Source organism: Rhinolophus ferrumequinum, chromosome 15 (genome assembly GCF_004115265.2).
Source record: "Rhinolophus ferrumequinum isolate MPI-CBG mRhiFer1 chromosome 15, mRhiFer1_v1.p, whole genome shotgun sequence".
NCBI lineage: Eukaryota > Metazoa > Chordata > Mammalia > Chiroptera > Rhinolophidae > Rhinolophus > Rhinolophus ferrumequinum.
In genome coordinates this window covers 39,712,854-39,784,683 of record NC_046298.1, presented here as the reverse complement: position 1 = coordinate 39,784,683, position 71,830 = coordinate 39,712,854, and the positions used below count along the sequence as shown (strand labels likewise).

Genomic DNA, 71,830 nt, shown 5'->3' with positions numbered 1-71,830 from the left:
CTAGGCCGAGACATTCCTCTGGGTGTGAGGTGGCTCAACTCAGATCTGTGACTCTGTAAGAGGCCACCTCCAGGTTGACGTCATTCCTGGGACTGAAGCTCACAGACATGCTCAGTTTGTCTTAAAACCGATTTTCAGTTATTTTGTTTATGAAAGGCAGACCTTTAGAATTGCTAACCGGACAGCTTTCTTGTGGATGAGTTGCAGATATTTCTGACAAATTGATGACGGGTCAATGAACCAGTCACCAACATTCGTAAAACAGGTTTCCACTCTTCTATTGAAGATGTTTCGTATTTCTGTCGGGCAAGATTGTTCCAGTTGAGCTTGAGTTGGCAGAAGAAAGGAGGATAGACTACACAATGAGAGTTACCCGTGGAATTAACAGAAAGTTAAACCAGACAGGAAAACAATGACAGGAGCGAGGCAAGAGTCAGCTTGCTGAATCTCTTCACACAGTCCCTGGATCTGAAGCCTTGGAACCCTGGACCTGTCCTCACCTCAGGGAGTGCCCCAGTGGTGTGGGAGAGGTGCGTGAACCCCGTCGGAGAGCTGAGTACAAAGAAATGGCAGGACAGGCAACTAGAGCATCTGTTTCTATGCTAAGCCATCCTCATTGAAACTGATGACGTCAGTTAGAACTGATGGATATAAAAACAGCACACTGAAAAAAAAAGGCCGGAGCAGTTCTAGGTTTAACCGTTAGGGTGTTTTCATTGACACAATTTCGTCAGTTAGAACTGATGGATATAAAAAAAGAGAGGAGCAGTTCAACATTTAACTGTTGAACATTTAACTGAGTGTTTTCGTGGCAGTACCTTAAAACACAATGACTCATCAGTTAGAACTGATGGATATAAAAGGCACACTAAGAAAAGAAAGCAGCAGTTGAAGGCAAGAGCTTTCAACTGGTAAACCTTTTCACATCCCCACTACTGGACTGAAGACTTAAGACTCTCCACTTACATTTATCTGTCAGCAACCTTACCCAAATCTGACACTCCGGCGGAGTCCTCCCAGGGTGCACAGGTGGCTCTCCTTTAAGTGGAACTGTGAATACTTCAGACGTTTTTAAATTTTGTTTCTTCATTGGTATTGATTGGCCTCTCTGTATCACTGTTCAGTGACCTCTACAAGTTAAGGCCCAGGCACAGAACAAGCCTCACCAGGTCTGCAGTCGTACCTGAGACTGAGTACCTATTCATCATGTTTTCCAACGAGAGGACAATTTCACTCGGAAAATGGATGCTCACCCAAATTCTATTCCATATCAGGGAGACATTTCTCGTGGATAAGATGATATTACTTTCATCAGAGAAATTAGCAACGTATCTAAACCTCCCGCCATTCGTAAAACGGTCATGTTTACTTACAATTAATAGGAATCTTAACCTTGCAACTGAAGAGATTGCCAGTGTTACTGAAAACCAGTTTGCTAAACTTGTGAAAAAGATCACTTCTTTGCTTCAGAAGAAGAATCCTGATGTACCAAAGTGTGAAACTATGGTATGACAAAAGAAAACTATAAATGTACATGGAAAACGATTACACTTTCTGAACGAACAACCTTTTGCTTTCCTGCATGAATCACAACCAAAACGATTCAATGATTTATCATCACGAATTGAAAATATCTGTAATTAAAGATGTTTCTTCAAGAAGCTTTATCAGTCACGTGCTTTCATCATTTTTTCGAATCTGATTGCCTGATGAAGAATACGAATTTGAAGGGGTGCCCTGGGTGGCTCAATTGGTTAGAGTGCAATGCTGGTGACACCAGCGTGGCCGGTTAGATTCCACATGGGCCGGTGAGTTGTGCCCTCCACAACTAGATGGAAAGCAACAAGTCCTGGAAAACCACACCAAACAAAATTATTTAAAAAATTTAAAAAGAGGTGAATTTGAAACCGAATAAAAGTATTGGTAAACACAATGCAGTCTCTGGCCTGTTTCTGTGGTGAGGTCTGTGTTAAAGGGGCGCAGGCGCAGGTGGGGCAGAGCCCAGGGATGGCGGTGGGGAGGAGATCTCAAGGGGATGGGTTTACAGAGCTGAGGAGGGCAGGTCCAAAGGCTACATTTGGAGAGTTGAGTCCGGAGTGGCCTTGAGAACCACCTGCTCTTAGGAGAATCTCCAGGGAGTCGGAGCCCACACTCTGGGTAGTTTGAGAGGACAATTTTTGACGTGAGGAAGGGATACGGAAACACCCCGAGTACAAATGACAGTCTAGAGGCTAAAACGGGAATGAATGGGGTGCAGAGAAAACTTCCACAGCAAAGCCTTCCTGATGCCATCTTTTTGGGCCCGGAGGAACAGATCCACCCCTTCTTCAACTATTGTCAGCACCTTCTCTGGTGGCTGGAAGAATCCTGAGCTACATGTTCCTGGTGGTGGAAAGCCTTGAAAACTAACCTGACCTGGGCATGTTGCTTCCAATACACAATTCTTGAATCCGAACTGGTTGAACATCAAACCGGCACTTTGAGGAAAACGAGGCCATAATGGGCATGCACGTTGGACACTTTCAAGAGCACATTGTGCTGCGGAGGTCCTGTCACGCAGGGTGTCAGGCGGGGTCCCAGCTCCCGCTCCCCACATAAGAACGCAGGACATGGTGAGGCCAAAAAGGAACACACACGGAGCCATAGATAAGGGAGTCACAGCACTATATTCTTGCTGGCGGCTGGGTTGGAGACACAGGAAGCAGGAGCCACACTATCCACAACCCGCCATCCACTTGTCTCTGCCAACCAACCTCACTTGCTAGCTGCAATCCGCCTCTCTGCACTCCGCAATCCACACTCCACCACGCCAAACCTACACCACCACGCCACACCTTGCTAGCTTTGCTGCGGCAGTTGTATCGGTGGCTAATGGCTAACCTGTAACAGCCGGTGGCCAACTAGTCACAGCTGACCACCATCTACTACCTGAGCCAGCACCTTTCTATGTGAGGCCGGGAGCCTGGAAACTGCACTCCTGGCTCTGTCCCCACAGGTCCTCTATGTAAGAAGAAGTAAAACCGTGCAAATAGCTCTGACCCCTGGAGAGGACCCTGACCCCGTGTTTACCCCCAGGCATCTAGAGTCCTGTGTTGCCAACCCTCACCCCTTTCCTCACTGCCTTCAGCTCAGCAAGCTCCAAGGACCTCCGTCCGCCCTCTATCCCCTTCCATCAGGCACCCCAACACCCACCGCCAGGCTGCTCCTCGGCCTCCACTCGGTGCCTCCGTCGTGGACACTTCCTCGCAATTCTCTAGGGAGCTGGCGCTCTGGCAGGCTCCGGAGAAGAGGCCTTGGCGTCCCGACGAGGGATAGTTTGCGTTCCCGCGGAGCTCCCCAGCGATGCTGACACTGCCGGATCCAGACCCGCCTTGGGCAACAGGCTTTGGCCCTCCCGCCCTGGTCTGAGCTGGACACAGAAAACCCCGGGCCGCACTCTGGACACCGCGATCCCTGGGATCTAGTCCCGCGCCCGGCTTCGCCACCGTTGCCCCCAGGCTGGAGTTTCCTAACCCTCTCAAAGATCAGCTGCTCCCCGCTCGGGCTTCCTGCCTCGCTGGAGCCCCCTCCCGGCCTCTGCTCCGCCCTTCCGCCCCCTCCCGGTCTCGGCTTCCTGCTTCCCCGCCCCACCCGTCCCTCCGTCCCCACTCACTGGATTCTAGGTTCCCCAGTGGCTCTAATGTCCCTCTCACCCTGCTTCCGTCTCCAACAGTCCCAGTTGGCTGCTTCCGCTGCGGTCGCCCACTCAGCCCTAAACCACGCCCTCCACGTCACCCCCACCCCCGCGCCCCGGGCATTAGTGCCTACCCTGTCACTGCCTCTACATCCATTTAGGGACGCCCTCTGCTCCCTCCGTTTTCTTCAAGTTTTCTCTTTTTGCTCCCCCATTCGTATGAGTGATCACCCCACTATGGACGCCCCAAATCAACGTGTTTAGTTCCAGTGTCCAGGGCACTCATCCGAGCCTTCGAGTACCTACTGCTTCCTCTAAAAAGCCATCCAGCCCCTCAGGACCATCCAGCCAAGTCTGGGAGAATGGCTCCCTCATCTTCGCCCCCACCTCCAGCTCCAGTGACTCTCCCCGCAGCGGGTGGGTCCACCCACCCCCACCCTAGCAATCCCTCAGCTTTTCACTGCAGAATTCTCCCCCACCTAGTCCTCCTACTACTCTTCACCCTAAACCAGGACTAACGACGTCACTCTTTCCTTCCCAGACGTGCCAAACCTCAGGCAGTAGTGTCTCAGGGAAGGGTAAGCCAGCAAAGATTTTACAGGTAGACTAGTGCTCGGTGGCTGTGGAATGAGGAGGGGCGTGCTAAAAACTGCGGGGGGGGCGGGGGTCGGGGGCTGGGGCAGAGGGGTTTCCCCCAAACTGAACACCATATATGGCAATGACTGGAAATGAAGGTGGGAGATATTCATTTGTAGTTAAAAGAACCTGGGCGGGAACCTGGGCTGGACAAGGAGCCCACAAGCCAGGGCGGGGGACTTCCCAGCATTTGGGGCCTGGCCGTCCTAGTCAAGCCTCAAGTTCTATCAGCACAGTGTGGTCACGCTTGTCCGGCGCCTCCTGGGCCCTCCCTTCTGACGTAGATCTCTGAGCTCTGCCACAGGCACCCCTAGGGACCTAGAGGTCACACCCGGCCCCCACTTGGGTCCCACCCCTGTCCCAGTGCACAGTCAGGAGCTCAGCAAGCTGATGCCCGGACAGGGTGATAGGTCAGGGTGGCGAGGAGCAGACTGAGACTAGGATTGGCCCTCAGCGTGGACCCCAGGAACCTATAGGGTGGGCAGGGCTTGGAGAGGAGACTTGTGAGCGGTGACCCTGAAAGGGGACACTGGTTTCATCCCACACAGGCCCTTTCTCCCCAGGATCTGCACGTGTAGAGGGAAGCAGCCTCCACTGTGACCAGTGAGAATCCTGGTGAGCACCAAGGTCATCTGGAACCTTCTGATTTCTAGTGACATTGAACAAAAATGGGCTGGGCACTGGTGCACAGGCTGCTAGGCCGAGACATTCCTCTGGGTGTGAGGTGGCTCAACTCAGATCTGTGACTCTGTAAGAGGCCGCCTCCAGGTTGACGTCATTCCTGGGACTGAAGCTCACAGACATGCTCAGTTTGTCTTACCGATTTTCAGTTATTTTGTTTATGAAAGGCAGACCTTTAGAATTGCTAACCGGACAGCTTTCTTGTGGATGAGTTGCAGATATTTCTGACAAATTGATGACGGGTCAATGAACCAGTCACCAACATTCGTAAAACAGGTTTCCACTCTTCTATTGAAGATGTTTCGTATTTCTGTCGGGCAAGATTGTTCCAGTTGAGCTTGAGTTGGCAGAAGAAAGGAGGATAGACTACACAATGAGAGTTACCCGTGGAATTAACAGAAAGTTAAACCAGACAGGAAAACAATGACAGGAGCGAGGCAAGAGTCAGCTTGCTGAATCTCTTCACACAGTCCCTGGATCTGAAGCCTTGGAACCCTGGACCTGTCCTCACCTCACCTCAGGGAGTGCCCCAGTGGTGTGGGAGAGGTGCGTGAACCCCGTCGGAGAGCTGAGTACAAAGAAATGGCAGGACAGGCAACTAGAGCATCTGTTTCTATGCTAAGCCATCCTCATTGAAACTGATGACGTCAGTTAGAACTGATGGATATAAAAACAGCACACTGAAAAAAAAAGGCCGGAGCAGTTCTAGGTTTAACCGTTAGGGTGTTTTCATTGACACAATTTCGTCAGTTAGAACTGATGGATAGGCAAAAAAAGAGAGGAGCAGTTCAACATTTAACTGTTGAACATTTAACTGAGTGTTTTCGTGGCAGTACCTTAAAACACAATGACTCATCAGTTAGAACTGATGGATATAAAAGGCACACTAAGAAAAGAAAGCAGCAGTTGAAGGCAAGAGCTTTCAACTGGTAAACCTTTTCACATCCCCACTACTGGACTGAAGACTTAAGACTCTCCACTTACATTTATCTGTCAGCAACCTTACCCAAATCTGACACTCCGGCGGAGTCCTCCCAGGGTGCACAGGTGGCTCTCCTTTAAGTGGAACTGTGAATACTTCAGACGTTTTTAAATTTTGTTTATTCATTGGTATTGATTGGCCTCTCTGTATCACTGTTCAGTGATCTCTACAAGTTAAGGCCCAGGCACAGAACAAGCCTCACCAGGTCTGCAGTCGTACCTGAGACTGAGTACCTATTCATCATGTTTTCCAACGAGAGGACAATTTCACTCGGAAAATGGATGCTCACCCAAATTCTATTCCATATCAGGGAGACATTTCTCGTGGATAAGATGATATTACTTTCATCAGAGAAATTAGCAACGTATCTAAACCTCCCGCCATTCGTAAAACGGTCATGTTTACTTACAATTAATAGGAATCTTAACCTTGCAACTGAAAAGATTGCCAGTGTTATTGAAAACCAGTTTGCTAAACTTGTGAAAAAGATCACTTCTTTGCTTCAGAAGAAGAATCCTGATGTACCAAAGTGTGAAACTATGGTATGACAAAAGAAAACTATAAATGTACATGGAAAACGATTACACTTTCTGAACGAACAACCTTTTGCTTTCCTGCATGAATCACAACCAAAACGATTCAATGATTTATCATCACGAATTGAAAATATCTGTAATTAAAGATATTTCTTCAAGAAGCTTTATCAGTCACGTGCTTTCATCATTTTTCCGAATCTGATTGCCTGATGAAGAATACGAATTTGAAGGGGTGCCCTGGGTGGCTCAATTGGTTAGAGTGCAATGCTGGTGACACCAGCGTGGCCGGTTAGATTCCACATGGGCCGGTGAGTTGTGCCCTCCACAACTAGATGGAAAGCAACAAGTCCTGGAAAACCACACCAAACAAAATTATTTAAAAAATTTAAAAAGAGGTGAATTTGAAACCGAATAAAAGTATTGGTAAACACAATGCAGTCTCTGGCCTGTTTCTGTGGTGAGGTCTGTGTTAAAGGGGCGCAGGCGCAGGTGGGGCAGAGCCCAGGGATGGCGGTGGGGAGGAGATCTCAAGGGGATGGGTTTACAGAGCTGAGGAGGGCAGGTCCAAAGGCTACATTTGGAGAGTTGAGTCCGGAGTGGCCTTGAGAACCACCTGCTCTTAGGAGAATCTCCAGGGAGTCGGAGCCCACACTCTGGGTAGTTTGAGAGGACAATTTTTGACGTGAGGAAGGGATACGGAAACACCCCGAGTACAAATGACAGTCTAGAGGCTAAAACGGGAATGAATGGGGTGCAGAGAAAACTTCCACAGCAAAGCCTTCCTGATGCCATCTTTTTGGGCCCGGAGGAACAGATCCACCCCTTCTTCAACTATTGTCAGCACCTTCTCTGGTGGCTGGAAGAATCCTGAGCTACATGTTCCTGGTGGTGGAAAGCCTTGAAAACTAACCTGACCTGGGCATGTTGCTTCCAATACACAATTCTTGAATCCGAACTGGTTGAACATCAAACCGGCACTTTGAGGAAAACGAGGCCATAATGGGCATGCACGTTGGACACTTTCAAGAGCACATTGTGCTGCGGAGGTCCTGTCACGCAGGGTGTCAGGCGGGGTCCCAGCTCCCGCTCCCCACATAAGAACGCAGGACATGGTGAGGCCAAAAAGGAACACACACGGAGCCATAGATAAGGGAGTCACAGCACTATATTCTTGCTGGCGGCTGGGTTGGAGACACAGGAAGCAGGAGCCACACTATCCACAACCCGCCATCCACTTGTCTCTGCCAACCAACCTCACTTGCTAGCTGCAATCCGCCTCTCTGCACTCCGCAATCCACACTCCACCACGCCAAACCTACACCACCACGCCACACCTTGCTAGCTTTGCTGCGGCAGTTGTATCGGTGGCTAATGGCTAACCTGTAACAGCCGGTGGCCAACTAGTCACAGCTGACCACCATCTACTACCTGAGCCAGCACCTTTCTATGTGAGGCCGGGAGCCTGGAAACTGCACTCCTGGCTCTGTCCCCACAGGTCCTCTATGTAAGAAGAAGTAAAACCGTGCAAATAGCTCTGACCCCTGGAGAGGACCCTGACCCCGTGTTTACCCCCAGGCATCTAGAGTCCTGTGTTGCCAACCCTCACCCCTTTCCTCACTGCCTTCAGCTCAGCAAGCTCCAAGGACCTCCGTCCGCCCTCTATCCCCTTCCATCAGGCACCCCAACACCCACCGCCAGGCTGCTCCTCGGCCTCCACTCGGTGCCTCCGTCGTGGACACTTCCTCGCAATTCTCTAGGGAGCTGGCGCTCTGGCAGGCTCCGGAGAAGAGGCCTTGGCGTCCCGAGGAGGGAGAGTTTGCGTTCCCGCGGAGCTCCCCAGCGATGCTGACACTGCCGGATCCAGACCCGCCTTGGGCAACAGGCTTTGGCCCTCCCGCCCTGGTCTGAGCTGGACACAGAAAACCCCGGGCCGCACTCTGGACACCGCGATCCCTGGGATCTAGTCCCGCGCCCGGCTTCGCCACCGTTGCCCCCAGGCTGGAGTTTCCTAACCCTCTCAAAGATCAGCTGCTCCCCGCTCGGGCTTCCTGCCTCGCTGGAGCCCCCTCCCGGCCTCTGCTCCGCCCTTCCGCCCCCTCCCGGTCTCGGCTTCCTGCTTCCCCGCCCCACCCGTCCCTCCGTCCCCACTCACTGGATTCTAGGTTCCCCAGTGGCTCTAATGTCCCTCTCACCCTGCTTCCGTCTCCAACAGTCCCAGTTGGCTGCTTCCGCTGCGGTCGCCCACTCAGCCCTAAACCACGCCCTCCACGTCACCCCCACCCCCGCGCCCCGGGCATTAGTGCCTACCCTGTCACTGCCTCTACATCCATTTAGGGACGCCCTCTGCTCCCTCCGTTTTCTTCAAGTTTTTTCTTTTTGCTCCCCCATTCGTATGAGTGATCACCCCACTATGGACGCCCCAAATCAACGTGTTTAGTTCCAGTGTCCAGGGCACTCATCCGAGCCTTCGAGTACCTACTGCTTCCTCTAAAAAGCCATCCAGCCCCTCAGGACCATCCAGCCAAGTCTGGGAGAATGGCTCCCTCATCTTCGCCCCCACCTCCAGCTCCAGTGACTCTCCCCGCAGCGGGTGGGTCCACCCACCCCCACCCTAGCAATCCCTCAGCTTTTCACTGCAGAATTCTCCCCTCCCTAGTCCTCCTACTACTCTTCACCCTAAACCAGGACTAACGACGTCACTCTTTCCTTCCCAGACGTGCCAAACCTCAGGCAGTAGTGTCTCAGGGAAGGGTAAGCCAGCAAAGATTTTACAGGTAGACTAGTGCTCGGTGGCTGTGGAATGAGGAGGGGCGTGCTAAAAACTGCGGGGGGCGGGGGTGGGGGGGCTGGGGCAGAGGGGTTTCCCCCAAACTGAACACCATATATGGCAATGACTGGAAATGAAGGTGGGAGATATTCATTTGTAGTTAAAAGAACCTGGGCGGGAACCTGGGCTGGACAAGGAGCCCACAAGCCAGGGCGGGGGACTTCCCAGCATTTGGGGCCTGGCCGTCCTAGTCAAGCCTCAAGTTCTATCAGCACAGTGTGGTCACGCTTGTCCGGCGCCTCCTGGGCCCTCCCTTCTGACGTAGATCTCTGAGCTCTGCCACAGGCACCCCTAGGGACCTAGAGGTCACACCCGGCCCCCACTTGGGTCCCACCCCTGTCCCAGTGCACAGTCAGGAGCTCAGCAAGCTGATGCCCGGACAGGGTGATAGGTCAGGGTGGCGAGGAGTAGACTGAGACTAGGATTGGCCCTCAGCGTGGACCCCAGGAACCTATAGGGTGGGCAGGGCTTGGAGAGGAGACTTGTGAGCGGTGACCCTGAAAGGGGACACTGTTTTCATCTCACACAGGCCCTTTCTCCCCAGGATCTGCACGTGTAGAGGGAACCAGCCTCCACTGTGAACCAGTGAGAATCCTGGTGAGCACCAAGGACATCTGGAACCTTGTGATTTCTAGTGACATTGAATAAAAATGGGCTCCTAGACCGGGACATTCTTCTGGGTGTGAGGTGGCTCAACTCAGATCTGTGACTCTGTAAGAAGCCTCCAGGTTGACGTCATTCCTGGGACTGAAGCTCACAGACATGCTCAGTATGTTTTACAAATTTTCAGTTATTTTGTTTATGAAAGGCAGGCCTTCAGAATTGCTAACCGGACAGCTTTCTTGTGGACGAGTTACAGATATTTCTGACATATTAATGATGTGAATGGGACTACATCAAACTTAAAAGTTTCTGCAATACAAAAGAAACCACTGATAAAATAAAGAGGCAACCAACTGAATGAGAGAAGATTTTTGCAAACAGTCCCTCCGATAAGGGGCTAATATCCAAAATATACAAGGAACTCATACAACTCAACAACAAAAAAACAAACAACCCAATTGAAAAATGGGCTGAGGACCTGAAGAGACATTTCTCCAAAGAGGACATACAAATGGCAAATAGACATATGAAAAAATGCTCAACATCACTAATCATCAGAGAAATGCAAATAAAAACCACAATGAGATATCACCTCACCCCAGTCAGAATGGCTATCATCAACAAGACAAATAGTAACAAGTGTTGGAGAGGCTGTGCAGAAAAAGGAACTGTCATACACTGTTGGTGGGAATGCAGACTGGTGTAGCCGCTATGGAAGGCAGTGTGGAGGTTCCTCAAAAAATTACGAATAGAATTACCATATGATCCAGCAATCCTTGTCTTGGGTATCTACCCAAAAAATCTGAAAACATTTATACATAAAGACAGGTGTGCTCCAATGTTCACTGCAGCTTTATTTACGGTGGCCCAGACATGGAAACAACCAAAATGTCCTTCGATAGATGAATGGATAAAGAAGTTGTGGTATATGTACACAATGGAATACAATTCGGTGGTAAGAAAAGATGAAATAGGACCATTTGTGACAACATGGATGGATCTTGAGATTATAATGCTAAGCGAAATAAGTCAGACAGAAAAAGCAGGGAACTATATGACTTCACTGATATGTGGTAAATAAACTAAAAAGAACAGAAGAACAAGACAAACAAATGAGAAACAAAAAGTCATAGACACAGACAATAGTTTAGTGGTTACCAGAGGGTGAGAGGGGATGGGGGTGGGAGATGAGGGTAAAGGGGATCAAATATATGGTGATGGAAGGAGAACTGACTCTGGGTGGTGAACACAATGGGATTTATAGATGATGTAATACAGAATTGTACACCTGAAATCTATGCACCTTTACTAACTCTGAGCCATCCATTCTCTAAGTGAAATTATCCTCTCTTTGGAAAAACATAATAAATAGGTACTTCAGTCTTAGTTTCGACTTCACACCTGGTGACCCTTGTTCTGTGCCTGGGCCTTAACTTGTAAAGGTCACAGAGAGGCCAATACCATTGGAAAAACAAAATCCAAAACCCTCTAAAGTATTCACAGTTCCACTTAAAGGAGAGCCACCTGTGCACCGTGGGAGGCCTGAGCGGGAGTGTCAGATTTGGGTAAGGTTGCTGACAGATAAATGCAAATGGAGAGGCTAAGCCTTTAATCTAGTAGTGGGGATGTGGAAAGGCTTTGCTGTTCAAAGCTCTTGCCTTTAACTGCCCCTCCCCTTTTTTTAAGTGTGCTTTTTATATCCATCAGTTCTAACTGAGGTAGTTGTTTCAACCTACTTGGGGTAAAAAAAGCCTTAACTATTAAAAGTTGTTGGCTTGACCTACCCTTTTCTATTTCCTTTTTTTCCTGTGGTTTTTCTACCCATGAGCTCCAAGTCAAGTAGTTGTTTCAATCTAGTTGGGATGAAAACAGCCTTAACTGTAAAAAAGTACTAATGAGGACTGGCTGATGTGGAGGGAGACATCTTAGGCGAGCAGCGTTGGGGACTTCCCAAGTCCGTTGCCCCCTGTGGCCATTGAAACGCAGGAAACTTTTCTGAAGCTATTAAACTGAGTTAGCGCCCTGTTGGCGAAGCAAGTGGTCCACGGCAGAAGAGGAGCGAAGAGGAGAGTTACCCATGGCGTTTATAGGAGGCTAAGACAAAGGGACATTTTCAAAGGGCACTGTGGCCATTGAAACGCAGGAAACTTTTCTGAAGCTATTAAACTGAGTTAGCGCCCTGTTGGCGAAGCAAGTGGTCCACGGCAGAAGAGGAGCGAAGAGGAGAGTTACCCATGGCGTTTATAGGAGGCTAAGACAAAGGGACATTTTCAAAGGGCACGACGATGTCTCACTTGATGAACTTCCTCCCACGAACAAGCGTGTGAGAGCTGTAAAGTCACAGGAAAGGAAACCAGAGCAACTGCTTCTCAGAAAATCAACCATGTGGATCACCGAGAGAGAGGACACACGGGATTGTTCATTCTGTAGTCACCTGTACCATTGACATTCAGATTCAGAGATGATTTTTTTCTTTTTTATTGCTTTTATGGTGCTAAAATACACATAACATAAATTCACTATCTTCAACATTTTTTAAGGTACAGTTCAGTTGTATTAAAACAGTCACACAATTGTGCAACCAGCACCACCGTCCATCTGCATAACTCTTTTCACCTTGTAAAACTGAAGCACTACCTATGGTACAACACCAAAAATTCCCATTCTCCCCTCCCCCAATCCGTGAAAACCACTATTACACTTTGTGCTTCTGTAAGTACCTCATGTAAGTGCAATCGGCACACAAATGACAAATGAGAGTGAGCACGAAGGGAAGGAGTTGAGTGAATTCATTCAACAATTAATTATTCAGGGGACAGTATGTGATATGAGCAACATTAGTTGTAGGTTACTTTCACATAGTCAATCCACTTTAGTCTTGTGTTAATTTCCACGTATTTTAATATTTTTAACCCATTTAATTTATTTAATTTATTACTACTTGATGCATAAGTACTTATTTTTATACTTTCTTTTTATTTATGTCTTATTACTTAGGTTTCTCACACATTTTTATTTCAGTTTGTACATTTAGTATATTTTGTATTTCTGTATTTATTTGATCACGTTCTTTTATAGTTTATGAGTACTTGTTATTCATCTTATTATTTACTTTTACTATGAATTTTTATTTCAGCTTTGTCTTTTATATATATTACATTTATATATGTTATCCATCGGTACGGAAATCCATGTACGGGCCCTGTAAGAGGAACGCCTGGGACTCCAGCTGCCCTTGTCTCACTCAACCACCATCTCCTCTGGTTTTTCACAGCCAGAATTATGGGGACTTCTATTTCCGGCACTGGAACCCTGGGCCAGGGAGCCTGTTGTGGGGTGGGACGCCTTGCTTCTGAGGGGAGACCTTGGTAACCTACATATCCTGTGGATCTCTAACCCCCACTCATGGGAGTGGGACCGGTCCATTCCAAGCCTCTGCCCCTCCCACCATTCTCGAGGTGGCTTCTTCTGTATGTCCTCTGTTAGGGGACTTCTGATCAGCTAGACTTCAGGCGATTCTCAAGGCTGGTGGTTTTGTGTGCGGTGTCCTTGGAGTTAACCGCTGGTCGTTTGCAAAAGGTGAAGGAGTTCACAGACTCAGCCAGAAAGGAGGAGAGCAAGGAGGAGTCTTTATTCAAGTCAGGAGGTAGGAAGCTAATGGCAGTGTCTCGGGGAGACAGCTGCCCTGGGTGGTAAGGAGAGAAACACCCCCAGGAGGGTGGCCGGGACAGACCTCAGAATAGAAAACTGCTCCTAACGTCAGGTTAGCTTTTTCTTACATAGAAAAGGGTAGTTAACTTTCCTTACAGCAGGAGATGTGACACGTACACTGCGGTGATTTGATTGACATATGTTGGTTGTACAGTTTGCTTCTGTTCATGCTCTGACTCATAATTTATTCTACAATGGAGCCAAGACTTAATGTTCCCTTTATTTTCCCTGTACTATAATGAGGCTATTCAAGTAAAGAACAGGTTTCAGCAGTTTGTGCATAGATGAGGAAGCCGTTAATACCTCTTGGGGCTTATCTCCTATTTGTAGGAGTGTTTGGACATTTTGATTTAATTCTAGACGTGGGTTTCCAGGAAACCAGACAACCACCTTTAACTCCAGGACACCCAGGATTATTCAGATTTGACAATTATGAAACCAAGTGGCTTTTTCCTGCTCTGGCTGCCCTTTCTCAATCCCCAGTGGTGCCTTTTTTCAAGCCCCAGTGGCTGTTTCTCTCATGCCACAGTGGTGCATAATGTTCATACACTTGTGCCCCTTCTTCATGCACCAGTGGTGCCTTTTGCTATGCACAAGCAGCTCTTTTGTCTTGCTGTAGACATGGACATCACACAATAAAGGCTCTGGCTTAGCATCTCCCCTTACATTTATCGGTCAGCAACCTTACCAGAATCTAGCACTCCTGCTGAGTCGGGGAACAGTGCACGGTGCCTTACCTTTCAAGGGGAACTCTGAATACTTTAAACCTTTTTGGATTTTGTTGTTTTTAATGGCATTGGCCTCTCCGAACTACTGGTCAGTGAGCTTTACAAGTGAAGGCCCAGGTCAGAACAAGGTCAGAACCAAGTCTGCAGTTGTAGCTGAGACTGAAGTACCTATTATTATGTTGTCTGAAGATGTGATAAATTCGTTTGGAAAATGGATGCTCACAGGAATTCTATTCCTTATCATGAAGACATTTCTCGTGGATAAGATGATGTTACTTTTACACGAGAAATTAACAACATATCTAAACCTAAGGACGTTCATAGAAGAAGTATGTTTATGTGCGATTCAGCAGCTTCTTGAATTCGGAATGAGAAAGATCGCCAGTGATACTGCAAACCAGCTTGTTAAACTTGTGAAAAAGAGCCTTTCTTTCTTTAAGAAGAAGAATCCTGATGTACCAAACTGTGAAATTAACGTTTAAGAAAAAAACTGTAAATGCCATCCTCACCGAAGTCCAGCAGAGCAACCATGCCATCTGGATTTATGTTTTCATCAACAAAGAACTGGTAGTTTTGGAACTTGGCAAGAATATACTTGATTTGTTCTTCAGCCCATGTCATAAAAGCTTTTACTCTTTCTGGTTTCTGTTCTTCAAGTTTTGCTTTGAGTGATTTCATGTAATCCTTGATGTACTTCTTGCACGCTTCTTTTGTGAAGCTGGTTTCCTGCTCATGATGATTCATGAAAATATCAAACCAGTGACTACATTGCTTTCGGTACATACACCGTCCGGGCCTTCAGTGGAGGCATTTCCACCAATGAGCGAGTGATCCAAGTCACCCTCTGTCCTACTGACCATCTTCCTCCCCGTCCCGGCACAGCCCATCCGCAATCTCCCACATCTTGTAGATGTCGGAGAACACCTCATCATAGCTGATGAGGTCCCAGTAGATGGATATGATGGGGGCTGACAGGAGGTGACAGCACTGCAGCCTCATCAGGAGCTGGGTGCCACGCCAGGCAGCGGGAGCCTCGCTCGGGGAGAGGGGGGAGCCGGTGGAAAAGCAAGAAGTTTTATCAATCATCTGCTTTCATCATTTTATCACATCTGATTGCCTGACTACGACAATAACTTTGAAAACGAATAAAAGTGTTGGTAAACACAATGCAGTCTCTGGCCTGTTTCTGTGGTGAGGTCTGTGTTAAAGGGGCGAAGGCGCAGGTGGGGCAGAGCCAAGTTTTGGGGATGGGGTGGAGATCTCCACAGAAAAAGGGGGTGGCCTGTTAAGGGGTTTGAGCCTGCATGGGCTTAGAGAGAGGGGAGGGCAGGTCTAAAGACTAAATTTGGAGAGTTAAGAGTCCTGACTGGCGTTGAGGACCACCTGCCTCATAGGAGAAATCTCCAGGGAGACTGAGTTCACACTCTGGGTGGAGCAGAATTCTCCCCTCCCTAGTCCTCCTATTACTCTTCACCCTAAACCAGGACTAACAATGTCACCCTTGTCTCCTCAAACACGCCAGACCTGAGGCACTAGTGTCTCAGGGAAGGGTAAGCCAGCAAAGATTTTAGAGGCTAGTGTGTTTGGCGGCTGTGGAAAGAGGAGGGGCGTGCTAAAGACTGCCAGGGGGTTTCTCCAAACTGAACACCACATATGGCAATGAGAGGTGATGAAGGTGGGAGATATTCATTTGTAGTTATAAGCACCTGGGCTGAACCTGGGCTGGACAAGGAGCCCACAAGCCAGGGCGGGGGAATTCCCAGCATTTGGGGCCTGGCTGTCCTAGTCAAGCCTCAAGTTCTATCAGCACAGTGTGGTCACGCTTGTCAAGAGCCTCCTGGGGCCTCCCTTCTGACGAAGATCTCTGAGCTCTGCCACAGGCACCCTTAGGGACCTAGAGGTCACACCCAGCCCCCACTTCTGTCCCACCCTTTCGCAGTTCACAGTCAGGAGCTCATCAAGCTGATGCCCAGATAGGGTGATAGGTCAGGGTGGCAAGGAGCAGACTGAGACTAGGATTGGCCCTCAGCGTGGACCCCAGGAACCTATAGGGTGGGCAGGGCTTGGAGAGGAGACTAGTGAGCGGTGACCCTGAAAGGGGACACTGGTTTCATCCCACACAGGCCCTTTCTCCCCAGGATTTGCATGTGTAGAGGGAAGCAGCCTCCACTGTGAACCTGTGAGAATCCTGGTGAGCACCAAGGTCATTTGGAACCTTCTGATTTCTAGTGACATTGAACAAAAATGGGCTTGGCACTGGTGCACAGGCTGCTAGGCCAAGACATTCCTCTGGGTGTGAGGTGGCTCAACTCAGATCTGTGACTCTGTAAGAGGCCTCCAGGTTGACGTCATTCCTGGGACTGAATCTCACAGACATGCTCAGTTTGTCTTACAAATTTTCAGTTATTTTGTTTATGAAAGGCAGACCTTTAGAATTGCTAACCGGACAGCTTTCTTGTGGATGAGTTGCAGATATTTCTGACAAATTAATGACGTGTCAATGAACCAGTCACCAACATTCGTAAAACAGGTTTCCACTCTTCTATTGAAGATGTTTTGTGTTTATATCGGGCAAGATTGTTCCAGTTGAGCTTGAGTTGGCAGAAGAAAGGAGGATAGACTACACAATGAGAATTACCCGTGGAATTAACAGAAAGTTAAACCAGATAGGAAAACAATGACAGGAGCGAGGCAAGAGTCAGCTTGCTGAATCTCTTCACACAGTCCTGGATCTGAAGCCTTGGAACCCGGGACCTGTCCTCACCTTAGGGAGTGCCCCAGTGGTGTGGGAGAGGTGCGTGAACCCCATCAGAGAGTTGAGTACAAAGAAATTGCAAGATAGGGAACTAGAACATCTGTTTCTATGAAAAGGTATCCACATTAGCAACAAACCCATGGGTGTGAAGATTTAGTATTTTTAAATTGTCCGTACTCCCCAAAGTGATGTATAGGTTCAATGTAATTCATATATTCTCAATGGCATTTTGAAAAAAGAAAGAGGAAAAAATTTTTCTCCAGTTCATATGGTATGTCCAGGGACCCCTTTGAGCCAAAAGAATCTTGAAGAAGAGCAAAGTCAAAGTAGGAGGCTTGCACTTCCTAATTTCAAAACACCTTACATAGGTAAAGCAATAATAGAGTGGTACTGGCATAAAGTCAGACATATGATCCAATGGAACAGAAGTAAGACACCAGTAATAACTCCCCCTTATATAGTCAAATATTCTTTGACCTTGGTGCCAAGACACTCAATGGGGAAAGTATGCAGACTCTTCAACAAACAAACGGTGCTGGGAAACTGGATATCCACATGTAAAAGAATGAAGATGCACCCTTACCTTATACCATATACAAAAATTAACTCGAGATGGTTAAAGATCTAAACGTAAGACTGTAACACTGATCTAAACGTAAAACTCAGAAGAAAAGCTTCATGACATTGGATTTGGCCATGATTTCTTGAGTATGACACCAGCAGCTCAGGTAACAAAAGCAAAATAGAAAATGGGACTACATGAAGCTTAAAAACTATTGGTTTTCAAAATAAGAAGTATGTGAAAAGGGGACCTATAGAATGGAAAAAGTATTTTCAAGTCACTTATCTATTAACACAGTGAATATCTAGGCTATATAAAGAAACCCTACAATTCAACAACAACAAAACAGCCCAAAGTACCTAATTAAAAAATGGTCAAAATACTTGAACAGACATTTCTGTAAAGAAGATACACAAATGGCCAATAAGCTTATGAACAGATGCTCAACATCACTAATCATTAGAGAAATCAAATCAAAACAACAATGGGATATCATCTCACACCCATTAGGATGGTCATTATCAAAAACCCAAAATAACCTGTTGACAAATGTGGAGACATTAGAACCCAGACTCATTGTAGGTGGAAATGTAAAATGATGCAGCTGCTGTAGAAAAGGGTATGGAGATTCCTCCAAAAATAAGATGTAGACTTACCATATGATCCAGTAAGCTCACTTCTGATTTATATCCAAAAGAATTGAAAGGAGGATTTTGAAGAGATCTTTGCACATCCGCTTGCATTGCAGCATTATTCACAATAGCCGAGTGGTGGAAGCAACCAAAATGTGTCCATAGACAGAAGAATGGATGAATAAAAAGTTACACATACACATATATGTATACGTATGGAATATTATTCAGCCTTAGAAAAGAAGTTAATTTTGGATATTATGTGAAGTGCAACAAGCCAGTCACAAAAGGATGAGTACAGTATGATTCCACTTATAGGGGTATCGTAAGAATTCAAATTTACAGAAACAGTAAGAAGATTGGTCGTTGCAGGGTACTGCGGGGAGGAGGAAATGGGTGTTTTCTTTCAGTGGGGATAGATTTTCAACTTCACTGATCAAACAGTGCTGGAGATCTGTTATACAAAAATGAGAATATATATATACCACTACTGAACTGTACACGGGCTAATGGTCCATGATGGTAAATTTAATGTTATGTGATTTTTAGTACAATTAAATAAAGATTGTGTTTCAAAGGGAGAAATTTGGGGTAAAGAACCCTGAGGACTTTGAGTCTATCCGGCCTCAACAGGGGTAGTTCTGGGCATGATAAGTACCAGTGTGGTTTGTGGGTTCCTTTCCTGTTTCAGTCACCCTTTTCAGCATCAGGACGTTGGTCTTCGGGTCTCTGAACCCCTCAAGAGCCCATGATGGGGGAGGAGGCCCAAAGCTGCAATGACTCTCAGGAGTTGAGGGGCCAAGGTGGGAGGGAAAATGTCTGGCAGGGGTGTGAACTGGTCAAGGAGATAAAGGAGGTAGGAGTGTGGATGTGTGGACAGGTCGAAGGATTCAAGAGAGCAGAGAGTCTAAGGTATGCACATATATAAAAAGTACTAATGAGGACTGGCTGATGTGGAGGGAGACATCTTAGGCGAGCAGCGTTGGGGACTTCCCAAGTCCATTGCCCCGTGTGGCCACTGAAGTTTCCCTTGTATGTAGGAAACTTTTCTGAAGCTATTAAACTGAGTTAGCGCCCTGTTGGCGAAGCAAGTGGTCCACGGCAGAAGAGGAGCGAAGAGGAGAGTTACCCATGGCGTTTATAGGAGGCTAAGACAAAGGGACATTTTCAAAGGGCACGACGGTGTCTCACTTGATGAACTTCCTCCCACGAACAAGCGTGTGAGAGCTGTAAAGTCACAGGAAAGGAAACCAGAGCAACTGCTTCTCAGAAAACCAACCATCTGGATCACCAAGAGAGAGGACACACGGGGTTGTTCATTCTGTAGTCACCTGTACCATTGACATTCAGATTCAGAGATGAGTTTTTTCTTTTTTATTGCTTTTATGGTGCTAAAATACACATAACATAAATTCACTATCTTCAACATTTTTTAAGGTACAGTTCAGTTGTATTAAAACATTCACACAATTGTGCAACCAGCACCACCGTCCATCTGCATAACTCTTTTCACCTTGTAAAACTGAAGCACTACCTATGGTACAACACCAAAAATTCCCATTCTCCCCTCCCCCAATCCGTGAAAACCACTATCACACTTTGTGTTTCTGTGATTCTAAGTACGTCATGTAAGTGGAATCATAAAGTATTTGTCTTTTTGTGACTGGTTTATTTCACTTAACATAATGTCCTCAAGCTTCATCCATGTTGTAGCATATTCAGAATTTCCTTCTTCTAAAGGTTGAACGATATTCAGTTGTCTGTAATGCACCACATTTGGCTTACCCATTCATTCATCCATCGATGGACACTTAGGTTGCATTCACATTTTAGCTATTGTGAATAAATCTGCTATGAATATGGGTGTAGAAATAGCTATTGGAGATCCTGCTTTCAGTTGATTTGAGTACATACCCAGAAGTGGGATGGCTGGGTTATATGGTAATCCTATGTTTAACTTTGTAAGAAACCACCATACTGTTTTCCAAAGAGGGTGCACCATTTTGTATTTTCACCAACAGTGCAGAAGCATTTCAATTTCTGCACATTCTTGCGAACACTTGTTATTTTCTGAATTTTTTTTCTTATCAAGCATTTATTTCATATTCCCTCTGGGATTCATCCGTGTAGTATATATACGGATTTAAGTTACAAGTGTTCTATGGCCTGACTTTGTTCAAAACAATGCACAAAACCAAAACCAAAATCAAAACAAACAAAAAACAAAGTCCTAGATTTCAGTCCTAGTGATATTATTTTCTGATTTTTGATGGTAATCATCCTGGTGGGCGTGAGATGGAATCACATTGTATTTTTTGACAATCTTTTATAAATGGAAGTATAATTGACTTACAATATTATATTAGTTACAGGTGCACAACATAATGATTTGATATTTAGATACATTACAAAGTGATCATCACTATGTCTAGTTACCTTCTGTCACCATACAAGAGTTATTGCAATACTTGACTACATTCTCTATGCTGTTTGTTACATCCCAGTGACTTATTTATTTTATAACTGGACGCTTGTACCCCTTAATCCCCTTTACCTATTTTTACCATCCTCCCACCCTGGCTCTCTGGCAACCAGCAGTTCTCCATATTTATGAGCCTGTTTCTGTTTTGTTTTCTTAGCTCCTTTGTGTTGTTTTTGGATTCCACATATAAGGGAAATCATGCAGTATTTGTCTTTCTCTGTCAGACTTATTTTACTTGACGTAATGCCCTCCAGGTCCACCCATTTTGTCACAAATGGCAAGATTTCATTCTTTTCTAGGGCTAATATTCCATATCCCATCTTCTTTATCCATTCATCTATTGATGGACACTTCGTTTGCTACCCTGTGTGGGCTATTAATATTAATGCTGCAATGAAGACAGGGGTGCAGATGTCTGTTTCAATTAGTGTTTACATTTTTCAGATAAACAACCAGAAGAGGAAATGCTATTAAAATTTATATTAAAAGGCTGTGCAAACACCATCCTTTTCAAAACCTGGTTACTTGATTATGGTAAAGTGTTGTCTCCTAATTTGCACCTCTTTTTGCAGCCTCTGCATGTGGGAGAGTTCACATTGTCTCTCATGGGTGCCATGGCACGCGCTCATTGTCCAGAAGCACCTCTGCTTTGTGGGAAGAACAGACGTCATATCTTTGCTTCATGGCCAACCCTCCAGGTATGAAGTTGAAATAGGGTGTGGGCAGAGCCTCTAAGGAAACCAACAACCGCTAGTGAAAGACAACGAGCCAGTAAATCAAGATAAGGTAAAGAGACCGGGTAGAACCGGCCTTGACCGAGTTGGCAAGGAGAATCACCTCCAAGTAACCTCCAGCCACTTTAAATGGTCCTCCAGGCTAAAGGACACTCCCACCAGCGCCATGACACCTCCACAGAGGACCATTTAAGGACAAAAAAAGGGGTGTAGCCCAAATCTTGGAAGAGCCCACCCCTTCCAAGAACTAATAAAATTATTCTTTTCCCTTATGCCCTTTATTTAAAAGGCTGACTAATAAAAAACCACAGCCATAAGGAGAGTCGGGCTGTCTCTTCCCTAAGGGAAGACTCTACTCTGCCTGTGGAGTGAATCTCCTCACAATAAACTTCTTTTGTTCTTTGGTGAGGCTCACACTTGAATTCTTTCCTGTGGGAAGCCAAGAGCCCTCTTTCCTGCAACAAAGTCATAACCAGGGCTGAAGCCAGAAGACTCAGTCATTGTGTTTCTCAAGCATTCGATTTCACATGCAAAGGACAAAGCCATGGAAGCTGTAGTGGATATAGTAGCTGAATGTCTCATGGATAAGGCTATTCCTAACAGACTAATGATATGGTCAGCGAAGTACCAATGCTCTTCTTAAACCAGATGTCTCATTTCTGATGGAGAGGGTACCTGTATTTGTAGTGGGCAAGATGGCTGCCATTCTATGTAATCAATTGGTCATGAAACATTTAAAAACGATATCGGGCCGGCCCGGTGGCTCTGGCGGTTGGAGCTCCGTGCTCCTAACTCTGAAGGCTGCCGGTTCGATTCCCACATGGGCCAGTGGGCTCTCAACCACAAGGTTGCCAGTTCAACTCCTCAAGTCCCCCAAGGGATGGTGGGCTGCGCCCCCTGCAACTAGCAACGGCAACTGGACCTGGAGCTGAGCTGCGCCCTCCACAACTAACACTGAAAGGACAACAACTTGAAGCTGAACGGCACCCTCCACAACTAAGATTGAAAGGACAACAACTTGACTTGGAAAACAGGCCTCGAAGTACACACTGTTCCCCAATAAAGTCCTGTTCCCCTTCCCCAATAAAATCTTTAAAAAAAATTAAAAAACAAACAAACAAAAAAAGATATCGTGTTTTTTTTTAACATGATGTATTGTAAACTGGTAGTAATGACTGTGGTTAAATCACTGCTTATCAATTGAGCACATTATCTGCACAACCAGATTGTCCTGAAATACTTAAAAGATAAAACACATTGGAAATAAATAGTGCTTATGATTACACAACATTGTGAATGTACTTAATGCCAATGAATTATGCACTTAAAAGTTACTAGAAAGTCAAATTTTATTTACGTGTATTTTATAATTAAAAATAAATAAAAAATGAAGTTAGAAATAAAAGAATGACCCCCTGCTTGCTGCAATGGGCTTGACACCTACAACTTAATAGAGAGTAAAAGATTCAAGATAAGGTGGTACTTGGAGTTTGATATATATTATCGGAAGTTTGAAAAGACAAACCTTAAATCCCAATCTTTGGATTTAGTGTAGTTGGGAAAACTGTGAAGTAAATAATGGAAATGACTATGAATTCAGGGAATTGTCACTTGTAAATTCAAGGGCGGAGGTTAGGGCCAGGAGTGTACACAGAGATGCTTCTGAATGTTGGCAACGAACTATTTCCTAACCTGTGTGTTTACCCAGGGGTTACCTTGATTATATTTAATCCATGTGTATATGGGATGAATTTTTTCATGCTTTCTAAATAAAGTAGCTTATAAAGTAGCGTTCATGGTTTTGTTTCATAATCATCTTGGCTTTAAACATATAATTGCTTTATCTTTCATATGAATAATATTTTACAAAAATATCGTGACCTATTTTTGATAAAAGACATTCTTGCCCTTTATAACTAATGAAGTCGTCTACTAAAATAAGATTCTGCAGTGTCCTTTCAAAAGAGAAAATAATCACATTTATTTGAAAATGCGATACACAGTTTTTTAAGAGTAATGAGCTTGTCCTTCTAGAAAATGAAATGATCATGTCTCCTTATTAACTGTTAAGACATTGCCCTCTGAAAAGTGTAACATGCTTTTAAGAGTGTATAGACCTTTTCCTTTCAAAATATGCAGATCATGGCCTGTAGACAGTCAATGATGTTGCCTTAATAAATGTTTCATTTTTTGAGGGCGAGTAAAAATCTTGTACTGACGACAATGAGAGAAATAAGACTATACAAGCCAACTTGAATGTATCTCAGAGACACAATTTGTTCAGAAAAGGAGACAACACTAACCCATGTTTCTAATACACGTAGTGTGTGTGTGTGTGTGTGTGTGTGTGTGTGTGTGTGTGTGTGTAGATAAGGGTAGAGAAGAAGAGTCTCACTGAATCATGTGGCTTGGTTAAGTGACAACACGGTGTCAGTCTGTGTTTCCTCTCTGTAACACATCATGAGAACAGTGCAGATCTCTCAGGGTCATTACAGAGATGAAGTGACGAAAGGCATGAAAAGCCAGAAGGGCAGCCCCTCCAAACGGACCTCCAGTGCTCCTTCTCCAGAGAACTCCACCCAAGATTTTGTTTCTTCAGCATTTTGTGCAAAAATTGATCATTTATCATCATCATTGGAGTTTCTCATTTTCAGGTCCGTCATCATTTCAGACATGGAGCAATTTCAAGTTTGGGGTGTTCTGTTATATGGTAATGAGTATCAGGAATGAGGCCCATCCTTACATGCTTCCTGCATGTAGGCCGGGCTGGAATTGTTCCCATTGTACACACAGTGAAATGGAAGGGACTGTGCTCATTTCTCAGCATGCAGTCATTGACAAGTGAGTAATGCCTTTTTGGGACAATGAGCACACACTCTGCACAGGCTTATAGTGGTTGTAAGGGACTCAAAAGTGAACCTAACAGTCACTGGCCTAAGGGAGCTGATATTCTAGTGAAGATGGAGAGGCAATCAAGAAATAAACAAGCAGGGTTTCAGGTGGCAGTAAGTCCTCTAAGGGATAATAAAGCGGGGTCAAGGGGCTAGGGAGTGGGTGGATTCGGGCATACTTTCTATTTTATACAATATGGTCGGGGACATCCTTCATTATGATGTGAACTTTGAGCAAGACCTAAAAGAAGAGAAGGAGGATTCATGTCAGTCTCTGGAGGAAGATTATTCCAGGGAGAGGGAACAGCCTGTGCGAAGGCCCTGTGGCAGGAATTTGCTTGCCATATTTCAGAGTCAAGAAGTCACTGTGGCCAGAACACATGGGATGACGAGAATGACCTGAGAAGTGTAGGCAGGGACCAGATTGTTTAGCGCAGTGCTACCCAAAGCGTGATCTGCAAGGAGCTAAGGATCTTGGGCCGAAATTAGATCAACCACATCACTCAGAGCCCTGTTTACAGCTGATTTTTCTTCCTTGCAAAAGTTTCGAACCAAAGCACTGAGGTGGCTGACCTGCTAGTGGACACTCCTTGTCCCATTGCCGACCAGCACTTTGAGCAGCACTGAGGTAGGGCCTGGTGGGCCGGGCTGTGGACTCTGGTTTTGGTGTGATTGAGATGTGAGTGACAGGAGGGCTTTGAGCACAAAAGGGATGACCAGACTTGGGTTTCTAAGGAATTCATTTCTGAGGTTTTAGAGTCCTCCTGTGGGGAGATTGATATAAGGTAAGGGGGTCATGGAGGTAGCAGGAAGAACAGTTAGGAGATCCTACAACAACCCCATGTAGGGGTGATAGTGGATTGAACTTGAGTGTTTGGGTTATTTATATTTTGTAGACTGACTGCACAGTTGCTGATGGATTAGAGTTTAGTGTGAGAGCAAGAGAGGCATCAAGGATAACCCCAAGTTTTTCAACCTGAGCATCTGGAAGGATGGAATTGACTTTGACTGAGAAGAGGAAGATGCTGGGAGGATCAGGTTGGCAGGTGGCCTTGTTCAAAGACCTTGTTTGTGGACATGTTATGTTAGAAGTGCCTCAGTAATGTCTAGGATAGATACCTCAGGTTGACTTAGCTCATTCTCTTCGAACCCCCTTGAAAGACACCCAAAAGTCTTGGAAGCTAAAGATAGCAGTCCCTGGAATCTTTGACAGCAGATGCATGAGTGTGAGGTCTGGAAGAGGGAAGTGGCTCCTGTGAGATGCAGGTGTGCCTCTCTCCTCACTCAGGGCCACGGAGCTGGTGGCTTCCCAGCCTGTTGTTACCAAGAGGCTGCAGAAGTCCGTGGCCCGAGGTCAAGGCAGGGTCTCGATTTCCCAGTTTCTTCATCCAGGAAATAGCAACAGCTTTTCTTTTTTTTTTTGAGCCGTATCTCCAATCCATCCCTTAGAGATATTTCTGGAAGCTGCAATTTGTGTTTGTTTTCCAACTATGTAAGTAAAAATAAAAATTAAGTTCAATAAATAAGACTTCTCTTAAAAAGGAAGGCAGACCATTTATAGACTGGATTGAACCAGTCTCTACCAACAGTTATAAATTACTTAATTGAATGAATTTGACGTGCAGCATCGTGTAGGTTTAAGAGGTACAATGTGCTACTTTGATACACTTATGTATTGCAATACAACTGTCGATGTAGTGATATTTCTCACATTACATAATCAGAGAACAATATTACTGTCTATATTTATTATAATATGCATTAGATCTCTATGGCTTATTTACTACTCACTACAAGTTTGTACTTTGAAACACCATCACTTATTCCCTCCCCCCACATAACCCCTGGTAACCACCTGTAAAACTGTGTTTTACAGGTTTAACTTTTTTTTTTGACAGAAAATACATATTTATTATAAAATAATGTTTGTTTCATGATGAGAGTAGAAAAATAACACTATGAGCTACTAAAAAAGTTCTGGAGCTCAGTCTCTGAAGAATGGGATAAGAGGCTTTTGCATCACCCGGAGCACACCATCCTGGAGCTCTCCGTGCTCATGTGTGACAGGTGTGGCACAGCACGTACAGGAGTATGTGGCTCAGGTCCTGCCGGAAGCCCAAGGAGCCTACGTGGTCCACATAAGATGATCTGGCCACGATGATCAAAGAGGAGAACTTGAGGACAGCAGGGAATTCGTTCTGAGAAGGGCCAGGAAGGGAGAGCCTTGCCCCTCCCTATACTGACGTACAGAAGAATCAGGCTGATGGTCCTGTTTAGAAGATGGTGCCCAGGGGCCTTTGCTCAGTTTGTTGCCCAAATGTCTGTGCTGAGGAAAAGCTGCAACCTTTCCCAGGACAACTTGACCCACCATTTCTCACTGGTGTGGCCAAAGTACCAGAAGTATGAGTGGTCTCAGCCATGAGGGCTGCTGGCTGAAATTTTTGTACTTCAAATCCTGTCCATACTGGAGAAAGCGGCCAGGGCGAGCACGTCAAGCAGCAGCTCTGAGCCACAGAAGAAGAGCAAGATGCCGTTCATGATGGCTTCCAGGCGGAGCACGTAGGTCTGCAGCAGCAGGTAATAGGAGGCCATCGTGGCAGATGGGAAGGTCAAGGCCACACTAATAGCAAGTGGCATCTTTCGTTGGCAGAGATTTCCCTTTGTACCAAAAAATAGTCGAATTGCTTCAATTCCGAGATACAGGAGGAGCATCACCACATCCAGAACTAGATTGGCTGTTGGATATGGTAGCAGGAGACCTTTATAAAGAAATATGAAGAGCTCCAGCAGGAAATAGGTAGCATAATACCACCCGTTCAGAAAGAAGAGGATTTCCAGGGGGGTGGAGGACAACCGTTTACCTCCAGAATCTCGCCTCGCGGCGCCATCTTCAGTCCCCATGGAAACTCCAGGTTTAACTTTTTTTGATTTCACATATAAATGATATCTTACGGTACTTGTCTTTGTCTTTCTAACTTACCTCATGTGGTATAATGTGCTCAAGGTTCACCCATGTGGTCACAGGATGATATCTTCCTCTCTTATGGCTGAATAACATTCCGTTCTGTATATGTACCACATCTTTTTTACCCATTCGTTTGTTGATGGGCATTTGAGTTGTTTTCATATCTTCATTATTGTGAATAATGCTGTGATAAACATAAAAGTGTTTATCTCATTGAAATAGGGTTAAGATTTTTAAATTGCATGACCCTGATGAAAAAAACAAACAGAGAGAACAAGTAAATCCCCATCATGTGTCATACTGACAAAGACCCATGAATTTTGGGCTTCTTGGATATATGTGAATCAGTTGTGTGAGGTTTTCTCAGAGAAGGCATTTTGTTTGGATGTGGATCACCTACAACCCCAAAGAGATTTTAACTAGTTTTCATGCAGCCCACTGCAGCTGGAACAGATAAATTATTATTTCATTCCTGATATTCACACAGTGAGTAAAACCAGCTCCTGACTCCCTCCTGTTGGATGTTCTCGCTCTTGTATTTGTGATAACACTGAACTTGGCCAAGATAAACCCAGCGTTTCTGTGTGTGCTATCCAGAGTGATCACAGGAAAGTCTTGGCTTCTCTGATCTGGCCACGCTGATGACATCTGCCCTAAATAGCAGCAGCTTGCAACCAGTCATCTCTGAAGAACATGATTTGAGGCTAATTATTGATTTTTTTCACATTAGGTATTGTCTAAGGTCTTCCTTCATAGAAAATGAGGACGCGGCTGCTTTCTTCTCATCACCAGCACACACACACATTCTTCCCATCCCGTCTATCTAGTATTTTCCCAAGACCAATATTTAGTGTGGACTTACGTGTATTTGATGCTATTCACATTTGAGCTGTGCTTTGCCGCAATCCCCTTGGATTGTAGAGTCAAACATTTACATCTTCGAAGCACATCAGGGCTGGAGAATATTCTGGCTGTGAGCTGGGGGTTTGGGAAGGACAGTTATAGTCCCCTGACGACACCTGACTGCGCGCACTGCCGTTCGGGTTACCCTGTGTGGTGCCGCCCTCTGGTGGCTGAAGATCATATTGCAGCACCTGATGGCGTCATATCTTTCCTTTTCCAAAGGGAGCCAGCCGATGGACCCATGGTCGATAGTAGGGCCATATCCAGCTAGATATATTGCAGGCAGGAAGAAATGTAAAGTGAGAATGCAGGGCTTCTTGTTCAAAACTCATTAAGAATTTCAAGATGATGTAAGCAGAGCATTAAACGTAGTATAGACCCTTCTAAGTGGCTGTGTGACTGCACAGATTGCCAGCCCATGAAGCCAGGGCAAAAGGATGTGCTCATCCGCCATGTGAATTCCACATCAACTCAATTCATTAAATCCCTATAGAAATGTAAGCCCTGACTGCCTTAACTTCCCAGTCAGAGGGTTTCTTTCTTTCGAAAATTTCACATTATGGGCTCCGATAATCACTAGGCCGGTATTTTGCTCGGATAAACCCCTGACAAAATCTCTGAGATGATTTTAGCATCAAGAAGAATGAATTAAACATATTGATTATATATATAAAAACCACATAATTATCCTATAAAAGATAGCAAAAGCATCCCCTAATCTTTCCCCATTGGAGGTGACAATAAGTAACCTCTCACCCTGAAAGTAGGGGTTTCCAGGACAAACGTCCAGCCTGTCCCGTCCTCCCAGCAGGGGCCAGTGTGCAGGGGTGAGGGGAGGCCCTCTGCACACGCGGTGCCTGCATCTGAATGCAGGAGTGGCCAGAGTCAGTGACTCTCCTTGTGCACCCGGCCGATACAATGGGCTCAGACCAGCAAAGGAAGAAGGATGCAGTAGGGGTCACGGGGATGGAACTGGGGATGTGACACCCCCACGCACTTAGGTGTCCCCTCAGTGCCCCACAAGATCTGAGGAGCTATAGCACTAATGCTGGGAGACAGAGCTGTATTGGGGGACGGTTTCCTCGTTCTTGATGGGGACAGTGCATTAGTTTCTTGGGGCTGCCATAACAAACCACCACAAACTTTGTCCCTTCAAACAAGAAAAAGTTTTTCTCTGACATTCTGGAGCTCAGAAATCCACGTTCCAAGTGTCGGCAGGACCACATTTCCTCCAGAGGCTCTAGGAGAGAGTCCATTCATTTCATCTTCTATCTTTTGTTAGAAGAAGGCTGTTAGCATTCTTTAGCTGGTGGCTGCATGACTGCCAACTCTGCCCCCATCTTCACGTGGCCTTCTCCTCTAAGTGTCTTCTTCTCTTCTGTGTCTTCAAAGGAACTTGTCATTGGATTTAGGACTCACACAGATAACCCAGTATGATCTCATCTCGAGATCCTTAACAATTATTTCAGTGAAGAACCTTTTCCCAAATAAGGTCACATTCACAGGTTCCAGGGGTTAGGATGTGGGCATATTTTTTGGGGGGAGCCCCCCACTCAACCCTCTACAAGCAGCCTTATTCTCTGAATCAGTTCCTGGTGGGGTTTTGGGTGAGGTACACAGCTGCATCCATGCGGGCTCCCCCTAACTCTGCAATGAGCACTCACTGAGTTTAGGCTTCACCTTCAGTTTATAGAAGCAGAAGGAGAAGGAGGAGCAAGAGAGAAAGTCCCCAAAAGAAAACTGCCACACAGACCCACACATGGGCCCTCAAAGACCACCAGCCGGGGCCCCACATACAGTCAGGCTTGTAGAAAGGGGAAGGCCCTCTAGATTAATATCACATGCAATGTGAGACCCTTGCTTAGATCATGGCTAGAAAAATGTCATAAAATATATTTGGGGACAAGCACAAAAGTGAAAATAGATCAACTAAACCTCAGCAAAATTTAAAACTTTAGTCCTTTAAAGGACCTCAAAACAACCCACACAATGGGCAAAAAATTTTGCCAACGACATATTGGATAAGGAACTTGTTATCTAGAATATATCGTAAATAGCGTGCTCAAGTCAATAATAAAAATACCTGCACTATACACCTGAAGCTGAAGCTGAGCAATAATGAATGTCAACTACAATTTTATATATATATATATACATATATACATATATATATATATATATATTTATTTATTTATATATATACACAGTTACAAGAAGCGGAGTACAGCATTAGGAATAGAGACAGTGGAAATGTAATGGCTGTGTGTGATGTCAGAGGGGTAGTGGATGGGGGAGGGGGTTGTCACTGTGTGAGGGATATAAATGATAAATGTCTAACTATTACATTGTTTTGTGCACCTGAAACTAATAAAAAAATACCAAAATATCTCAACTTAAAAACCTGCAAAGGATACAAATAGATAGATGCCCAAAGATGACCAATAAGATGGTCTACGTCATTATCATAACTAAAATGCTAATATCAACTACCATGAGATACCACAGCACACCCTCTGAATGGCTAAAATCATGGACAGATAATGGGAAATCTTCATACACTTCTTGTCTGAGCTGCTTTGGAAAATGTTCTGGTGTTTCCTCAAACTATTAAACAGAGTTACCACATGATCCAGCCACTCCACCCACAGGCATATGCCCAAAATAAAGGAAAACATATGTTCCCAAAAACATGTACATAGCATGTTATTCATAACAGCAAAAAAGTTAAAAAAACAAACAAACCCAATATCCATGAAATAATGAATGCACAACCAAAATATGGTATGTCCATACAGTGGAATATTATTCCATCTGATTAAAAGAAATGGAAAACTATATATGTTACAACGTGGAGGAACCTTGAAAACATCATGCTAAGTAAAAGAAGCCTAACACAAAGGACACATACTGTGTGACTTTATATAATAAAAAGACCAGAATAGGCAAAACCATGAAACAGATTAGGAGAGTGGTTGCCCAGGGATTGGAGGATGTGGGGACAGGGATGTGACTAATAACGGGGATGGAGTTTCTTTGGAAACTATGAAAATTTTCTAATCTGATGGTCGTGATGGTCCCACAACTCTGAGTATACAGAAAGGATTAAATTATACCCTTTATATGCGTGAATTAAACCTCAACAAAGCTATTATGATACATTTTTAACATAAACCTGCAGCAAGGTGGGTATATTGGTTTCCGATTGCTGCTGTTACAAATTATCACAAACTAGTGAAGAACTTTGAACACGGACTGGTATTAGGTGACATTAACGACTGACAGCACTGTTAAGTGCACTAATGGAGTTGTGGTGATGCACAAACATGCTCATCTTCTGGAGACAAGCAGGTGGGAGTATTAAGGACAGAGTTTGGTGTATCTGTAATTAATTTGTAAATCTTCCCACACACAAAAAGACACTAATAGACAGAGAGAATTAAAAAAAAACACATAGGTAGATGTAGACAGATAGATGGTAAATATGACCAAAAAAATTACGAAAATGTTGCTGTGGTGTGTTATACTTTGTTTGTATAGTTCAAATTTCTCATAATCAAGAGTTAAAAGAAATGCTTTCCCTTGTTTTTATGAGGGCAAACGTGTGTTGTACATTGCTTAGGGACATAAAAATATTATTTAGGGACTGGAGATTCCCAACTTAACTTTGAGGACATCATCAGGTGCATAAGCAAACCTCACACTTGATGAAATATAAAAGCTCTGAGAGCCTGCGTAGCTGATATTTTTCTTTGAGAGGATTTAATCTCTATAGAAGAATTACTTGGTGCTCACCTCAGACTCCTTCTCCGAGGTGTGAGTTCAACCAATCAGATGCCTTCTGCAGCACAGATTTCTCCTCAGCGGAACCACAGTCCTTGGTTTTAGCCCCATGAGGCTCATTTAAAACTCTGATCTCCAGGACGATAGGATATTGAATGTGTGTGTGGTTTTGTCACTGCATGTGTGGTAGTTTGTTATAGCAGCCATAGAAAAACTAAGACACCCTTTGATGAGAGATTTTACAAAGCTACAAAGGAAGCAAGTGTTTTACAAGACAATACATCCCCATCTGTTGTGCCTGCCCCACTCTGCTCCCGAGACCCCCAATTGGGTCAAATCTCAGCACACCCAAAATAGGAATTATTGGGTTAGCAAAAGAGAGAAGAGGGAATGGACCTCAAAGGAGCAACAGAATCCAGCACATATGCACAAACAAACTCAGAGTCTGCCTATGAGCCAGATCTAAGGATTCTGGGGATGATGGATAAGAGAGAATATGTCAGCATAGAGTAGGTCCCTTCCACAGAGGATTTAACCTCACGATAATAGCCTCAGGATGTACTTTTGGCATAGTTCTGAAATACCTCTAAGATGCCTCCAATATATGAATGCCACATTAAATAAAGATCTCTTAGACTACAGTAATCAGTGTTGTATAATAAAGAAGTTGTCTGGTCATTGTGCTTTGACCTGGGTGAAGGATGCTAAATTCTAAAGCCTTGGAATTTTCCAAGATACATTTGTCTATGGTATTCAAGAGCTCCTACGATCTACCCTGACTTTAACCAAGTAATTCTCCTTTTGGCTGCTTTCACATTGTACCCTTTTGTACCAGAAGGAGAAGAGAGAAAGCAAGTAACTGAAAACCTATTTAAAGAAATAATGATGGAAAACTTTCCTAACTTGGCAAAGGACATAGACATACAGCTCAGGAAACACAGAGAGTCCCAAACAAGATGAACCCAAAGAGGCACACGCCAAGACACATCATAATTAAAATGCCAAAGGTTATAAAGAAAGAGAGAATCTTAAAAGCAGCAGGAAAAAGCAGTGAGTTACCTACAAGGGAGCTGCCATAACACTCTCAGCTGATTTATCAATAGAAACGTTGGAACCCAGGAGGAATTGACAGGAAATATTGAAAGGGATGAGACTATTTGGGAGGAAGGAGAATTCCTTAGTAGAAGGAGGGCTTGGAGGAAGACATGCAAGTGCTGAAGTGGAACGGACAGAGCCTGCCTCCTGATCCACCAACTACCGAGCCTTGCTCTCTCTGGACTCACTGTGATCCAGCCCCTGCCTCAATTGAGAAGCCAAGCAAGAAAATTGAGCTATCGTGATTAAATCTTCCACATTGTTTATTTAGTTTTGAAACATAAGCCAAGATATCCCGCCGAAGCCCCTTGGGGACCTTGAGCCGATCAGTCAATTCCCTGGCTAGTCAGGTCTGCGTGGAGGGGACATCTCAACACGGACAAACTCAGCAATGAAAGGGAAGCAATACCTGAGAACCAAGTAAAGATAGAAAACCAAGAACATCCACAGGATGCGGGAAAGCCAGAAATAGCTTGTACTCTGGAAGACAAGGAGAAGTTAGAAAAGCAGGAAAAGATAGAAAACAAGGGAAAGACAGAAGATGAGGAAATACTTAATGATAAGGATAAGCCAGAGGAGGGAAAGCCAAAGGAAGAGGGAGAGCCAGAGAGCGAGGGAAAACCAGAGGGCCAGGGGAAGCTGGAGAGCCAGGGAAAACCAAAAGAAGAAGGAAATCCAGAGAATGAGGGAAAGCCAGTGAATGAGGGAAAGCCAAAAGAGGAAGAACAACCAGCCAGTGAACCAAGGGCTGCAGGAAAGCACCCATCTGGGGATGATATACCCAAGAAAGCTAAGAGAAAAACCAACAAGGAGCTGGCTCAGTGCCTCAAGGAATACAAGGAGGCCATACATGATATGCATTTGAGCAATGAGGAGATGATAAGAGAATTCGATGAGATGGCTAGTGTGGAAGATGAGGTGAAGAAAGCCAGACAGAAATTGGGGAGGGGATTTATGTGGATGCAAAAACGTTTACAGGACCCTTCCACCCAAGGGGCCCAAAGGAGCTCAGGGGTGGCTGCAGGGCCCCACAAAGGGGCTTTGAAGACATTCCTTCTGTGTAGTGTCCCCACAGGCCAGGCCCTGGGCCGTAATCTTAGGCTAATGTTTTGCTGTAGGGTCACTCTCATTATCCAGCTGCAGCCCTCTGTTTCAGCAGCAGATTTTCATCCATTGCATGGAAAAATGTCTATGATGCATTGTAAAACTAAAAAATAAAAGTTTGCAGAACCATAAAAAGGAAAAAAAAAAGAAAGAAAGGGATGAAAAGCAAGGGCCTACAACAAAGCTTACTTTACCCAGCAAGGCTATCGCTTAGAATTTAAGGACAGATAAAAAGCTTCCCAGATAAGGAAAAGCTAAAATTGTTCATCACCAAACCAGTATTATAAGAAATGTTAAAGGGACTTCTTGAAGAAGAAGAAGGAGAAGAGGAAGAGGAAGGAGGAGGAGGAGGAGAAGGAGAAGAAGAAAGTGGGTTCCCTCCAGCCCCGCCACGCTCAGGGATGCATATCTTGGACTTTCCTCCAGCCCGCGCACCGCCAACCCAAGCCCAGACCAACCCTCTTCCCCACCCCGCTCTTCGCTCAGCCGGATGGGTCACACTGCACCGCAGCCCTCCACTTCCACACAGGAAACCACCCACCACGCCCCGCTCTTCCTTCCTCTCCTCCCAGCCTCCAGTTCTCCGAGGGTAAAACAGCCTTCGGGAGCAGGGTGGGGATGGCGTTCTCCCTTCCCCACCGGCGCGGTGCCTGGAGCACACAGGGCGGGAAGCACAGAGCCACCACTTGCAGGCCCCGCCCGCAGGGGCGCCTCGCCGAGCCAGCGCTGGAGACACCCGCCAGCCCGTGGGCTATAATGGGAGGTGTGTCGCTCGCATTTCTTTCCCTTTCCCCCCATATCGAACCTTAGGGGTCCCCTCGCGGCCTCTATTAACGCCCCGCCCCAGCACGCCGCTAGACTGGACATCTCCAAGGTGGACCTGCCATGACATGCGGGAATAGGTTTTGCGTCAGGAGCCGTGAGGTGGGGGCCGCCTTCAGGAACAAAGATCCCTGAGATGCACGAGCCCTGCGACGGCTCCCTTGAACCCAGGCAGCTCTGCCAGACATGCGCCAGCCCTGCCAAGTGAGCCGCGGGGAGGGCGGGGGAGACCGAGCAGTCCGCACTGGTAGGCGTAGGAGCTGCCCAGGCACAAGCAGGCGGCGGCAGAAACCCATCCGGAGTCCTCTCTCCGCGCCTTTTGTGCTTTGCCGCCTGTGCTGGTCCCCGAGCCTAGAAATAAGGAGTGCTCTTCCCGCCTTTCCCGCCAGCAGCGACTTTTTCACTCTTTCTCTTTAGCTCTTACAACAGTCTCCTCCCACCTGCAGAGTCACTGTTTTTCTCCCAGATTCACCAACGAGGAAATAGGAAGAGTCTTGCCCAAGGTGACATAGAATCAGAAGAGACCCAGGATCTTGACAATCCCAAGAAACTTTATACCGTTTGTAACGCTTATGATGGTCTCTCTTTAGAGGACGCGTTTCCTCCCTTTGGCGGTCATTTCAAAACGCACTACAGTGTAAAGCTTAGAGATCTAACAGCATGAGGGCAAGAAAAGAAAAGGGTGGTCTTCCAACAAGTGTGTGGCAGCCACACAGAAACAGAACTGCTGACCTGAATGAGTGAATTTGATAATCCAAATATACTGAACACCAGGGATGTCGACTCGACTAATATTTGCAGGATTCATCTTGGAGTATAGTGTGACCAGCACTGGCCTAACTAGTAAATTACGTGAAAACAAGATACTGTAATTAGGAATGTACTTTGGTCCATGCCCTTGACTCTGAAATGAACAGAGTGCATCGTAGTAAAGGAGAAGTTAGAAACAGTCCCAAGACATCTTTGTGTGGAAACCAACAGGGTGACTCTGCCTTATTACAAGTACCTGGTCCTGGTCAAATGGGAATAAAGACACCATGGGCTGACCTGTCAGGTGGCCTGAGGTTCCAATCCCGCTCCGCTGCAACTTTCTGGATCCCTGTGAGCGTGGGTTTTCTCTAGAAAAGATATGACAAGAGACTCATGTCAAGGGTTGTTTTAGAGATTACAGTTCATGATGTATATAGAGAGACCCTCTCTGGCATATGTACCTGTAACAGAGCAGGTGCTCAGTGCTAGCTCTTCGCTTTCTTGCCCACCCCTGTTACTAGTTTCTACCCATAGAAATGAAGTCATAAGTGTAACGATCCTAAATAAAACAAAGCTGAATTATGAAAAAGAAAAACATGAATAATAAAATGGCAATAACTATATATCTATTAATAATTACTTTTTAAAAAATGGATTAAATGCTCCAATCAAAAGACATACGGTGGCTGAATGGATAAGAAAACAAGACCCTTCCGAATGCTGCCTACAAGGGACTCACTTCAGATCAAAACACACACACACACACACACAAAGAAAGTAAAGGGATGGAAAATGATATTTCACGAAAAAGGAAACAAAAAAAAAATCAGCTGGGGTAGCAATACTGATACTAGACAAAATAGACTTTAAAACAAGGGCTGTAATAAGAGACAAAGAAGGACCCAGTAATCCCATATCTGAGTATTTATCTGAAGAAACCCAAAAAGCTACATTGTGGAGACATATGCATCCCTATGTTCATTGCAGCATGTTTACAATGGCCATGATGTGGGGCAGCCTCGGTGTCCATCTATGGGTGAAGGGATAAAGAAGAGGTGGTACATATATATAATGGAATATTACTCAGCCATTGAAAAAATGAAATATTGCCATCTGCAACAACATAAATCAACCTAGCGGGTATTGTGCTGAATGGAGTAAGTTAGAGAAAGACAAGTGCCATAGGATTTCACTTATATGTGGAATCTAAAGAACAAAATAAATGAGCAAACAAAACAGAAACAAACTCATAGGTATAGAGAACATTTTGATGGTTGCCAGATGGGAGGGGAGTTTGGGGAAATGGGTGAAAAAGTGGAAAGGATTAAGAAATACAAATTGTAGTTATAAAATACTCATGGGGATATAGAGTACAGCATGAAGAACATAGTCAAGATACTGTAATAACTATGTATGGTGTCAGATAGGTAATAGATTTATCATGGTGATCACTTTGTAAGTTATATAAATGTCTAATCACTGCATTGTACACCGGAAACTAGTATAATATTGTATATCAACTGTAATTAAAAAATAAAATTTAAAAAAACAAATTGTACCTTTTTGCTATAAGAAAACTATAATCATAAGTATAGCACTTGCCTGAGTTCTATGAGTCATTCTACCAAAAATCCAACCTAAGTGGGTCCAGGGAACCCCAATCCAAGTGCGTAAGATGTGTGGAATCCCCGAGAACTCCAAACACGGGGCTACTGCTTGATTTGAGCATAGTTTGTGGATGACTTTGCCCTCAAGCAGTGGAGTCTGCACTGCTCTGAATGGTCAGTGTCGGAGTGAATTGCACCACAGTATTGCAGTGGGGTCAGGGATCAAACCCTTCAGAGAAGTACACTGGCTGGGGTGGGTTTCCAATATAAGTCAAGAAGCCACCAGCCAACTGGAATCCTCGGGAGGGCTGGTGAGAACAACACTGGTGAAGGGACACCAGCATCCCTGAGAAGCCAGTGGAGGTCATCCTCCAGAGGTCAGCGCTGAAATCAGGAGGTGCTATTCCAGAGCGGGGCTCCATAGTAGCAACAGGGTGATAGGAGCTGGGAATGGAGGAGGCCAGCACGTATCCATCAGCAGCAAGGTGGGCATAACTGCATAATAGGTAGCACAATCAGTGCAGCCTGTCTGCGGAGATCTAGGAGGTGGCTCCTAGAATATGGTGTCCTTAGGGACAAGGGATATGAAAGGCCAGCAAGGTAGTCACTTAATAGACATAATCAACAGATGAAGAATGGAGGAGTAGAAAGCTGAGGTCAGCTGCCCCTACACCAAGTGACGATCCTCTGTCAAATTAAAATCTGAGAAATCCTCACACTCAGACTCCTGACTGATAACAGCTCGGGCCCCATGACAATGGTGCCTGTCACACCAAGACAAGAGTGAACCAGTGTGATTCCACAGTCCATCTCAGAAGGGACCTACAGACATTATTTGGGGAACTTTACAAATGGGAAAGAAGGATACACAGATGTTTCAAGAGCTCTTGCACATGGAGCCCAGGTTGGCATGGCATGGAAGCACCCCAAGCACCACCATATCTGCTGTTTAGAATATTGGCATGAAGGACTCAGGAAATTAGGGGATTGATAGTTTGCCCGTGTCTGTCTGCCATCGGGCACACTGGGTTTGCGGACCCAACTGGTGGTCATTCCCCCAGTTCCAGATGTGTAATAAAAATGGATATACAGAGCAGTGAAGAGTATCCTCACAGTGGGTACTTGACCTGTAAACAAAAGCTATTACAGTAGGAAAAACAGGTGGTGTTCAGAGGAGACTTCTAAATCTACCTGTCCCCTCCAATGACAATTCAGTAAAATCACATCCCAGGGCACATGGCAGAGATCAGGGCAAGAATCAAACTGAAGGATACGGGGATTGTGGTTCCCATCATATCCCCATTCATCAGTCTAGTATCTTCAAAATCCAGATGGATAATGGCAGGTAACTGCATTACTACAAATATACCCTAGTTTAATCCAAAATTGTTGTTGCTGTGACAAATGCATCTTAACGACCGCAGTTGCTAACGCAACCTGGCATATGTCATATGCAGCTGTTGATCTGAAAACACACGCTTTCCAAAACTCGTCAGGAAGTGGCTCAGCAACCGTGTGCATTTACATGGGACCAACAACAGTGCATGTTCACGGTCTTTCGCTCTCTGGCTGTGTATTCCCAAGGATTCCCAAGGATTCCCAAGACATTTCGCAGAACATCACATGAGACCGTTATTCTGATGACATGTTAATAAGACCAGCTGAACCAGAAATGACATATATTCTGAATGCCTGAGTAAGACACGTGGCCTGTGTATTACTTGATGATTGACAGTGAGACAGTGACATTCATTGGTAAGAATGACGCCACCAAGGGGAACTCCTCTAGCACTCAGCAGTTTGAGCAAAGGCTGAGAGGTCCGTGGGCTGTAGGGCCTTCCACCTCTGTGACCACGCAAGGATCTGCTCCGTCTGTGAAGCTTTCATGGCTCCAATACTCTGGGTCATGCTGGACTTACACCCAGAGTAAAAGACAAGTACTGTACTTGTGCCTCCACATATCCATGTCAGAAGGAGAAAGGTGTTTTGTCAGGCCTCTGGCAGGACCACATAGTTAGATATAATGCAGACTCCTAGGGATCTGAAGCAAGACCGTGACTTCCACAGCAAGAAACAGCTCCCAACCTGCGCCTAGGCCTCTGGAGAGACGGAGTGTGTGAACACCAGAAGCATAATGTCTGGGTAACCAGAACTCCTCACTGGGACTTGGCTTCTATCACACCCCTAACATAAGGTCAGGGGGGGACCTGGCTTCTATCACACCCCTAACATAAGGTCAGGGGGGGACCTGGCTTCTATCACACCCCTAACATAAGGTCAGGGGGGGAGAATAGCATGCGTCATAAAGAGAAGTGGTTGGTCCTGGGTTGGACAGAGACAGGTGGACAAGACCATTGGCTCCTACCACTCCAGCACTGTGACCTGTCACACAGCTCTCACCTGTGGACTCACGGAAAGTGCACTCTGACTAGTCAACAGAGAAGGAAAACGCTCCACACACTCCAAAGTTATTCTTCACCTCAATCCCTAACCCGTGTGCCACTCTCCCACCTGTCCAAACTCCTATACACCCTTACACACTCACGCACAAATCTCTGGGACATGGCTGAATTGTAGACTAGACTAGAGGAGGGAAAAGGGTGACATTTTTCTTTTCTGCAGCACTCCCAAGGGATGCTGACAATATCTGACTCCAGACCACGCTTTAAAGCAAGCTGCACATGTTAACCTGGTGTGAGTGTGACAGTGTAAAACCCTATGAAAACTGCTTGCTTGTCCCCGGTCTTGCATTCTATGCCTTCCACCAGACTGCAATCCCATCTCTTTTCTAGTGTTACTACCTCACACTCAAACTCCCTTCCTGACTCAAATCCCCAACTGCCCTCAGTGCGAATCTGCATTCATTGTGTTTCCAAACCTCCAACCTCTCATCGCTCTCCAGACTCCTCGCCCCCCACTAGATGCTCATCTTCTCCCACTTGGCTTCTCTCCCATGTCCCCTGTCAGCCTGTACATCTGGGGTTCCCTCTTGTCCCCAATGTCAGAGCACTAATATGAGATTTCAAGAATCTTATCCTTTCTTCCATTCTCAATATTGCACCCCTGAAACACATTTCAGTCTGAACTATCGGCACCTTCAACTTCTTCACAGCAAGTTAATTGCGCTCCTTCAAATGGTAGGTCCCTTTGCACTCGGGGTCCTCAGTCTCAAGCTCAAGCCCTAGCCCCCCTCCTCACAAAGCCCGCCTCCATGGTACCAGCAGATCCTTTTAATCCCAAATCACATTCAACATCCCAACCCCCTCCCGGGCTTTACAATTTCCCACCCTGTCTCTGCACAGAAGCCCATCCTTCCATGCCATTCCCTGCTGCCCTCCTTGGGTTTCAATACTCGACCTCCAGCACAGGTTCTCAAAGATTCAGCCCAATGCTCACTAGCCAACAGGACCAGGCGTACAACCAAGGGAACCCACATGGTACAAGCTATTTCTCAATCCCACGTCCTGCTTGTTAACTCTTTCAGACAAGCACCCTGAGTTTGTGAAAAAATAAAGAAAGCACATAGATGAGAACACAAATGTCTGCCCTAAATTGAAAGCCCAAAGGGGTACTAAGGAGGTAGCATGTGGGAAGAACTATGGGGCCCCTGACAGCAGACAGGACCTTTGGGTCACTAGAGGACAAATGCCAATGCCTTTTGAAGAAGTCGTAACGATAAACAGGCTGACAGGGTACTATGTCAGAATATCTTTCTGTGTGATCGTGTTCCTCAAAGGCAAAGTGAGAGTGTATGTGGAATTAGAATAATGTTGGTGGTTAGGGCTGCTGCTGTGGTGCATCCTTCCCGTTGGGGACACAGGCTCGTTCTTTGGGGACCCTTATTTAGCCTATGAAAGTATTAAACACACTGCACATGTTCACTCTTCGTATATAAGAAATGTTGTCCCCGTACTTGAACCACTTTATGCTCCCTCTGCACTGCACGAAGGTCCAGTTGCCTCTTACCCCCTAGGGCGTTTGCACTATTGGTCAGCATTACCTGCACTCCAGTTGGCTGGAAGTGGCGCTGGGTACCTTGCTACACTCTCATTGGCCAAGACTTCCTGTGGTGGAAGAGCACTTCTGCCTAAACAAGCGGACTCTGCAGGTATGAAGTCATAGCTTGGACTAACACCAAGAGAAACATTCATTACTTTTTCTCTTTGGATTTGCTTATTTCATTTTGCAAGGATGGGGGCATGGAGTTTGCAGTGAGTATTGTGGCTGAATGTCTCACAGATAAGATTTGCAAATATGGAAGAGAGAAATTAGTGATACATGGAATGGAGCAAGCCCTCACTCTCTTAGACCCATTGTCTGAAGTTCTAATCAAAAAGATGCTGAAATGTGTAGTCAGGAAGACACCTCTGGCTGCATACAACCTGTTGGATGTAAGTGGTTACAAAACATGACACAGTTCTTTAGAAAGCTGATGTGTCGCCAACCGGCACAAGTGATTGTGGTTTAATTTCTGCTTATGAATCCAGTTGTGTATCTATGGAATCCTCGTGAATCCTTACTACAACCTGACGCATTATTTTTATGAGACGATATGACATGAAACGTTAACAGAAGTTATTGTGGTTTTTGTTTCTCAATATAAATCCCATACATTGTGATAATCGTCAGGAGGACACACACACAGCCTTGGCTGCCTGGACTGAGTCCTCAACTGTGGTTTCATCAACTACTCATGCAAAATTTTGAATCTGAACTTTATTTTCATCATCATACTAACTCCGCCTCCCTGATCAAGAAGACAAACTTGAAACAGAATGAAGGATTGCCCAACAGGAAAGTGGTCTCTGGGATGGTTCCGTGGTGTCTTCCTTCTCATTTAGAGGTGGGCTCTGAGCAGGGGAGGGGTCCCGATCAGGGGAGAATCCAAAATGAGCAGGGAGGACATGTTCCTGGGGCAGGAGGTGCTGAGGGGTATGAGCCTGGATGGGGCTTAGGAGGTGGGCAGGTTTCAAAGGTAAAATTCTGGAGTTGCATCCAAGGAGGCTTTGAACACCTTCTGCCTCTGTGTGAGGAGCAGGCGCAGGCCCAGGTGCCGGAAGTACACAAGCTGGCGCCGGGAGAGGACACTTCCGGATGTGGGAGGAGGAGTGAACATGGGTACACGGGTAAAATAGCCACTGAGGTAAAATGGCCACGGTGAGGAAGTGAGTGGAGTGAAATAGGCCCAGAGCAGCCAACTGGGGAAGGAAGTCTTCAAGGGACAAATTAAGGTTGAGACAGAATGAAGTGACCTCTGTGCTGCAAAAGACCCCCCAGAAGTGTAAAGATAGACCTTGGATACCTCAACAAGCCTCTGAGCTATACTGAAGGGGCTTGTTGGGCTTCCAGTTTAAACAACATGGGATAAGACTGAGGCCTCTTTTTGCTTGAAACAATGAAAGTGTAGACAAACAGTCCCAATCCCTGTAGAGTTACTCCTCACCTAGAGATTCACGCCCAATCCCCTCCAGGGTTATGGCTCTCTTTTCATCCTCTTCCCCTTCTCTTCTTTTCTCCTCCTGTCTCCCTTTTCTAGATTCTTCTGTGCTCTGTACACACAAAGCTCCTGGCCCTCAACACCCTCCCCCTTCCACCTCTCAATTTTCTACATTCTTCTGGCCTCCCCACACTCCAGGTCTCCCTGGTCCTCCTGCCCCTCCCTCAAAACCCCCCACACTCCCATCTCCCCACTCCCCTAACCCCCCATCTCCCCACCCCAGTTTCCTAGATTCCTTGTTTTTCAGAACTCTCCAAGGTCCTACCGCCCTCTACCCTGCGCCAGCCCCCTCACTGTGCCCAGGCTCCTTTTCAGCTTCCAATTGGGGCCACAGTGAGTTTCACTTACTCACAAATTGATCATGGCATCTTGCAAACTTGAAAGCCTGGCAGAAAGTTGTCTTGCAGCTCTGAGGTGGACGTTAGCTTTCCTATGTTGCAACCAGAGATGCAACAGCCACCCAACCTAGAGCCGACTTTGACAGCAACTTGACTCCTCTCATCTAGGCTGGAAGCTGGAAATCCTGCTCTGGCTCTGGAAACTTGTTTGATGTTTCTTATCCCCACCCCAAGCCTATCCTTCATTGGCTACCCTTCCCCTGCTGGTCAGAAACCTTCTTCTAGCCAACACCCACTAAAGCAATTCCCTTCCGTGTTTGAATTGGCCAACACCCTCAGCCCAGATCTTCTTTCTCTGTCTCAACTTCCTATGTTGTCCCACAGTCCCTGTCAGCAATCTGGATTTCCAACCCCATCTGGAATTGGATCTCCCTCTTCACGTTATTCCCTACCTGCTGTCCCCTGTCAACCTGTCCATCAGCCTCACCCCTTAACCTGTGAACTCCTGTACCCCTTAATTTTTCATCTTTGTGTCCGTCCCTTAGCCTGACTCAACACATGCAAACATACACACATAGGGACACATTCATGCACATAATCACACACATATACCCATGCATATATATAGATACACACACATGCATATATATAGACATACACACACACACACACACACTGCCCAGAGAGCTCCCCCCAACCAAGCTATTTATTCCTTCCCACAAAGCCACTTCCCTCTGGGGAGAGTGTGGGGTTCTTCCCTTTTCTTAGTGAGTCTTTTTTTTTTTTAATTTATTGGGGTGACAATTGTTAGTAAAATTACATAGATTTCAGGGGTACAATTCTGTATTACATCATCTATAAATCCCACTGTGTGTTCACCACCCGGAGTCAGTTCTCCTCCCATCATCATATATTTGATCCCCCTTATAGTGAGTCTCTTTCAACTTGACTATGCTGCGGTGTCTTCACAAGCCCTCATCTCTCTTCTGCTCAAACTCTATCCTTCCTTGTCACTGCTCACTGCCACATCTAATTTTCAATGTAGCTGATATTCCCCCCAAAGTACCTGATATTTCTATTTGAAGAAGTTATGCAATATCGTCTATACTTTTGGTTCACTGCAGTTCCTATACGCAAACTGCAACTCACCCCTGCAGATGTCGTCTGCAGTGCAGATCTGCCCTCAGCTGAACCAAAGTCCCTTCCCCAAGCTCTTGCCCTGCACACATTTGGAGAGCAGTCAGCAGTCAGAGACTGCCTAGAACATGGCTCTGGAGCCCAAAGTTGACTCTGGGCTGCAGTATGTGCTCCAGAGTTCCATGGTCAGATTGCAGCAATAAAGACCTTAGTCTGGGCAGCCGGATGGCTCAGTTGGTTAGAGCACAAGCTCTGAACAACAGGGTTGCTGGTTCAATTCCCAAAAGAGCCAATGAGCTGTGCCCTCCACAACTAGATTGAAGACAATGAGCTCCAGCTGAGCTTCCAGAGGGGCAGCTAGAGGCTCAGTTGGTTAGAGTGTGAGCTCTCAACAACAAGGTTGCCGGTTCAATTCCCACATGAGATGGTGGGCTGCGTGTGCCCCCTGCAACTAAAGATTGAAAACGGCGACTGGACTTGGAGCTAAGCTGCGTCCTCCACAACTAGATTGAAGGACAACTACTTGGAGCTCACGGGCTCTGGAGAAACACACTGTTCCCCATTAAGCCCCAACAACATTTTTAAAAAGAAAGGAAGGAAGGAAGGAAGGAAGGAAGGAAGGAAGGAAGGAAGGAAGAAAGACCTTAGTCAGACCCGACCCCTGCTAAATTCCTTGCTCTGCGCTACCCAGATTCCCTCCAGTATGCTCACCATGAACTTACTAAATCCTGTCTCCTGCTCTTCTTGTTGGAAACATGACCAGAGACCGTCCACACCAGCAGTGGTCCTCAGAAGCTGGCCCCAAGTGTAGTTCCTGAGTTGGATCACTTACCACAGGACAGCTGTGAGTACCTCACACAGCTGGGAATTGTGGTGCTAACTGTCCCAAGCATATGTTGTGGACATTTCACCTGCAGTGTTTTGGGATGGGTTAAGGGGGTGCACAGCTGGTACACTCACTGTCTCTGGGCTGACAGAAAGGTAATGATAAGGAGTGTGGAATTAAATGGCTGATATAAAGTGCCACTGAGTATTCGTGAGAGTCAAGGTCAGGTTCAAACATATCAGTTAGCAACTGAAAGTAAAGTGTGAGAGGTGATGGGATCCTGTTCTCCCACCGCTGAAGGGCAGGAAGAGCTGAAGACCCAGTGCAGACTGAAGTGTAAAAGGCAAAACTTCAGTGGAGCTCTTGGCCTCCCAAATGCTCTATCCCTAAATTAGAGAAAGGGGACTGTCATGCGGGGTGTCATGCGGGGTCTCCTGCCGACTACGCCATGTGTCGTGCAGGACTTAAGTGTAAAAGGCAAAACTTCAGTGGAGCTCTTGGCCTCCCAAATGCTCTATCCCTAAATTAGAGAAAGGGGACTGTCATGCGGGGTGTCATGCGGGGTCTCCTGCCGACTACGCCATGTGTCGTGCAGGACTTAAGTGTAAAAGGCAAAACTTCAGTGGAGCTCTTGGCCTCCCAAATGCTCTATCCCTAAATTAGAGAAAGGGGACTGTCATGCGGGGTGTCATGCAGGGTCTCCTGCTGACTACGCCATGTGTCATGCAGGACGGCCTGCGGGGTCCCTGGTCCCACTCCCCACACAAGAACGCAGGACATGGTGAGGCCAAAAAGGAACACCCACGGAGCCATAGGTAGGGGAGTCATACCACTATACTCTCACTGGCGGCTGGGTTGGAGACACAGGAACCAGGAGCAACACAATTCTCAACCCTCACTGTGCCGCTTGCAGACTCAGCCACCATCTTCTTGCTAGCTCCCCCTTTTCTGCTAGCCTAGCCATGGCAGCTATATTCATGGTCAATGGCCCACTGGTTACAGCTGACGGCCAACTAGCCACAGCTGATGGCCATTTGATCAGTCGATGGCCATTTACTACCTGAGCCAGCACCTTTCTATGTGAGGCCGAGAGCCTGGAAACTGCTTTCTGGGGCTCTGTCCCCATAGGGACCCTTGGGACGAGAAATTGGCAACCTACTCCTAAATAGATACACTTGAGACGACCCCAGATTCCCTAAATCCTCTAGGCCTGCAGAAGTTGCCTACAATGGTTAATGTTATGTGTCAAATTGGCTAGGAACTCAGACATGTGGTCAAACTCCAGTCTGTGTTGCTGTGAAGGCATTTTTAAAATGTGGTGAACAAGGAGGAGATCCAAGATGGCAGAGTAGCTAAATGTTGCACCTGTTTCCTTCCATGAACACATTAATACAACTAAATTGTAAAACAATAAACCTGGAGAACCATCTGAAGGCTGGCTGGACAGAAATTTTATAATTAAAGATATAAAGAAGAAGCCATATTGAGACTGGTAGGAGGGGTGAAGACACGAAACGGGCTCGTCCCAAACCTCATGAAATGGGCTAATCTCAAACCTCCATGTGGCAGATGAATATTGAGAAGGATACCTTGGCCATGGAGGTCCCCTCTGGAGGAGTGAAGGACCCCAGCCCCAGTCCAGGCTCCCCAACCCGGAGTACTGGTGCTGGGAAGAGAAGCACTCACAATATCTGGCTGTGAAAAACAGTTGAAATTCCAATCATCTGGAGGGACAGAAGGCTGCGGGAAACCCAGACATCTCCTAAAAGGGCCCACGCACAGACTCACTCGTTTGCAGGCACTCAGCTTGGGATTCGGCAGAGGGCTGATGAATCAAGGGGTGTCAGAGGCGTACAGGGAGCAGATTGAGGGGTGTAGCTTCTAAGCAAGAGCTGGAGGATAGTCAGCATTTTCTCTGTGAGGGGACCTCCTCCCATGCAGCCGGCAGGCAGCCGCCATCTTTAATGTGTTGAGCCCTCCCCCTACGCTTACGGCCAAATCTGAATCTGATTGGTCTGGTGAGCTCTGGGGCTCTTCCCTGCTGACTCACTGGGACCTCACCCCACCCAATTCCCCCAACACCAGAGACACTTTCTCTGAGAGCAGTCAGCCACCACCCCCAACATTGCACAGTTTCTTGAAAAACTATCAGAGTCCACGGGCCCAATCAGGCAATGACTGGCCTCATTGTGCTCTGAGATTTTTGCTGAGTCCCTCCAGGCTCAGCACAGACACCAAACCAGAGTCTACATTACCTGGTAACTACAATGCTTTCCACTGTAGTGACACCCTGAGACCCTGCTTCATCCAACTTGCATACCATACGATATTTTATTAACGGCTGAACTTTAAGGGAGCTGGCAGGTGACAGCAGGACTTGGGGTGTCCTGGCTTTTTGTGGAGCTACCCCAGGCTCAGTACTGCTATCAGCCATCCTTGGTTCACAGCGTGGCCTCTCCCATGGGCCTCCAGGTTTAGCACAGGCAGCAAAACACCACGGATTGCTTTGTAGCTTCTACCATGTAGTCCTTGGCTGGTCACAGGCAGTGGATGACCTGGGCCTGCACTGGAGCCTTTCCCAACAGGCCCCAGAACCAACATTCCTAAAGGTTGGCTTCAAACCACAGCAGAGCACTGCCTAATTAGCCCCACAGGCAGACACACAAATAGTGATCTCAGCATGCACCAGAGCCCACTGGGGCACATCCCACTCAGTGGGTTAAACCACACATACAGCAGCCTATAAGCTATGGACATGGCAAATGCCACGGCTAATCAGGCTGAGGGTCAATCCCACCTACTGACACGCCAATAGCAATCAAGGCTCTACTATAACAGGAGTGCATATACAACTTACACAAGGGACACTCCTGGGTCACCCAGCTCAGGTGACCAGGGAGACTGTGCCAGGTCCTCATAGGGCAACTACTACATAAGGCCACCTGGCCAAGACTGGGAGACATAGCAGACCTACCTAATACGTAGAAACAAACACAGAGAGGCAGCCAAAATGAGGAAACAAAGAAATACGTCCCAAATGAAAGAACAGGGGCTAACTCCAGAAAAAGAACTAAATGAAATGGAGGCATGCAACCTACCAGAGGCAAAGTTCAAAACAATGGTTATAAGGATGCTCAAGAAACTTAGTGAAAACTTCAACAAAGATATAGCAAGCATAAAAAAGGACATTGAAACCATAAAAAAGAACAAGTCAGAAGTAAAGAATACAATAACTGAAATGAAGAATACACTAGAAGGAATCACCAGTAGAATAGATGAAGCAGGGGATCGAATCAGTGATTTGGAAGACAAGGTACCTTAAAACACCTAATCAGATCAGCAAAACAAAATAAGAATCCAAAAAATAAGGATAGTTTAAGAGAACTCTGAGATAACATCAAGTGTACCAACATTTGCATCATAGTAGTACCAAAAGGAGAAGAGAAAAAGCAAGGGAGTGAGAAACTATTTGAAGAAATAATGACTGAAAAATTTCCTAAGCTGGTGAAGGAAATAGATATACAAGCCCAGAATGTTCAGAGAGTCCCAAACAAGATGAGCCCAAACAAGTCCACACCAAGACACATTATAATTAGAATGGCAAAGGTTAAAGACAAAGAGAGAATCCTAAAAGCAGCAAGAGAAAAGCAACTAGTAACTTATAAGGGAGCTCCCATAAGATTGTCAGCTGATTGTCAACAGAAACTTTGCAGACCGGAAGGAATTGGCACAAAATATGGAACGTGATGAAAAGCAGGAACCTACACCCAAGACTACTCTACCCAGCAAGGCTATCATTTAAAATCAAAGGACAGATAGTTTCCAGATAAGATAAAGTTAAAGGAATTCATCATCACCAAACCAGTATTACAAAGAATGTTAGAGGGACTTCATTAAGATGGGGAAAAAATAAAAATTATGAGTAATAAAATGGCAATAGCTACATATCTGTCAACAACTACTTTCAATGTAAATGGATTACATGCGCCAATCAAAAGACATAGGAGGGCTGAATGGATAAGAAAACAAAATTCTTACATATGCTGTCTGCAAGAGAATCACTTCAGATTGAAAGACACATACAGGGGCAGCCAGATGGCTCAGTTGGTTAGAGTGCAAGCTCTTAACAACAAGGTTGCCGGTTCACTTCCTGCATGGGATAGTGGGCTGTGCCTCCTGCAACTAAAGATTGAGAACGGCGACTGGACTTGGAGCTGAGCTGCGCCCTCCACAATTAGATCGAAGGAGAACGACTTGACTTGGGGCTGATGGACCCTGGAAAAACACACTGGTCCCCAACATTCTCCAATTAAAAAAATTAAAAAAAAAAGAAAGACACACACAAAGAGAAAGTAGAGGGATCGAAAAAATATATCATGAAAATGGAAACAAACAAACAAGCAAACAAACAAAGCTGAAGTAGCAATACTTATACCAGACAAAATAGACTTTAAAACAAGAGACAAAGAAGGACCCAATAATCCCACTTCTGAGTATTTATCCGAAGAAATGCAAAATGCTACTTTTGAGGGATCATATGTTCACTGCAGTATTGTTTACAATGGCCAAGATGTGGAGGCAGCCTGGGTGCCCATTGATGGATGAATGGATAAAGAGGAGGGGGTACATATATAGAATGGAATATTGCTTGGCCGTAGAAGGGAATGGGTTTTTGCCATCTACGGCACCATGGGTGGACCTGGAGGGTACTGTGCTGAGTCGAGTATGTCAGAGAAAGACAAATGCAATGTGATTTCACTTATATGTGGAATCTAAAGAACAAAATAAACAAACAAACAAATCAGAAACAAACTTATAGATACAGAAAACATTTTGATGGCTGCCAGATGAGAGGGGTGTTGGGAGTGTGGGTGAAAAGGGGAAAGGGATTAGGAAGTACAAATTGGTTGTGGTTAATCTAATTTTTTTTAATTTGGGGTTTAAGTTAAAAAAAGAAGTACAAAGTGATAGTTGCAAAATACTCATGGAGATGTAAAGTACAGCATAGGGAACATAGTCAATAATATTAAAATAACTCTATATGGTGTCAGATGGATACTAGATTTATTGAGGTGATCACTTCGTAAGTTATATAAACGTCTAATCACTATATTGTACACCTGTGACTAATGTAATATTGTATGTCAATCGTAACTGAAAATTTTTTTTACATATTTTTTAAATTTTTTTTTAAAAAAGGAAGGTGTTTAACATATAGTGTTGTAGAACTGAAGACTCAGTATTTTGACTTTGGAAATTTGGTTTTGGTTCCATTGACCCTATCTGGTACAAAGGGCTCTCTCTAGCATTGAACTGATGCAAGAAATAAAATTTACCTATGCTATACATCATTACAACCTGAAAATATTTCCAAAATACCTGTACAGGCTGGCTCCATACCACCACAGAAAGGTTTTCCTAAAGTGGCAGTTGCCCTTAATACTCCTCAACGTAGTTCTGGGCACCTATGTCCCTGTCCAAAATCTTAGGACCTCAACAAAGAATTTACAGGAATGTAGTCTGAAGACCACCAAGCAGGATCTGGGAGGGTGGTGGTATCCTTGGAATATGTAGCACTGAAGGGACAGGCTCCTCTGCTGAAAGAGGTCAGTGACTGACTGATGGGGATGTAATCTGTGCGCTCAAAATTGAGGTGCTCTGAGTGAGAATCAATTGCCAAGCCCAACAGATATTGCTCCCATCAGAGAAAAAAAAAATCCTACTGAACCACATTTCGTTCCATTTCTTACAGGAAATTCAGATTAATTATAATCTTATGGGCGTATATGCGCTCTGTCATTGATCAAAACGTCATTATGGGACACATGATCATATATCTTTTATTATTATTATTATTATTATTATTATTATTATTATTATTATTTATTGCTATGTAACAAACCCCAAACTTAGTGGAATACAGTGCTCACACATTCTGTGAGGATTTTGACAGAGCACAACTAAGGTGGCTCGCTTCGACTCCACAATGTTTGAGAACTTAGCTGAGATGAAGTGAATGAATGGGGTTGGAAGTGTTGGGGCTGAGGAATCGGCCTCTAAGACGACATCTTCACCCACGTATGTGGGACCTCGATGAAAATGGTTGGAAGGCTGGGGTCAGCTGGGACTGTTGGCCTGGCACCTACACATCACCTCTCCAGCATGGTGGTCATGGGGTAGTTGGATTATGTCCTTTGTGACCCAGCCTTGGAAGTAACATCATGTCACTTTCCCCGTAGTCTATTCGTATTAGGAGCCACAAGCCCACCCAGATTCAAGGAGACAACACATAGACTCCACCTCTTAACAGAAGGAGTGGCAAAGAATTGCTGCCATATTTTAAAACTGCCACACCATTCTACTGCTGATGGGAGTTGCAGTCATTTCTAGTTTGGGGCTATTAAGATTGGGCTGCAGTGAATACTCCAATGCACGTCTTTTGTGAACACATATACATCTTTCTCTTAAGTATCCCACTTTGCTGTGTATAATGCACATTTTTTTGCCCAAATCTGTGAAGGAAAAATAAGAATGCACATTATATATGGGTAGTACTAATTTCATATCTATATAAATGTTTTTAATTATTTTATTTATGCTTATTAGTTAAAAGTGTAACTCTAGAAATCAGTAACGATATCCGTATGCAAACTAATACCCTGGAATATGATCATTGGTTTTGTTGAACTTACAAGGAACTTGCAACTACAAGTTCTGCCCTCTATGATGCCTAAATATCGTAAATTTCTTCCCAGTACATAAAATTTCTTGTACGGTGTATCTGTTCTTTTGTTTTGTAATTATTTGTTACATAAAATTTATTGTACCATAGTATGTTAAAAAAAATAAATGCTAAAATTTCTTTATAATTAAAAAAAAACAAGGACCTAAATATAAACAAATAAAAATTTGAATTAAAAAATTGAAACGGGGGAGACCAGATGGCTCAGTGGTCGGAGTGCTGAGCTTATAACACCAAGGTCGCTGGTTCTATTCCCATGTGGAACAACAGCTTGAACTTGGAGCTGGGAGGCCGGTTGGCTCAGTGGTTGAGGGCGGTGCTTATAACACCAAGGTTGCCAGTTCGAGTCCCACATGGGCCAGTGAGCTGTGCCCTCCACAACTAGATTGAAAACAATGACTTGACTTGGAGCTGAGCTGCGCCCCCCACAACTATATTGAAAAACAATGACTTGACATCCTGGAAAAACACACTGCTCCCCAATATTCCCCAATGAAAAAACTTGAAACGAAAGATTTTTTTCCTGAAAATTTGGGCCAAAAACATGAGTGTGCATTATTCACGGAAGCACATTATACACAGCAAAACACGGTATATACTCAGGAGTGGGATTGCTTGGTCATACGTGGATATATGCTCAGTTTAATAGATACTTTCAGAAGGTTTTCCGATTTACACTCTCACTAATTGTGTGACAGTTCCAGTTGTCCCACAATCTCATCAAGTCTGGCATTGCTTGAATTTTTGTTTAAATTATATTTTACCATAAAAAGTAATAATGTCTTTTCCTGCCTGTGTTGCTGCTACAATAAATCACCACAAACTTATGGCTTAAAACAACTCTCATTTATTCTGTTACAGTTCGGAAGGCAGGAGTCTAAAATCACCATGTTGGCAACGTATGTTCCTTCCGGGGGCTTCAGGTGAGAAACTGCTCCCTTACCTTCTGCATCTTCTCAAGGCCGCCGCATTCCGTGGCACGTGGCCCGGGATCACAGCACTCTGGCCTCACGCTTCCGTCGTCACATCATCTCCTGTTCTGCGGTCACGTCTCCCTCTTTCTCTCTCTTTTAAGGATACTTATGATTACATTTAGGGCTTACCTGGATCATCCACCATAATCTCTGGTATCTCAATATTTTTAATTTACTCACAGCTGCAAAGTCCTTTTTGTCATAAAAGGTAACATTTCACAGGTTCCAGGGATTACAACATGGATATCTTCAAGGGTCATTATTGAGCCTGCCACACTGTTTGTCTCCTGCTCACCAGAACTTGCAGTTTCTCCCCCACAGAGGTCCCCTGTGTGGGAACTGCACGTCTCAGCGTCCTCTATAAGACCCAACTTCTTCAAAGAGCCTCAAAGATGGGTCCCAACCTGCTCTGCCAATTGTCTCCTATAGCTGGTGGGGCTGCAGCAGCCTGAGTTGCGCCACCTGGTGGACGTAAGACGCAACGGCAGGTGTGTACCCAGTAGAAATACAATACAGCTTATTAGGTATGTCGTTTAAATTTTTCTAATAGCTAGAATGATACAAAGGGTAAAAACAATATAAATAGTATATTTTATTTAAACCAATGTATCCAAAACATTATCATATCACATGTTGTTGTAATTAACAACGACAAAAATGTGTTTTTTACTTCTTTTTTTCATACTAAGTCTTTAAATTCTGGTATTACTCTTAGCACCTCAATTCAGAGCAGCCACATTTCGAGTGCTCAGTAGCCACCCATGGAGAGTGGCTACCATATTAAACAGCACAGCTCTAGAGGAAGACTGAGGGGCAGGGAGACTGTGGGCTGGGGTCTGAGAAGGCATGGAGCCTGGGGGAGGGGACTAAAGGAGGGCAGGGCTTGGCTGTCCACTCCTGGCCTTGATCTGGCCACAGTGCAGGTTCCCTGGTGCACATCAGAGACCTGGTTGCAGCCCCAGGTCTGCTGGCTGACCCTGGGGAGCCTCAGGCCTCAGTGACGCCCTCCTGAGGGTTGAATGGGGCGTTTGAAATCCCCTGCCTAGGCCCTGCACAGTTCATGCTTGGTGAGAGTCAGCTACTGTGATTACTGTCTTTTTGGCTTGTTTTTTCTGGTTTTCCCATCTGGCTGTCATTGTTTGAGCTCTGTCTACAGACGAGGCACTGTAGCAACCACTGCCAACGAGTCTTCACTCAGCACTGAGCGGTAGGTACCACACCCATGAAAAAAACCGAAGCTCAAAGAGGTGTTCACTTGCCCAAGGTCACAGAGCCCGCAGAGACCTGTTCATCAGCCCCTTTACTTCTGACACACAAGGACCTAGGTGCCCAGGCCTCTGACCTCTGACCCACTGAAACCCAGTCACCCAGTCTTCTGACCCCTGACACATAGGGAGCCAAGCTCATAGTCTCCTAACCTGTGACCCATGGAGACCTAGGTACCCAAACTCCTGACCTCTGACCTCTGAGCACCCAGGCTCCCCAGCCCTGGCCAGGAGCCTAAATAATCCCAAATATCTGATGAGGTTTGGACCAGAGGTTTGTGTATTTCCTGACTGAGGCGATGGCAGAGTTGAGGGACCAGGGACTCTGGGTGTCTGGCATGGAGGGCCAGCAGAAGCCCACCCCACTCTAAACACACACCCTGTGCCTAAATAGATGGATCACCTCTCAGACTCCCTGACCCTGCTCCCATGAGGCAACAGAAGACACCTTCCTAATATTAGCACATCCACATGAGTGCATACCGGAAACGGGACTTCAGACATCCTCCACACATGCAGTCAAGCTGCAACAGACCACACATGTGATCTTCCCCCAAACCTGCACCTCATCTGTGTCCCCTTCCTCCAGTCCTAAGGCCAACACCCGTCCCCACCGCAGCCCTGTCCATCAGTTTCCAGCACCTGCCTCGTGGTTTCCTAAGCCTCCCTCCTCACTTGACCCTCCTCCCCTCCCCACAGCCCTGCGCTAGTCCAGCCCCATCCTAGCGTACTTGGGTCACCTACTGACCAACACTTCGTTTATTTGAGATATAAAACTCACCCTTTTAAAGTATACAACTCAGTGGTTTATCATATATAAACAACATTGTATAACCATCACCACTATCTAATTCCAGAACATTTTCATCACCTCAAAAATCAAACCTCCTGCCCATCAAGCAATCATTTCCCATTTCTCCTGCCCCCAACCCCAGCAACCACTAACCTACTTTCTCATGGATTTGCCTACTTTGGACATTTCATATAAATAAAATCACACTGGCTTCTTTCTCTCAGCATAGTGTTTCAAGGTTCATCCACATCGGAGCATGTATCGGTACTTTATGCCTTTTTATGGCTGAAAAATGTATCGTTGTATGGATACAGGACATTTTGTTTATCCATTCATCAGTTGTGGACATCAGTGTTGTTTCCATTGTTTGGCTATTGTAAACAATGCAGTTAAGAACATTCATGTACAAGTCTTTGTGTGGGCACATGTTTTCAATTCTCTTGGGCATATACTAGGAGTGGAAATGTTGGGTCACATGGTAACTCGATGTTTAACTTTATAAGGAAACGCCAGACTGTTTCCACAGTGGCAGCACCATTTTTCATTCCCACCAGCTATGCAACAGGGGTCCAATTTCTCCACATTTCACCAACTCTTGTTATTTTCCACTTTTTGGATTATAGCTGTCCTAGTGAAGTGGTATCTCACTGTTTGTAATTTTCATCTCCCTAATGATTAATGATGTTGAACAACTTTTCATGTACTTTTTGGCCATTTGTGTATCTTTGGAGAAATTTTTGTTTGAGTCCTTTGACCATTTTTTTCTTTGACCATTTTTAAAATTAGTCTAGTTGTCTTTTTATTGCTGAGTTGTTAGAGTTCTTATATATTCTGACACTATGTTTACATATTATGACCTTTATCAGATATATTTTTGTAAATAATTTTTCCCATTCTGTGGGTTATCTTTTCACTTTTGATAATCTATTTTGATGCACAAAAGTGCTTAATTTTGATGAATTTCAATTTACCTATTTTTTTTTTCCTTTGGTTGCTTGTACCCAACCCCTACTTTAGACCCCTGTAATCACGCAGCAGCCAGAGGGAGCTTTCTAAACTTAACCAATGTCCCCTCCTGCTCAAAACAGTGCCACATTTGTGATTTAGAACAGTGCTTCTCAATATGCAAAGGAAGACCCTTAGACTCTCATTAAATGCAGATTCTGATTCAGTAGGTCTGGGAATCACCTGAGAAGCAGCAGGTCTAACATGCTGCCAGGTGATGCTTTGTGGCAGTTTTTGTTTTCCCAAAATGACCACAGCAATATTTCCTGTCCCACACGCTTCCAGAGTCTTGCACTCCCCCATAAAGAAGTAGAGACCGTTGCCTTGAACCTGGGCAAGACTTTGTGTTGCCTTAACAAATGGAATGTGGCAAGAGTTAACTGCGTGACTTCTGAGGCTAAGTTGTACAAGGTGATGTGGCTTCTTTCTGCCTCATCTTTGGGACCCTTTCCTTTGGAGCCCATCATGCTGTGTGAAAGCCCAATCTAGTCCTCCTGGAGAGGAAGGGAGGCCCCCAGCCAAGAGCCAGCATCAACTGCCAGACATGTGAGCAAATGTGCCTTCGGATGATTCTAGCTGAAGCTCAATAGCTCATTGTGGAGCAGAGATAAGGTATTCCTGCAGATTGCCAATTTGTGAGCAAAATACATGCTGTCATTGTTTTAAAACAACTGAGTTAGGGGACTGTTTGTTATGCAGCGGTAAATAACTGTAGCCATGCTGATACGACTGGTCCATGGCCCACACTTCGGGTAGCAAGGGGTTAGATCACTAGATCATCTCACGGCTTTTGCATGTTGCTTTTCTACTTATACTCTTCCAATTCTCTCTCTCTACTTGGCTCATTTTTACTTATTCCTTCGATTCTCCTCTAAGAACACTTTCCTGATGTTTCAAGCTGGGCCCTGTTTGTCTTATCTGAGTCCCCTCGGCCACCTGTGACTCTGCCATCCCAGCCCTGTTCCTGTGTGGAGCTGAGCCCCAGGAGGGCGGGCCGGGTGCTGACTTGGTCATTGCCAGATGTAGCTCAGTAAAACAGGCACTGAGGCCAGCTCAGATGGGGCTGCCACACTCACCCAAGTTCCCTGAGTGCCTCCCGCACAGACGTCACCTCCATGGTCTAGGCCATGGCTCAGGGGCTAACCACGATATTGTTCTCGCACAGTGAGCATTCCCTCTCAAGTCGCCCCCTCCCGTTTGCGGTCAGTCCTCTCCCCAACTCCAGTCTCTTTTCCCCAGGAGACGAACTACCTTGGCATTTGTGAAGCATGAGCCAAACCCCGTGGCCATGGAGCCCCACCTCCTCAGCCCTCATGACTCCCACAGCCTGGATGTAACTTCCAAGGGACCTCAGACTGGTCCAGCCTCTTGCTCAAGTGCCAGTGAGGGAGTGGGAGCTCCGCTCTCCTACATACTCTTGGGTGTCTTCCCCTCTTCCCTGGGTGCCGGGCTCTGTCTTTCAGCATTCTCCCCACCAGAGCTCCCGGCAGCTGCAGACCTGGCTAAGCCTGAACTCTCCACACCCCTGCACTCCCGAGTCTTGAGGGTTTCCATTGAACAAAAAGCAGCAGCTTGTCTTTAAGGCAGAAATCCCCACAGACAGGGATTCAGGGATTCAGCACCTCTTCTGCCAACATCTCACTTCTCTGGGAACATCCTCTCCCCACTAGAAAGTGCTTTGAGGAAGAATTGCGAAAAATGTCAGTGTGTCTGGCTTTATGAATGCCCAAATGTCTCCCCTGAAGCGATGTCTGTCCTCAGGCTGGAGCCCTCCAGCTGTTGCCCTGGGCATCTTTTCTGCAAATGTGGACCTGGCTAATAGTGAGATTTCCAGCCCAACTTCTCTTCAGCGCCATCCGCAGATATCTGCCTGTCTCCTACAGGTGGAGCTGTGACATTTGCAACATATCCAGAAACATCTGTAATATAAACCCTCTCTGTGCATCTGCTCACACATTCCATTGTCAAACCTCCGAAATAGGGCTGTGCAACAGAAATACAGTGAGAGCCACATATGGGACTGTAAGTTCTCTTTTTTTTTTTTTTTTAAAGATTTTATTGGGGAAGGGGAACAGGACTTCATTGGGGAACAGTGTGTACTTCCAGGCCTTTTTTCCAAGTCAAGTTGTTGTCCTTTCAATCTTAGTTGTGGAGGGCGCAGCTCAGCTCCAGGTCCAGTTGCCATTGCTAGTTGCAGGGGGCACAGCCCACAATCCCTTGCGGGAGTCGAACTGGCAACCTTGTGGTTGAGAGGACGCGCTCCAACCAACCGAGCCATCCGGGAGCTCAGCGGCAGCTCAGCTCAAGGTGCCGTGTTCAATCTTAGTTGCAGGGGGCGCTGCCCACCATCCCTTGTGGGACTCAAGGAGTTGAACCGGCAACCTTGTGGTTGAGAGCCCACTGGCCCATGTGGGAATCGAACCAGCAGCTTTTGGAGTGAGGAGCATGGAGCTCTAACTGCCTGAGCCACCGGGCCGGCCCCAACTTTAAGTTTTCTCATGGTCATATTTAAAAATGTAAGAAGAAACAGACGAATAAGCACTTGAAAAATGCTCAATGTCTTAATCATTAGAGAAATGCAAATCAAAACCACGAGATACCACCTCACACCCATTAGAATGGTGATGATGAAAAAAAAAAGGGGGGGAGGGGGCCAGCCCAGTGGCTCAGGCGGTTGGAGCTCCGTGCTCCTAACTCCGAAGGCTGCCGGTTTGATTCCCACACGGGCCAGTGGGCTCTCAACCACAAGGTTGCAGGTTCAACTCCTCGAGTCCCACAAGGGATGGTGGGCTCTGCCCCCTGAAACTATGATTGAACACGACACCTTGAGCTGAGCTCCTGGATGGCTCAGTTGGTTGGAGCACGGGCTCTCACCCACAAGGTTGCCGGTTTCGACTCCTGCAAAGGATGGTGGGCTGCGCCCCCTGCAACTAGCAACGGCAACGGGACCTGGAGCTGAGCTGCGCCCTCCACAACTAAGACTGAAAGGACAACAACTTGAAGCTGAACAGCGCCCTCCACAACTAAGACTGAAAGGACAACAACTTGACTTGGAAAAAAAAATCCTAGAAGTACCCACTGTTCCCCAATAAAGTCCTGTTCCCCTTCCCCAATAAAATCTTAAAAAAAAAAAAAAAAAGGGCAGAAAATAACAAGTGTTGGCAAGGATGAGGAGAAATTGGAACACCTGTCCACTGCTGGTGGGGATGTCAAATGTTACAGCCACTGTGGAAAATATTCTGGTGGTTCAAAAAAAAAAAAAAATTAGACATAGAATCACCATCTGATCCAACAATCCCACTTCTGGATATATTCCCAAAAGAATCGAAAGCAGCGACTTGAACGATACTTGTACACCCACGTTCATAGCAGCGTTGTTCACAATAGACAAAAGGTGGAAACCCAAGTGTCCATGGACAGATGAGTAGATAAACAAAATGTGGAATGTACACATGATGCGATATTGTCAGCCTAAAAAAGGAAGGAAGTTCTGACACACGCCACAACAGGGATGAACCTTGAAATATTGTGCTAAGTGAAATAAGCCAGACACAAAAGGACAAATACTATATGATCACACTTATATGCAGTTCCTACAACAGTCAGATTCATAGAGACACAAAGTAGAACGGTGGTTGCCAGGGGCTGGGAGACGGGAGCATGGGGAGTTGTTTAATAGGGACAATTTCAGTTTTGCAAAATGAAGAGAGCTGGGGAGATGGATGGTGGTGATGGCTGCACAACATGAATGTACTTAATTAACACTATTGAACTGGACACTTAAAAAATAGTTGAAATGGTTAATTTTAATGTTAGGTATATTTTACCACAATAAAAAAATCTTAAACAAGTGAAACGAATTTTAGTAATATTTTTATGTATCTCAATATACGCAAAATATTATCATTTCAACATGTAATTAATTTCTTAAGATTATTGAAGTGGTTTGTATTCTTGTTATTGTACTAAGCCTTTGAAATTCAGCATTCAGCGTGTATGTTACACTTACAGTGCTCCTCAATTAGGGCTAGTCGATTTCAAGTGCTCAGTGCAGCCAACGGATGGCCTTGATCTAAAACCTCATCTGCAAGCAGCTCCACTCCATTTGAAAAGACCCACACCTCCCCTGCCAACACTCCTGCCGCTCATCCGCACACACACCTTGTTTCTCTGCAAACTTTCCACTTCATCTTCAAACACACCCAAAGCTCACAGGCCAAGCCCTGAACCTCCTCACAGACAACTTCAGAGAAAGCAGTTGCTCAAGAACACATGTGGATTCCAAATCAACATTTGCAGGTTTATCTGACCTGCAAACGCCCCGTTTCTTTGCATACATTTGAACCTCATTCGTGTGCCAATGGGAAGGACACTAGCAGGACGTCAGATAGTCATCTCAAAGTCTGGGAGGCGGAGACATGGGGCTGGGCAGGAGCCCCCCAGGTGTCCTTCCTCCTGCGTCCCCTCCAGCTCTTCATCTTCCTTCTCTTCCTCAATGATCTCCTCTTCCTCTTCCAGGAAGGCAACCAGTTCTTCCCGCAGCGCCCCTATCTCCAGCCCCAAGCTGCACAGCTGGCCAAGCAGCTGGACATCCACTCTGCGGAGGTTCTCCTGCCAGAGGAAAGGGGGCAGCATGGGCATCCCACCCCAGAGGGCATGGCCCCCACCCACCCAACCTGGTTGGGAGCAGGTGGCAGCTCAAATCCTGACAATTCTTGGCTTGACCAAAATTTAGTTAGGCTCCAGAACCTTCTCCTAGACCCCATCTGTTCATCTCCTTATATGATCCCATTTTAGCAAGAATCCCCGTCCTCCACACTTGAGCACTTTCCATATCTTATTTAATCAGGTTCCACCCTTCACCATCTCCCAGGTGATGTCTGATCACCCTGGCCTGCGTTCAGCAGGAATCCTGCTGGGTCAATTTACCTAGAATTCCCCCTTCCCCCTGATGTTTCCTCTTAGTAATTTTCCATCCACTGACCCCCACCTGCTCCCAGGCTACAATTCCCACTTGCCATTTGGAGTTGAGCCCAGTCTCTCTCCTGTACTGCAAAATCCCATCGCAGTGGTCCCTACACCCATCACCTTACTATCTGTAACACATTATAACATTTTTTTCTTTAACAGTCCTAGCTCACAGTACTTGGGCGGGTCCTCACTTCGTCCCTGGACCCTACCTGCCATCCTGCTTCTCACAGTGTCTCTTGATCTGTCTGTCTCTGTCTCTCCATTTCATTGTCCCTCACTGTCTCTACCTCTCTGTGTGTCTCTGAGTCTTAGTCTCTTTGTCTTTTATGCTCCCCTCTCTTGCTACCTACCTGTCTCTGTCTCTACCTGTCTGTCTCTGTCTCTGTGCCTTTCCATATCCCTGTCTTTCTGTCTCTATTTCTCTGCCTTTGACTATCTCCATCTGTCTCAGTTTTACTGTTTTTCTCTCTCTGTTGCTGCTCTCAATCTGTTTATCATCTCTGTCTCTCTCTTTTTGGGTCTCTCTGTCTCTCTCTATTCCTGTCTCTCACTCTTTGGATCTATATCTATCTATCATCTACCTACCTTCCTACATCTGCCTCTATTTCTTTATTCCTGTCTCTCAATTCTTGTCTTCTAATCTCTGGCCCTTTCTGTTTCCATTCATTCCTACTCATTCATTCTCCCGCTCCCCACTCTTGCCCCCCTAAACCCCTTACTCACCAGCTCCTCCCAGATGCACAGCAGACTCTCCCTGGCATCTTTAGTGTCTGCCCCTGGGGACATGAGGCTCTGGCCAGCTCCCCTTCCTGGAGGAATCCCCCTCAGGGCCCTGGGCGGTGGGCCCAGCCCAGGGGGCACCAGTCCAGCCTGCCTCAGCTGCCTCCACAGCTCCATAGTTTCTGAGCAGTGGCTGCCAGGAGCAGGAAGTAGCAAGGTCCAGAGTGACCCAGCCCCCTGGGGACCTAGGGGGTGGGGGGATTAAAGGGCAGTGCAAAGGGGCGGGGAGGGTCTGGGACGATGTCCCAAAGTCCATTCTCCAGTGAGACTCAGCAGCCTCATGAGTGTGTTTTTCTTTCTGAAGTCTAACCTCAACTCTGCTCACAAGGGTCCAACCACAGCCCCTCTGGTGGAAGTCAAACTCCACCCTCCCCACCTCTTCTCAGGCCTGACCCCTCACCGTGCTCCGTGTCTGCTGAGGTCTGGCCTCAACTCATCCTGGGTCCCTCCCACCACTCCTCCTTGCCCGTCTTCCTTGCCTGTCTTCTCCACTCAGGCCATCCCAGGGCTTCCTGACCAGTGTGCCCGAGGAGCCAGGAGTGGCTTCCAAGAGAACGATCCCTCAGCTGGAATGCCTCAGTGTCTGGCTGCTGGCCCACAGGTGAGCAGCCAATTCTGCTCCTGAGAGTTGCCCAGAGACGATATCACTATCAGCATGGGCCCTGCCAAGAAAAGGATGGGACGCACTGCAGGCCTCCTTCTTAAAACAGCACAGAGCCGCTCTGTTAGGCCCAGGGTGTTCAAATTCCATCTATGTGCCAATGACTCCCAAGTCTCGGACTCCAGTCCTGACCTCCCTCATGAGCTCCAGACCCCAACTCCCATCTCCACCTGTATGTCTCAGGCATTTTCAAGGTGAATGTGGTCAAAACAGAACTCTCCATTGGCACTTACCCCACTCTATTAGTTTCCTGGTGCTGCTGTGACAAATTACCACAAACTTAGTGGCTTAAAACAGCACAAAGTTATTATCTTACAGTTCTAGAGGTCAGAAGTCTGAAGTGGGTTTACACGGCTGGGTTCCTCTGGAGGCTCTAGGGAAGCATCTATTTCCTTGCCTTACCCAGCTTCTAGAAGCCACTGATACAGAATAGTTAGCATGTCCCTGGGTAGACAGGGAGGTCCCTGGTGGGATAAACAAAAGACAGCCATATCCTAAAACTCCAGGTTTTGAAATCACTCATTCGCTCCAGGACATAATGTAACAAGGCCTTGAGGTTAATCATAAAATTCCTTTTGGCCTGACAAACGGAGCAGATCTGATAAATAAGAGTGGGTTACTTTGCTAATTCCTTCAGGATGGGCAAGCAGAACAAACCTGGTAGACGAATTTCATTAGAAGGTGCCAGTTCCCTTCTCCAAACAGCTCCCCTTCCCCAAACAGACAAAGGGAAGGTATAAAAGTAACAGCTTTTGCTTCAGTCATGGGGCACCCCCCATTCGGGACCCCTCCCGCTTGGGAGCTGCAACCTCTTCTCCTACGTCTAATAAAATATCCCTTTTTAAAACTTTTTGCCTCTCCCTGGTCCGTGTTTCCATTCTTCGGCTTCGCGAGACAAGATCCCGGCCCACACTCAGAAACTGCCGGCAGATCCAACATCACCTACATCACCACCTGCATTCCATGGCTCACAGCCCCTTCTTTGCATCATCGCAGCCTCTTGCACCTGTATCACGTCTCCTACAGACTGACTCACCTGCCTCCATTTTATAGGACCCTCATTGATTACATTGGACCAACCTCGATTATCCAGGATAATCTCCCCATCGGAAGATTTTCAACTTAATCACATCTTCCCTTTACATTTAAAGTAACATATTCACAGGTTCCAGGGATCAGGACATGGATTGATGTGTGCCTGAGGGGGCATATTCCGCCTTCCACACCTGCCCTTCCAAACCTGCTACTTCTCCTGTTTCCCCATCTATGAGTGGCATCTCTATCCTTTTCGTTTCTCAAGCCATTTGCTCAACCTTCAAAAGGCTCATAAGCCAAGCACTGCTCACCATTTTCATTGCCTCATCCCTGCTCCTGTCTCCATTCATCTATCTGGAGGATTATAGTAGCCTCTTTGCTGTACCCACCCACCTCCACCCTTGGCCTCTACGGCCTGTCCTCAACCTGGAGGAAATGATATTCATAAAATGTAAATCCCTCAACCCGGAGGAAATGATATTCATAAAATGTAAAACAGATGACACTCGCCTGTGAAAGTGATAAAATCCTACCAGGCCTGCCCAGTCAACTCCTTGCCCACCTCTCTGACCCAGTCTCCTAGTTCTTTCTGTAAGATGTTTCCCACCTCTGGGCCTTTACACTGGCTGTTACCTCTGTCTGGAACACTTTCCCCCTAGATCTTTGAATGGCTGATTCCTTCTTATCCTTCACTTCCATTTAAATGTCATCTCTGCAGAGAGGCTTTTGCTGATGGCCCTACACCCTAGTCACTCCCTATTATATTACGTGTTTTTATTTGCCTCTTATCAAATACTATCTAAAATTATCTTGCTAATAAATTCTTATCCATCCTCTCCCTGCCTGGCATGTTGACTCCCTGAGAGAAGGGCTGGATCTGTCCTGTTCACCAAGGTAACCTTGGCACCCAGAGCAGTGCCTGCCACGTGGTTAAGTGCTCGGTAAATATTCGTGGAATGAATAATTCTATCCACATGACTTCACATTGAATCTTCACGCTGAGATCTAGCCTTGAACTCCAAACTGAAATCGCAAACACAGCACAATACTAATCTTGAGATCTCACCTCTATTACCCTAAAGTCTATCCTCGCCACCCACTCGACCTTTTCCCTTCCCTGATCCTGGGCAGGACTGCAGACAGAGGGAAGGAAGGTACTCTAACAGGAAGGACAGCCCACCCTCTCCTAGGGAAAGACTACAGAGTCCCATTTTAAGGCCCACGGAGAGGGCGCTCTGAGCCATCCCTAAACCCAAAAAGAGAAGAAAGTGCGTGCGCCTTTAAGAGAAAGGTTGGAAACCGGAGAGGGCGTGACCATAAGAAATAAAGTCCAGGACGGAGCCAGGTGGGTGGGTTAAGAAAGGACTAGCCCCTTCCGGTTACGTAATCCTACCAAGATGGCGGCGCCCAGGGCGGTAGGTGACTGCAGTTCCTAGAACCCCCAAATTAAGTCCGCTCTGCTGCCTCTGCCTTCAGGGGCTGTGTCGGTGCCCAGGGATCAAGGATCCTGGTGGAGCAGGCGGCCTCTCCCGCTAGGCATCGCGCTTACAGTTTAGACGTGCGGCTGTTGGGACCGGGAAGGACGGGTCTGGGTCGCAGGCTGCTGAGGAACTTCAGAGAGGGAGAGGGGGCGGGGACTTGGCGGAGAGAAACCAATGCGGAAGCAGGGAGTGCAGTCCTGAAAGGGTGCACCCAGCCAATCAGAGGGAGGGATACCACTGCAAGCGCTGTCCCGTTTTGCTGGAAATAAGACCTAGCTGGACAATCAGCTTTGATGCGTCATTTGGAGCAAAACTTAATGTAAGACCCAGTCTTATATTATATAAGACGTGGTATTTATGTTATATTAATTATTATATCCGGTCTTATAGTGAAATAAGACCGGGTCTTATATTAATTTTTGCTCCAAAAGATGCATTAGAGCTGATTGTCCCGCTAGGTCTTATTTTCAGGGAAACACGGTAGGAGTCGAAGGGCAGGCGAGAGTTGGACCTGGAAATGAAAGAGGGCTTGGAGGGAATTGGCCAAGGCCAAGGGTAGGACACAAAAGGATACAGGTGAGGGAAACTCATGGGAAAGTTAGGAATTTTGATGGAAACCCAATTTTGATGGAGTTCCAAGGGACTGAAGGGGAGAATTTGCGGTATTTGTGGAGAGAATTTGGGAAGAACTGGGTAAAATCAAAGAATGAATTTAGGGAAAAATAAAGTAAGGTTGGAAGTTTAAGGGGAATTTTGAGAGAAAATAAGGATTTGGGCAAAGTTATTGGGAGAATTTGGTTAAAGCAAAAAGAGAAATTGGGGCAGGCTAAGGGAAATTTGGAGTGCTAGTTGAAAGAAGAGTTTGGGGACTTTAAGCGGTAAATTAAGGGTGAAAAGAAATTAAGATTACATTTTCAGAAAAGAAATAGGTTATTCAGGAAGATCCCAGGGGGAACTGGGTGAAATTAAGGGAAGAATTTGTAGGAAATTAAGAGGTCAGAAAATGGAGGTTTTAAGAGAGAAATAAGCATTTGGGGGAAAATTATGGGGAGAATTTGGGAAAACCAAGAATGTTTGGCTAAATCAAAGAGAGAACTTAGGGTTAAGAACTTGGGGAAAATTTGGGAAGCCCAAAGGCAGAATTTGGAAGTTCTGAAAGGAGAATTTAGTGAGCCAGGAAGCATGGGGGGAGGGGTTTCATGGACCAAGAACCTGGGGATCCAGCTCTGTCTTACAGGAGACTCCAGGCTCAGCCTCTCCTCTTCTCTCCTTCTCCCCAGTACCTCCACCTGGTGGCCCCATTATGGAATGGAGGTACCAGGGGCATCCGTGGCATGAGCAGTGCAGTGGCCCCAGAAGGCAATCAAAGCAAGTGGGGGAAGCTACTCCAGTTCCTGGCTGACCGCTTCTATGACGTGGAGGCTCTGAGGGAGTACCTGTTCCAAAAGCAGGTGTCAAAGATACACCAGAAAAATCGGTGAGAACCCCTGGCCTGCAAGACCTGCTGCTGAGGCCGCACTGGTCAGAACCCACAGCCTGCCCTTGCTACTCCCAGGCAGCCCTATGGCTTCCAGTACCAGCTCGCACTCTTCCCAAGGACTCCAGTTCCTACAGGCAGCCTGCTGCAGACCTTCTCCTCTTGGGGGTTTAGCTGGCACCGTGAATCTAACATGGATAACAACAAACACTTGATTTCCCCCTAAAAAAGTCTGCCCACCCCCAAGCCTCCCCCATGCCAGTAAACAGCACCACTGCCTACCCAGTTCAGGCCAAATTCTAAGGAGTCATCCCTGATTCCTCTCTTTATTCTCTGCCTTCTACATCCAGTCCATCAATAAAGTACTAGAATATCCCAAATCTGACCAGTCGTCACCTCCTCCACTGTTTGTAGCCTGTTCTGAGCCCCTTCATTGTATGGTTGGTTTACTGCAGTAATCTAACTGGTCACCTTTAGCCCCCTACAGTCTCTTACAGGCTATAAAGCAATCAAAGGACTCTTTTAAGAAAGTAAAATAGATAACGTTACCACTCTGCTTGAGACCCTCAAATGGTTTCCAATTGCAACTAGAATGAAAGCCAAACTCCAAAGCCTAAAACCTGGTCCCTACTGAGCTTTGAGACCCCTACCAGGGACTCCTCTCACCCCTGGCAACATGACGACCTTATTGCTATTTGTTCAACCATCCCAATTTGAGCCTCTGAGCCTTGCACTTGCTGTTCCCTTGGTCTGGCAGGCTCTTGCCTTGACCTCTGCACTCCTTCCCACCACTCAAAGCTCTACACAAGTTAAGCGTTACCTCCTCCAAGAAGCATTTCTTAACAGCCGGACTAAAGTAGCCTCCTCCATCTCCACCCTGACACAAGCCACCCCTAGCCAGTCCCAGTATTTTATTTTCATCATGGAATTGATACTCTGCAATTTGCAGTTACTTCCTGGTTTGTTTTGTTTCTCCCTATAAAATAAGTTCACAAGGTAGGGATGTGTATCTGCCTGGGTCACCAGTGCCCCGTACTTAATAGGCACTCAATAAATATTTGCAGCCTGACTCAGTCTGTCTGTCTATGCCCATCAGTCCTGGTAGTGTGGACTCCGACCCTCTCAGCAGCACCTGGGTATGGAGATGGGTCCAGTGCTCCCCAGCCCTCACCCTCAGCTACTGTTCTCTTGGCAGATCCTTCACCTACATCAAGGAGCGATATGGCCCATACGTCGCAGGTGCCTATTTCATCCTGAAGCAGGGAGGCGCAGTCAAGTATGACAGCAAAGGTGTCAAAATGGGGGTTGGGGGAGGCGGTAGAGCATCTCTCTAAGCCCCAGGCTCTTCAGTCAGACAGGCTTCCCCATGGGTCCCCCTATCTCTGCCCCCTACTGGCTGTGTGGCTTGGGGCTTGGTCCTGAGCTTCAGTTGTGTCATCTGTAAAATGGGATGGTAGTTGTATCTAACCTACAAACAGTTAGCAATCTAAACACTTGTAACAAGGTCTGGCATAGCACATGTGCTCAATAAATGTTGGTGTTTCTTTTCTTCCCCCTTCCTTTCTCTATCCCTTCCTCCTCTTCCCATTGTCCCGCCCCCCTTTTCTTCTTTTTTGAAACACACAATTCATGTAGACTTCATACATCTCATCTTTGTTCAAATTAAAATTTTACTTCGTGTGAGCACTTCCTCCAGGACCTACCTTAGAAACAGTGTACATGTCTGAAGACACCTCCACTTTGCCTGTCTACAAGGATTCCTGTATTACAGCTCTTTTATGTTATCAGTAATCTCCCTAGCGCTCAGCTTCTAGGCATGTAAAATTAGCCAAAGATTCCGTCTTTCATGGGATTGCCAGGGGATACAATGAGACCGGCCATATAAAGCCCTTAGAACAGGGCCTGACATATAGTAAGTGCACAGGCACTACCATCGTTGTATTGTACGGGGCTGGGGAACAGTGTCAAGAGTTTGGAGGCCTCGGGAGGGCCAGGGTACCCGCTGACACTCCCTCTCGCGCAGGTTCCAGGGCAAGGAGTGGATACGGTCAAGTGGGCGTGGCCACTACTCTCTCGAGTTCCTGAACTTCCAGGCGACACCGGTAGAGGCTGTGGATGCCAGTGGCTGTGCCATCAATTACCAGGGCCTGGACAACCTCTGTGAGTGGGGCGGCACGGAGGGGCAGGGCTCTGCATGTCCCCTCACCGTGGGCTCTGCAAGGGCCCTCAGTGCCATCCGCCCTCTCCCCCGCAGTGGCCCTGAAGGAGCTCCAGTCCCTGCAGCTGCAGCGCTGTCCCCATGTGGATGACTGGTGTCTCAGCCGCCTCTACCAGCTGGCCGACTCATTGCAGGAGCTCTCGCTGGCTGGTTGCCCCCGAATCTCCGAACGAGGCCTTGCCTGCCTCCACCACCTCCAGTGAGACCTCAGCTCAGCCCACCCCACTCAGATACGGGCCAGTGGGGTGGGGGCGGTGGCAGGCAGTTCCCGTCTCCCTGCCTCCATGACAAACCTAGAGTGTGTGTGGGGGGTAAGCACAATGAGCAGTGGCAGTGAGTCTCTAGGGGAATGAAAGGACTCCTCGTTTTTCTTCCTTTGGGTTGTAATGAAAACACCATGACACTTACACCGTTGGAGAACCATAGCAGCCAGAGGTGTCCATTTGTCAATGGATTTCATGGACTTGGACAGCTCTAACATTTCTTGGACAGTTAGGAAGATAGGGGTTGAATGGGGGCCGGCACACCCGCTCCGTACACTCACACACATGGGTGCTGTCCTCATGTGGGTCTCCCCCCTCTTGCCTCCTGTCAGGAAGCTCCGCAGGCTGGACATCTCAGACCTCCCCGCCGTGTCCAGTCCAGGCCTCACTCGGATCTTGGTGGAGGAGATGCTGCCCAACTGCGAGGTTCTAGGGGCTGAGTGGACCGAGGGCCTGAAGTTGGGGCCAGAGAAGCAGTCTCGGGGCACAGCCAGCCCCATCCCTGCCTAGACTATGACCCCTCCTCCCCATCAAGCTGGATCTCAGCAGCGCCGTGTTGAGTGTCTGACAGTTCTCCAAACTTCTGGCTTCCAGTGGGGCTCTGTCATCGTGGGGGGTGGGGAAGGATGAGGGGTATGGCAATGACAGGTCAGAGGGAAGGAGAGCATGTGGTCCCGCTTAGGGGTGCCCTGGCTGGCTGCACCCTGGCCTGAAGGACACAGTTTCTGTCATCCTGTCAGGCAGCTCTTCCTACACACTTCTCTCCTTCCAGTTCCAATAACCCTTCCGCCTCTTCAAGCCTGGGGCAGGTAAAGGGTTCCTGGCTGCAAGTAGCCCCAAGGAGCTGCACTCCCCCTTGTGGCCTCCCCACCTTGCCCACTGCTGTGTCAAGAGACTCTTCTCAAATTATCCTCATTTAGGTGTACGCCATTTCCTGCCATTTCCAGGATATGCTACAGGCATTCCATAGGGATGGCTTTTCCCTATGTGGGACTAGGTAGCTCACCGCAGGGTACAGCATCCCTGGCCCACACTTTGGGGGGCCAGGAGCCCCCCAAATCCTATGGGATCCCCGCTTATTGATTTGACTCTCAGCTCCAAATTCAACTTTTTTGTCTGCTCAGTGAAAACTGATTTGGGCCTTTGAAATGTTTTTCCTTTGCTAACTGGCATAATAAGCTTTGTCAGTAGAGGGCGCTTAAGAGACACTATAGGAGGCAAGGGTTTTGCTTCCTGGTTCCTGTTTTGCTGTGCTGGCTCTACGTTCCTGCAGCGCATGTGGCTTCCCCAGCCCAGGTAGTGAGCAGCCGCCCTTGGTGCCCCCTCCCCCCAGCAATTTCATAGAGGAGTGCCTCCACTGAGACACCCTGTGAATGAGTCCACCACACCCCAGGAGGTGGATTTCCAGTAAATTCCTAGACACTGTACCAATGAATCCCTTGTCACTTTAGTTCACTGTTAGTGAATAATTCTTAATATTAAACTTCCCCTGTTCAAATTACTTTTTTTCTCTCCTGATTGGGTTCAAACTGATACAGCGCTGGTATCCAGAATGTCCCGGGAGATCGGCTCACAGAGATGGGATGTGGGGTTTGAAATGCCAGATAGCCATGGCACACAGTGGCATCACAATCAGGCTGTCACGAGAGTTGACTGTGACGAGGTGTCAGCTGAAGCACGTGCCGTGGGAGCCCCTCTGGCTGCTGCGCTTGACCGCTGTGGCAGTAATGACAGTTCTAAAGATAGGCGCTGGACGGAGCCTATCTTGGGAGTGCCCTTGAGTTACAGATGGACAAGGGCAAGTTCAGGTCTGCTGGCTCGAGTCACAGTCTGAGAACTGGAGTGCTTCCATGACACACCCAAAAGTTCTTACTTGTAACCACAGGGCTAATATGGCTGAAAAATATGACACATTTAAGTTTTCAGGTTGATGATGGTTGAATTCCCAGTCTTGACAAGTTCCTCCTATGAAAGTGAGGGTACTGACTGGTAAATAGTGGGATCCTGAAATTTGGAATGTGGCCATCCAGTTGGACCCAAGGGAAACACGATCTTGAACCCTGTCACCCTGGGCCTCCTTGCGCAGTGTCAGACCACCAGCCTACCTGTGCTTGAAATTCCCATGATGCGATGACCTCACCTGGGACAGATGCCTTGAATGGCCATGTCCATCCTTTTTAAGATTCATGACAAGCACCCCTGCTGTCACTAGACCCATAAATACCTAGGGTCAAATCTGTTCCCCAGGGGACCTGTGTTCACTTTGACCCAGGAGGGAACAGCTTGTATCCAGAGAACCAGTGCAGGAGTGGATTCTAAGGGTGTTAGACCAGCGAGCGTGGATGTAACACTAGATCTGGCCAAGTTCACTGGTCCAAGGGCGCTTGCTAGACTCTAGATTTCATGGGTTAGTTTGTGCAGCTGGAGGTGGTTCTAACAGCTTCCTTGGTTGGCTGACTGGAACTGGACTCAACAGTGGCCTGTAGTTAATGAGGCGAGAAGCCAGAACTGCCCTGGCATAATCGGGAAGAGGGATCCAGAGGCTTTGGGGAGCCAGGATTTTGGATTGGCTTGATCATGGTCGACCTGCACATGTACCCCTCAACTCTTCCACAGGAAGTCACCTCTTAAATCATTCTTGATATTCAACTTTCCTGTTCCCACTGCTGTGTGCTCTCTCTCCTGATTGGACTCAGACTGGTGCACATAGCAACTAAAACTGTACCCTCCGAGATTTCCGAACACCCCCAGGAGGGACAGTGTCACCACCTCCCGTGCTGTAGAGAACCTCTGCACCCTCTGGGAGAAGCCAGAGGAGCCAGGAGAGCTGGGGCCTTGACCCCTCTCTCCTGGCCCCAGCAAAGGAGGGCTTGGACCCCCTCCAGGGTGCCCAGGTTCCTGGCCCCAG

At 46.4% G+C, this 71,830-nt stretch overlaps 3 protein-coding genes and 2 pseudogenes across 3 annotated transcripts; 2 read left to right on the top strand and 3 right to left on the bottom strand.

Annotated features, from left to right (window-relative positions):
• Positions 1-14,732: 14,732 nt before the first annotated feature.
• LOC117035368 (translationally-controlled tumor protein-like) lies at positions 14,733-15,376 on the bottom strand (annotated as a pseudogene).
• A 10,952-nt stretch (positions 15,377-26,328) lies between these two features.
• Positions 26,329-27,374, bottom strand: LOC117035108 (transmembrane protein 216-like). Its single transcript, XM_033128781.1, has one exon. The coding sequence runs from the start codon at positions 27,332-27,334 to the stop codon at positions 26,882-26,884; it is 453 nt and encodes a 150-aa protein (XP_032984672.1). The 5' UTR covers positions 27,335-27,374; the 3' UTR covers positions 26,329-26,881.
• A 4,250-nt stretch (positions 27,375-31,624) lies between these two features.
• Positions 31,625-34,240, top strand: LOC117035367 (transcription elongation factor A protein-like 4; annotated as a pseudogene).
• A 25,612-nt stretch (positions 34,241-59,852) lies between these two features.
• On the bottom strand, positions 59,853-62,058 carry ERICH4 (glutamate rich 4). The gene is given in 3 exon segments (XM_033128780.1): positions 59,853-60,647; positions 61,731-61,973; positions 61,975-62,058. Coding segments are annotated over 3 exon segments (540 nt in total). The 5' UTR covers positions 62,044-62,058; the 3' UTR covers positions 59,853-60,419.
• Positions 62,059-65,242: 3,184 nt separating this feature from the next.
• On the top strand, positions 65,243-70,438 carry DMAC2 (distal membrane arm assembly component 2). The gene is made up of 7 exons (XM_033128751.1): positions 65,243-65,283; positions 65,423-65,540; positions 66,245-66,441; positions 67,637-67,717; positions 68,465-68,601; positions 68,696-68,858; positions 69,255-70,438. The coding sequence occupies exons 1-7, from the start codon at positions 65,258-65,260 to the stop codon at positions 69,430-69,432; spliced, it is 900 nt and encodes a 299-aa protein (XP_032984642.1). The 5' UTR covers positions 65,243-65,257; the 3' UTR covers positions 69,433-70,438.
• Positions 70,439-71,830: the final 1,392 nt, after the last annotated feature.

Bases quoted from the DNA above. Each gene is read 5' to 3' on its own strand.
- LOC117035108 (XM_033128781.1), bottom strand. From the start codon at position 27,334: ATGGGGACTGAAGATGGCGCCGCGAGGCGAGATTCTGGAGGTAAACGG.
- DMAC2 (XM_033128751.1), top strand. From the start codon at position 65,258: ATGCGTCATTTGGAGCAAAACTTAAT. The intron at 65,541-66,244 runs GTGAGGGAAACT...CCTTCTCCCCAG, and splicing joins TAGGACACAAAAGGATACAG to TACCTCCACCTGGTGGCCCC. The intron at 66,442-67,636 runs GTGAGAACCCCT...TTCTCTTGGCAG, and splicing joins AAGATACACCAGAAAAATCG to ATCCTTCACCTACATCAAGG.